Genomic DNA, 52,951 nt, shown 5'->3' on the forward strand with positions numbered 1-52,951 from the left:
AGGGCCTTCTGGCGGTTCCCTCACTGCAAGAGGCCAAGTTACAGGGAACCAGGCAGAGGGCCTTCTCGGTAGTGGCGCCTGCCCTGTGGAACGCCCTCCCATCAGATGTCAAAGCGATAAACAACTACCTGACATTCAGAAGACATCTGAAGGCAGCCCTGTTCAGGGAAGTTTTTAATATGTGACATTTTAGTGTATTTTTCATCTTTGTTGGAAACCGCCCAGAGTGGCTGGGGAAACCCAGCCAGATGGGCGGGGTACAAATAATAAATTATTATTATTATTATAGGTGGACCCTGTTTGGTCTAATCCAGCAGGCCCTTCTTATGTTCTTAAACGGGTGCCTCCAAATCATGCTGAGGCCGATTATTAAACTTCATTCCTTATTTGCATGAAAGTTCAAAACTTAAACAAAAAGTTCACAGTGGCTCTGCACCCAATGGGGACAGTGGGTATTTTTTCTTTCTTATTTGAATGAGAAACTGCCTGTTTTGCACTTCTCAAACCAATGTCATCAGAAACACTGCTATTGTTTGAAATTTGCACTTGCTCTGAAATTTGCTATGCAGTTCTTCAACCGAACAATTTTAGGGGAAAGTGTGCATTAAAATGCACATAGCATTACATAAAGCCAAATTGCTTTAGTCACAACTGCATACAAAAATATGTTTATGGGGATAATTTTACACTAAAATGAGGCATTTCCATCATGTTTTGGTTTCTTTTAAATTTTAAATAATTGCCAATTTCAGCAAAAATTTGGAGAATTGAAATGAAGAAAAAGGAGAAACTGAGAGCAACCCAAATGGAGAACTGTATCGCAATTCAGAGAAGTGGGAATGTCAAAGAATGGCTGCATTTCAGTCCAGGTATTTTGGAGAATGAGCTGAAGTTGCCTTTAAAGGTGAACTGGATCCATTTCTTCACACACCCTGAAATCTCTCAGGGAGGCCAAGATCCTGAAGCTTGGATGTGCCTCTCTGTGCGACAATTCCACTTAAATCCAGTAGCTCTCCTGCAAAGCGACCCCAAGTCCTGACAGTCTGCTAACTAGGCTGTTCTGCCGATGTGAGATTAAGCATGTGAAAGCCCGGCTGCCTTTGAAAGGAAGCTCTTTGGGGTGGGAGCAGGGTCACTGCTGCCATCTTTGCAGGCTCCAAGTGCATGAGCTTGACTGCCGCGCCAAGCCAGCCCCCCACTCCCCACGGCACTGCCCAGTCCACTTCATTCATCAAAGCTCCCCTGACAGCCGCTTCCTGTCCCAGTGGAAACAAGATCTCTGGTCACTGAGTTATGCGATCGCACAGCTGCTGCCTTTGAGCCGAGCCAGAAAAAGAAGGCAACGCCTGGACAACTGGGGAGTCAGGCTCTCCATCCCCTCCCCCATTAGGTCAGGAGTTTTGTTTCTCAACAGGCAACTTTCCAGGGGCTGCATGTTGTGGGAATGTTCAGGGATGCAGGAGAGAATATATTGTTTGATTACAGCCTTTCCAAATTGTTAACAAGTTCACAATTTAGCAGAGTAACATTCCCCTTTTTAAACTTACAGCGGATGTGTTTGCTCAGGTTCGCTAAAGCCTCTATAACAACTGTTCTGGTATTTTCCCCTTATTCCCTCATAAAAGATAAGACACGACACAGTCTTCTATAAAAGTATAAAGAGTTTACTCACTCACATTCTGCTCACAGATCCCAGAAGGCAGACTTAAGTTAGAAAACATACACCTGGAAACTATCTCATAAGGAGACAGTCCCTTTGTCCTCTCCTGGCTGGAGGCCAAGAGAGCATCTTTGGCTAAGCAGATGTTGCTTCTTCGACAAAAGTAGTCAGAGAGAGATAGCTGTCCTGCCCTATGCTTTTGTCGTTACCTGCACAGGTGAGGCCACACCCACCTCTAGTCACATGCAGAGGAGTCTGTCCCAGGCCAGAAGGAAACAGGAAGTTTACCTGCTGGCTGGACAACCATTACTCCCCATGTGTAACATGTTCACTCTAGGAATGTTGTACTTCACTGCTCTTGTGTTTCACATCCCACACGTGTTAGCAGAGGAAGGGGCCCAGGGCAGCAGAGGTCAGAGCTAAGGTGGCGACATTGTGTGGGAACGACCAGAGCTAGGGGGTGGCGTGTCGGCATTGCAAGCAGGTGGTCCCTGTTTCAATCCCCGACATCTCCAGGTAAGTCTTGGGTTGGGAGATATCCCTGCCTGACATCCTGGAGGGCTGCTGCCGGTCAGTGTAGACAGTACTGAGCTAGATGCACCAATGGTCTGAATCACTATAAGACAGGTTTCGATGTTCCTATGGCTGGAGTCATGAATGGTTGGACACAGATGAATGGTGGGAGGAACCAGCTGTGGAACCCCCAAGGGAAGATAGCTCAGATTCCGCCCAGGGAGTGGTGGTGGGACAATGAGTGGTCATAGGGAGAAGATGGGGAGAGGTTGTCGGAAGCTGAAGGGTAACAGGGCTTAGTGAGCTGGGAGAGTCTGTGGCAGAGAGAACCAGAATCAGAAGCAGGAGGCCAGGAAGCAGAGATGAATCTGACTGGTGAAGTGTCACGTGTGTCTCCCCCTCCTACTACAAGCTCCCCTGCCCACCCATCTCCCAGACCCAGACGAGGCATGAAAAGGGTGGTGGAGAGGTTGGCTGCACACGGGCAGTCTCAGATTGCTAGTAGAAAGCCCTGGAGAGGGGGAGACTTAGATGGCTGTGAGGAGGGACTTTCAATCTCTGCAACTGATTTTCATGGAGGAAATCCACTAGGAATGAGCTGCTGCATTCATTAGGTCTGACATCCAACGAAGACTGTGGATATTGTTTTTGCTAACGATGAGTTAACTCAATCTTAGAACTCTGTGATTAATGAAACTCCAGAGAGAGCTGCCGCCAGCCAGTGGAAACAGTACAGAGCTCGCTGGACCAGAAGTCTGATGGCTTCGCTGGCAGGGGCTGATACTCCCCTGCCAAAGTGTCTGGCCTTCACCAGGTTAGCAAGAATATGGATGCTTATCCTCCTCTTTTCTTTTAGGAGAGGGAGAAAGATTTCCAGTTGCCAAGCTTCGGTTACTTTGTAAGGTTAAAAACACACACACCACAAGATATACCACAAAATATAATTTTATTTCTTTACAAAAGCAAGTCTTTGTACAAATAAATATATTTCCCATAATGCAAGGCTTTTATTCGGCCACTCTCAGCCCCAGAGACACTTTCTTAGACAATGGGGGTCCCTCCACATTCTACTCCTGCCGCTTTTATTTGGAAGAGAAAGTCGCAATTAGATGACACTGCCCCCCCCCCCAATGAGGCTTGCCCCTCAACTGGTTTCAGGTCCTGAAAGTTGCCATCATCATCACCCAACTGATATTTTGTCTGCTCTGGATTTGTTTCCTGCAAGCAGCGCCTTGCGGGGTAAACAGAAGCCTGGAAGGGGGCAGATTTTTCAGCAGGGAATTGGGCGTGAGAGGCTGTGATCTGGGCCAGGAGCATGTTCTGTATTGGGGCCCCATGCCTGCTTTTTCTTCAGAATAGAAGTGCCCAGTTTAAGCAAATGGAAAAAGAAAATCAGAATGTGGTTTGGTGCGGAGAGAGACTAGCTTGTGCTCCGAGCTGCCCTTACACTAGTACAATGAAGAACCCAAGAGGCCTGGAGAGGCTGAATGCTGCCCCCCCCCGGCTCATCTCCCTTGCCTTCAGGCCTCCCCCTAAGCCATGTCTCCTCTCCATCCCAGCCCTCCCCAGCCCTGCCCCTCTTTGAATGTTTTGACCTGGCTGGGATGTGTCTTTTATCACTGACAATGGTTCTTGTTTGCCTGGAGGATGGAGTGTGTGTGTGTGTGTGTGTGTAAACTTCTAGTTTTTGTCTGGCTGGAATGCAGCCAGATGCACAAAGGTAGAGAGTCTGTTGCTCTGCTCCCTTCTGCCCGTCCTTGCCTTCCGCTGGCATGTGGCTCCCAGAAGGTTCCCAACAAGGCAATGCGGCCCTTGGATTAGGAAAGGCCCCTCATCCCTGCACGGGCAGATCAGCAGACCTGCGCCACACTTCCTTACTCCCAGGCCATGGTACCCGGAGGACAGGGGCCTCACTGAGGGGTGTGCGGCATCTCTGTGCCTTCGTACTCTGGTTTCGCAGGGCGTCCTGTTAGTCCAGCCCCTGCCAGGAGCAGCCAGGTTAGGTCTTCAGGCTCTCCAGGGCGAGGGCAATGAGGCCAGGCATGCTGCGGTACAGAGAGTCGCTGGCTAGGCCAACAAGACCGGTGAAGGAGGTGGATCTGTGTCCAACGGTGGCTTGGACGCGTGCCCTGTATAGGCCCTTGGAGTTCTTGGAGCCCAGATCCACGAGGATCTGATTGGAGAAAAGGACAAAGAGGCGTAAAGTGAGAAAACAACGGCGGCAGCAGCATAAAAGAAGCGAGTGGGGGGGGGCAAAGACAATGAAGGCCGCAGTGGAGGGCTATCAATGGCTACTGGCCCTGGTGGCTATGCTGGGCCTCCATAGTAGGATGGAGCAATGCATCAAATGCAGCTGATGGTATTCTACAGAAGTCTAGTGTCCAGATTGAGGGAAACAATAGTACTGCTCTATTCTGCCTTGGTCAGACCATACCTGGAGTCCTGTGTCTAATTCCGGGTGCCACAATTTAAGAAGGATGTTGACAAGCTGGAACGTGTGCAGAGGAAGGCAACCGTTGTATTATGAGCATTATATTAGGGAAAACTGTCTTGCAAAAATGTGTACATATTAGGCAGAATTTGCACTAAAAAGCCTAGTGAATTTTCACGTGTACTGTGGCGGTATGGGGGATCAGCAAACTGATGCGGGAATGTGGAGATCTCAATTTAAGATGAGCACAAATGAGAATGGAAAGAAACCACAATTGACAGATCCTCTCATTCCTCACCTCCTGGAAGGTCATGGCGAGGTCCCTCTCAGGCACTTGAAGGATCCAGCGGTGCATCTCACGCACGGAACGGACCTGCTGGGCAGATTCATTGATGCCCCGGCAGCTGGAGCCTGCAGCAGGAACTGAAGGGGAGAGGGATGGGAGGCAGGTGGATAGCAGATTTGGGAGAGAACAGGCAAAGTATTTCAGAGCAGAAGGGAAGATTCTTGTTGGAGAGAAGGCTGCTGGGCTCTGGAGATGCACCTTTCCTCCCAAGGCAAATGGCAGCTTCAGGTGGGGACGATTTTTGTCGGGAATTGGGGGGGGGGGGAATCCTTCCTCTGCCCCAAGGTCACCCTGCCCATAGCTCCGTGCAGCTTATGAAATACTTGTCCATGCTGATTTATGTTTACACATGCACATTTGGAAATAATTGCTCTAACTTAAAAATAAATACAGGCAGCAACCGCTTTAGGCACGTCTGATATGTGTGAGACCGTGCATGCATGCATCACACCGAACCTGAAAGGGACCAAAAAATGTCACCAAAAGGGGCGGAATGGGGTGTTTGTAGGCTTTTTCAATGGGTGTTGCGATTATATGAAATTTCACGTGAGCGTCCGGTGCCTCAGAATGTAAGCCGTGCACAAACTGGTCGCTGCCTGTGGAATATATCTCACTGTAGCGAAGACTATGATCAGGTGAGCTGTGCGGCTGATCCGTCTGCTAACCAGCTGTTACCTGCTGATGGGCAACTTCAAGGCCCGTATTGCTCACCTTCTTAAACTGGACTTAGACTGGACAGCCCTTCAAACAGAGGACTGGCTTCCCGACAGCCCATCAAATAGAGGACTTTCCTCTGCAAAGGAGGACATGTGGCCTCTTTGCTCCATACTAAGCTGCCAGGCTTTGCCCTTAGATACACCAGGTGATGTTCCCTCCCATACACTGTTAGGCTCCGCCCCTTTACCCAAGGCCCCTCCCCTCCTGCTTTGAGGAAGCTTGGGACAAACCTACCTTGGGGGAAGGTGGGGCCCACGTTCCCAAGGCTGCGCTTTTCCCGCTGGGGGTGGGCCTCGCTGGCCAGGGAGTCTGCCACAGAGCAAGATGGGAAAGTGAAGGTTTAAGAGTTGGGGAGAAGCTACGGGGAAAGTCACAGAACAAAGCTAGCTTGTCTTGCTTTGATTATAACCTGTCTCTCTTCTTCCCCATCAGCCAGCAGTTGGAGGGCACCAGGTTGGTGAAGGTTGGACAAGGGGATCTTTTTTCCTTAATCCTAATTACCACAGGGGAAGAGGGGGGAAGGGAGAGGAGGGGGACAGCTGGGAAGGGGAAACAAGGGAAAGAGGGCGGATAGGGAGAAGTGGAGAAATTCTGCCAATGGCGGTTCCCCTGTTTCCTCGGGGTAGAATTCTGAATAGCTATCACCATTGCTATTCTTTTATTTGTTAGATGCCAACTATGAAAGTCTCCAGTTATTATGTGAACTGATTAAGAAACAACAACCAAGCACCAAAAACCATCACAGAGCAATTTACGGAATGGCCACAGCTTAGTGTCAGAGCATATGCCTTGCATGCAGAAGGCGCAGGCAGGCTCACGAGGCTTTAATTGAATCATAGAATTGGAAGGGACCATGAGGGTCACCCAGTCCAAAACCCTGCAATGCAGGGATCTTTCGCCCAATGTGGGGCTCGAACCCACAACCCTGAGATTACGAGTCTCCTGCTCTGACGGAGCCATCCAAGGCGCTCTGTAAAACACTGGGTTCTCCAGTTGTGAAAGAGATTGTGGGTTAAAACCAGCATTTGAAATTGGGCTTGCAAAGTTGTATACAGCCCTGACCATGGGATAGTGCAAAGCAGGGCCGTTCCAGGCCAAACGGTGCCCATGTGCTGGTGAGCGGAGAGTTCCATCCTGCTGGGCGGCGCTGCAGGAATGCGCTAGTGGTGCAGACCCCTCCCCACCACAGGCCATCATAACACCAGAAGATTGATCGACTGGTGGTGCTGCCCACCTGCCAACGTTGGCCTGCAGGGAAGTAAAGATCTGGCCTCCTTCCACCCCTGCAATGTAAGCTTCTTGATTCATTCTAGGGATTGACTGCTCTGGTACACCTTCCCATTTCTGGTCCTGCCCCATGGCCCATTCCATACCATTCAAGGCAAGACCTTGGGGAGTGGTGGTGGCTGCAATGGTGTCTTCCTCCTCTGTCCCAGCTTCGGGGGAAGCATCCTGAAGACCCAGTTCTCTTCGCAGCTGCTGAAGGAAGATCCACCCTTCTTCCTGCAGCTCCTTCACCTCCCCATCTGCCTGCTGTGTTTGGAAAGAAGGCAGAGGTATAGCTCAGAGTGAGCCGATAGGTAGGTCTGTTTGGGGCTGGCAAGTGGCCTGGCAAGTCAAATGGCTGACCGGTTCCAAACCAGAAGAACTGCCAAGGAATGACTGGAAAGAGCATAATGGGAGGACCTCGAGAACAAAGAGACTGGGTTTCCTCCGTATGTTTTGAACTCCCAGCAGCCCTAGCCAGATTTTTAACTCCCCTGCTTTGCTGAATATCCATCCTGATGAAGAGTTCTACTGGGCTCCAAAGCTTGCATGTTTTTCGTTGGGAAGGGATTGGGGGGTTTATTTCCTCCCAAAATAAAAGGGTCAGTTTAGCCAAGGGGCAGGTAAACTAAGGCCGTGGGCTGGATGCAGCCCAATCACCTTCTAAATCCAGCCTGCAGACGGTCTGGGAATCAGTGTGTTTTTACATGAGTAGAATGTGTCCTTTTATTTAAAATGCATCTCTGGGTTATTTGCGGGGCATAGGAATTTGTTCTTTTTTTTCTTTCAAAATATAGTCCGGCACACCACATGGTCTGAGAGACGGTGGACAGGCCCACGGCTGAAAAAGGTTGCTGACCTCTGGTTTAACCTTTAGCCATGCTTGCTAATGTGATGTAATCTGCCTGTTCCTCGGCTTAGCTGTGAAACAAGGGGGTGCTTCACTGCACCACTGATCGATATTCTGTGCCTTTCAGCAACATGTAAAACGCTGCACAAAAACCATCTGGATGCCATCACAGGGGCGATTTGTGTCAGTGCCCTAAATGCAGCTTCCCCCAGTGCTTTATTGTTGTTGGCATCTGTCTGTCACGGGGGACAATGGAGTATGCCTCTGGGGTGAAGTCAAACCGCTGCATTAATGGCACCAAAGTGCTTCTCCCTTATATTAGGGGAGGAGCAGAAAGCTGCAAATGAACCGTGGGTCCCCTGGGAGAAAAGCCAAGATACTTTGCTGCTCAGGGAAAAGGACGAGGAGGCTTCCTCCCGCTCCTGTTGCACGAACAGAAAGTGACTGTTCACTGGCTGGCTGGCAGTCGGCTCTTACTTCAAGCCCTGGCAGTTAGCTTAGGGCAGTGGTTCCCAATCTTTCATAAACTCATCTCAAGTGCCTCCTATCCTATAAAATGCATTATATAGTGGTACCTCGGGTTAAGAACTTAATTCGTTCTGGAGGTCCGTTCTTAACCTGAAACTGTTCTTAACCTGAGCTACCACTTTAGCTAATGGGGCCTCCCACTGCCGCCGGAGCACAATTTCTGTTCACATCCTGAAGCAAAGTTATTAACCTGAGGTACTATTTCTGGGTTAGCGGACTCTGTAACCTGAAGCGTCTGTAACCTGAAGTGTCTGTAACCCAAGGTACTACTGTACAGAGTAGAAGTTTGCAGGACCCACTAAGGAAGATAACAATACAATAAAATTCAAAACAGTAACAATTAATTGCACATTCAATCAAACCCCAGTTAAAACTATTTGGTTTGATTAATTCAACAGAATGGATGACCTGATCGAGTGATACTAGCTTTTCAAACTCTGATAGTCATTTACACCTCCAGTGCCCCCATCCCCCTTGCCTCTTCGCACCCCCCCCCCCCAGGCAATCCCATCACCCTGCAGGGAGCTGTACCCCCACTCTGGGAACCACTGATTTAAGGGGTGGGTGACCTCAGGAGGAATAGTGGTGGGATGTTGTTGCTGACACCCAGCAGCTCCCGCCTGAAGCAACTGCTTGTCTTTGCAATTGGTAGGCCTGGGCCTGCTGCCTAATGAGAGTAACGCCACGAAGCTGACTGAAACTGTGATCCATATCTCTCTCCTCTTTCTATGACTTCCTGTCTGCCTTTGCAGCCAGAGTGTCGCTCCAATCTTGTCTCTCTCTTCCCCTCCCCATTCACATACCTGCAGGAACAGCTGCTCCTCCCCGCCGGCTGTGGTTCTCGAACCCTCGGCCAGGGCATTCAGCTCCTGCACCCAGTCGCCCAAACTGGGCCCCGTGCCCTGGAACAACGAGGCAAAGGAGGGGAGGGTGGACCGAGGAGGCCTGCAAAGAGAGACTGAGTAAGGAAAAGGGTCTCAGCCCATCTCTATCCCAGCACCTCTGCTCCTGAGTCGGCCACCCACAAGCCTGCCATGCAGCTTGTACGTCCTCTCCCAGGTGTGTCTCTGAGTGTTAGGTTCTAAACACATCAAATTGTGTGCAAACAAACCAATGAATTCTCAATAAACAGCTTGCCTGGAGGGGTCCCTAGTATGAGCATTCGGAACAGCCCTTGCCTACAGAAACCTACTTCTTTGCCTCTCTCTGTAGCTAATTGTGTGTTTCCGTGAACCGTCACTGAGTAAAAATGAAGGAGGCTGCACATTTCGGAAGTCTGGCCAGGTTCACCTCCTGGCTTTGAAGATCTCTTCCCTGACCCCTCTCCTATGCCTATCAATGCAACCTCTCTTTGAAATGAAAGGTTTTTTAACATCAAAGGAACAGTATGGTAAGAATCTAAAGGAACAGCAGCTTAACAACTTTATTGGGGCCAAAAAGAAGAAGAAGTTGCAAGTAAGCTTCTGGGTTAATCCAAACCCTTTGTCAGTCCGGATATTATCTAGGGAGCAAATCACACATGGACTTAGTCTATGCACAGTGTGCACATGTATAGTAGGCTCTGCATGTGAGTTTGCATAAACACGTGGAATTAGAGGTGGGCCGGTGGGCACGATCCACCTGAGTTTCTGCTTCCATTCACTGCCCTTTGCCAATACGAAAGTACAATTGCTATGCTTGTTTACTGCAATTAACTCTAGAACCCCAACACGTTGAGATCTTGAACAATTTCTTTTACAGGACTGTGAAGTAAATAACTATCAACAAATCTGATTTTCTCCCGCCTCTCTCTTTCTCTGTGGTTATAGTAAGGTAAATGAGGGAGCGGGTGGCACTGTGGTCTAAACCACTGAACCTCTTGGGCTTGCTGGTCGGAAGGTCAGCAGTTATAGTATTGTTCCCCGATTAATAGTGGTGAGTTTTGTATTTCCCTACTCCTCAGTGAGCATCATGGTCCCCAAAAATTAAAACCCAAGCCAGAGAAGAACTCAGTAGCTCCCCTGAATCCTCTTCCTGTATGCTTCCCTTCTTGGCTGCTCTAATGGGAGAGTGCTCTCTCTCTCTCTCTCTCTCTCTCTCTCTCTCTCTCTCACACACACACACACACACACACACACTTCCCACCCAGCACCATGCCACTATGACTACAAGCAAGGCACCAGGAGAACAGAAACACAGAGGTGTCGCCTTACCTCCTGGGCGAAGTCTGGGTTTCTCGTTTTTGCATTTTCCTGGCATCCGGCTGCAGGCTCTCTCGCCCACCTCCTGTCGCAATGACCGCCTCTGGCTCTGCAACCTGCTCTTGGGGGTAATGCGGGTGTCAGTCTGGGGTAGGGGAGAAGTGCCCCTTCCCCACCTATGGTGGCTGCAGCACGGCTAGGGACTTTAGCCATAAGTCAGTCATAATGTGTTCTGATGGTACTCTCTGTCCCTGGGTAGAAATAGGGCCAGGAACTGTGTCCCTGTAGTTTTCAGCTGCAGGTAGAGATAGCTCTGGGCTCTCACAAGCCATTAGGACCAAGGTGAGTATGAGGATGAAACTCCGTTGATGAACAGCAGCGGAAATGGGGCAACAGGCATTCCTCAAGTCTAGGACCATTGCTGCAGAGGATGCATTGCAAATTTTCTCCTGACAAAGTCAGTCTATATGCTTTGAACAGAGATATAAAGGCAGATATTCAGCAGGGGCTGCATTTCCTGGAATAGAGAGACGATGGGGTGAAACTATAAATTTATTTGGCCGTGCAAAAATGCATGCTGTTAAAGACCTAGAAATTCAATGGACATTGCAGCTTGGTTTCTGCAATGTAGCAAAACATCTTTGTCTGGGATTTTGTATAACCCGGAAGTTGGCAAGCAGATGAAATGGGAGAAACTGTGTGCCAGAACCCCAATATTTCCTCAACAGTAGGAACACGGGTAGCACTGTGGTCTAAACCACTGTGACTCTTGGGCTTGCTGATCATAATTGCTGATCATAAGGTCAGTAGTTTGAATCCCTGCAATGGAGTGAGCTCCTGTTGCTCAGTCCCAGCTCCTGCCAACCTAACTGTTCGAAAGCACACCAGTGCAAGTAGATAAAATAGATACTGTTGTGGCGGGAAGGTAAACAGTGTTTCCGTGCGCTCTGGTTTCCATTATGGTGCCAGAAGCGATTTAGTCACGCTGGCCACATGACCTGCAAAGCTGTCTGTGGATGAACACCAGCTCCCTTGGCCTGAAAGTGAGATGAGCGCCGCAACCCCATAGTCAACTTTGACTGGACTTAACTGTACAGGGGTCCTTTACCTTTTTAAAAAAAGGTAAAGGTAAAAGTAAAGTTACCTTTTTTAAAAAAAGGTAAAGGTAAAAGTAAAGGTAAAGGGAGCCCTGACCATTAGGTCCAGTCGCGGACGACACAGAAACGCGTTTACCTTCCCACCGGAGCAGTACCTATTTATCTACTTGCACTTTGACGTGCTTTCGAACTACTAGGTTGGCAGGAGCTGGGACCAAACAATGGCAGCTCACCCCATTGCGAGGATTCGAACCGCCAACCTTCTGATCGGCAAGCCCTAGGTTCTGTAGTTTAACCCATAGTGCTACCCACATCCCTACCTTTTTCTTTTACCTTTACATTATTTCCTCAACACTAGCCTTCCAGAGTTCCCATCAGCTCCAGCCAGCGCTGATAGTTTGTGTAGTCCAACAGACCAGTGAAACCCGAGCTACAAGATCCCTTATATAAATTCTGTCTTGATCCCAATACATGGGCCAAGGAGTACCTCTGGAATCCTGGCGTGCTCGAGGAGGGAAGAGGTGGTGGTAAACTTGCTCCATGAATTGGGGGAGGGAGTGTGTGAAGAACGAGAAGTCAATCTGAGTGCGGAAAAACTCCTCCGCCCGACGCAGGAACTCCAACAAGGTCTGAGCATATGAGCGCAGCTCTGGGGAAAACAAGTTAAGAGTGCTATAAGAGCAACACAAGAAGGAGAGTCCTGCAGCTGGGTCAGGTGAAAAGTTCATCTGGTCCCATATTCTATTCTCAAAAGCCCCAAAGCAAGACCTGAGTCCCACAACAACTCTCCCCAATTCTGATTCTCAGCAACTGGTATTCAAGAGGTATACTGTCTCCAACAGTGGAGGGAGAAATGTTTGTCATGGCTAGTTGCCATTGGCAGCCTTATCTTCAATTAATTTGCCTGTAAGACACTAAGAGCAAGACTCCAATGAAAGCCTCCCATGCTGCCATCATGGGTCCCAATCGGTTCATTGGAGATGTCATGTACACAGAAAGGAAGATGGAAGGATACCCAAGGAGGTGCTCTATGAGGAGCTGGGTTCGGGTCCCAGGCTAGTTGGCAGACCAACTCTGCGTTACAAAGATGTCTGCAAACAGGACACAAAGGCTGGCAACTTCAACCCCGCCATATGGGAATCCCTTGCAGACAACCACAGTGCCTGGAGATAGTCAGTCAGGGCGTGCATCCACAGCAGTGACCAAAGGAGGAATGACTGCGGGGAAGAACGCATGGTGCACCAGCATCAGCACAACCAGACACCTTCATCTGCTCCAGCTGCAAGAAAACTTGTCTCTCCCGTATCGTTCTCTACAGCAGGCGCTGTAACTCTCCAACGGTTTGACCCACAAAGCAGCACTCCTGAGGCAGGTGGATGCCAACAACCAACAACACAGAGGTTGAATAGCCATCTGTTAGGAATTCTTTAGCTGTGACTCCCACATTGCAGGGGGTTGGACTAGATGACCCTGGGGGTCCCTTCCATCTCTGCAATTCTATGATCTGATGCTTCCCTCTCAAAGCTACTAGCTGCTTGACAGGCATGTGATTTTCACTGAGACCACAACCAAGGTGGGGATTAAAAGCTCCTTCCAACGTGCTTCACTCAGGAAACTGGCCACTCCCTGCTGTACCTATGTCTTTTTTAAAAAGCCATAAAATGTGATCATCCATTTTTCATATCATCTATCATTTGCCCCACCTGCCTCGAAGATGGGCTCGAGTTTTTCCATTACGCCCCTTTGGGGTATTCACTTTCGTTTCTAAGAGACACTGAACAGATCAAGCTTAATTCCTTACAGTCCAAAAAACTGTTATTTTACAAGATTGAAAAGCTATTACTTTAAAAGAATCCGGTATGGAACTATTTTATTATCAGCTGCAAAATTTTAAAAAATAACCTGCAATTGGAAAAACTAATAACCTGTCCCTTATGTTTCTAAATGGGGGGGGGGGGGGGAGAAGCAGAATGGAATGTGGCATTCATGGTAAAATTAACATTATATAAAATCACAAGCAGGAAATCAAATAACTAATGAATTTCATACAGAATTGGTCAATTTTCATAATGTGCCTGCATGATATAATGTTGTATGTGCTGTGCTCATTATTTCTTCATTTATAGTATACATGATTGGATATTACTGTGCTGAATTTGAGAGAGAGGGAGAATGGGAAGGACAAGGGCTCTGATGCTAGGAAGAATGTAAGGAGAGCACTGCTGGATCCGGCCAAAGGCCCATCTTATCTAGCATCCTGGTCTCACAGTGGCCAACCATAGAATCATAGAACTGTAGAGTTGGAAGGGACCATGAGGGTCATCTAGTCCAACCCCCTCCAATGCAAGAATCTTTTGTCCAATGTGGGGCTTGAACCCATGACCCTGAGATTAAGAGTCTCATTCCCTACCAGCTGAGCTATCATGGGGCAGATGCTATCATTGCTACTAGTCACCAACAACCTAATCTCTCATGAATTTATCCAATCCTCTTTTAAAGCCGTCCAGGTTGTCTTACGACCAATCTTTGCAACACATTCAAGAAGAAAGAAGAAGAGTTTGGATTTGATATTCTGCTTTTCACTACTTTTAAGGAGTCTCAAAGCGGCTAACATTCTCCTTTCCCTTCCTCCCCCACAACAAACACTCTGTGAGGTGAGTGGGGCTGAGAGACTTCAGAGAAGTGTGACTAGCCCAAGGTCACCCAGCAGCTGCATGTGGAGGAGCGGAGATGCGAACCCGGTTCACCAGATTACAAGACTACCGCTCCTAACCACTACACCACACTGGCCTTTTCTGTGTCTGAAGAACAGGGTAAAAGTGCTTTATACAAAATAAATAATTGCACATCAGCAGGAACTTCATAATGGACCTTTCAATCTCTCACTCAGTACGTCCCCGAGCTGAGAACCGGCTTTGACACCAGGGCCCTGGGCTCCGTAAAAGACACTGGCAGTGCTGCTCTGATCAGATCTAAGCCTCTCCTCAAAACCAACAATGCTTTGGAGAAAAACAAGTGTTTACGTAGACCTGATTAAGCCAGGAATGCCACACAGAACAATCAGCCTCCTGCGCCCAGCCTGGGAAGGACAATGGCGCTGCAGAGATCCCTCAGCAAGACACCAAGAATCCAGTCTGGCTCACTTTGGGGGTGCTTTAAGCCTCAGCAAAACAAGGCATCGAACGGAGCGCCAGAGTACATGGGAAAGAAACAGAGCTTCTCAGGGACACCCTTTTAGGCAAAGGAAGCATGATGTGTCGATCTCTCACGAGTGCTGCCTTGGGGGATAGAACGCTCAAAACCAACCGCATGAAATTCTCAAAGCATGAGGTGAAGTTCAGCTCACAGATATGACCTCGTTAAGAATATGCAAGTCATGTGTTAGGTCACAATTATAGAGGGAAGGAGTGGGATCCTCTGAACTCCCCAAAGGCTTGATGCCTGCCTTCCTCCATGGATGCTGCGTGGGAGAAGGTGACCATCAAAACTCTGGGAAGTTTAGAGGCTTCCAGCCTTTTCCATCATAATCACAAGTTTGTTTCTGAGCTCAGTTTAAAGTGCTGGCTCTGGCTTTTAAAAGCCCTGAACAGTCTGGAAAAAGATTATCTTAAGAACTGCCTCCATCCATGTGAAACTGACTGACCTTTAAGATCATCTGCTAAGGACAATGCCTGCTTCCTTCCAGATCAGAAGAACAAGCTGGGGATGGATGGACAGAGCCTTTTCCGTAGTGGCACCTGGGCCATGAAATCCCCTATTCAGAGGAGGCTCACTTCTCCCCATCACAGCTCATCAGGCAGCTGAGACCTTCCACCTACAAACACTCGTTTATAGTTGCTTCCATTGAAAACAAGTTTCCAACAGCTGCTGTTTTTATATTGATTGTGTTCCTACTGATAGCCATTTTTATTGTGTCATTTTAGCTTTCTTTTAATCCATTTATAATTTTGGATTTGTTGTCTATGCTTCTCATTGGATTTGTCACCTTGAGAATAACTTCACAGGAAGGTGAGACAGAAATGTTGAAGATAACTTTCCCTGCTGTGGAGATTGGCTATCTCTGTGTTCATGTGAGCAGACACCAACCATATACTGATTTGTACAGTAACAGCGAGCCTTCTCCCCAAAACCCAATTATCCCCACCTTGAAGAAAAGCCCACCCAAGTGGACTTAATTTGCCCACATAAATGTTTATTAGACTCCCCAGGCACACCTGTATGGACCATTTGTCTCATTTCAGCAGGGTTCAGCAGAGAACTGTGGTGGTGTTTTTTTTTAATGTCCCTGCCTGATCCCCTAGAGAGAATTGTGATCGCCGCAGGCGACAAGGCAAATGATTCTTTACAAGCTGTAATACCCTGGGTTCTCATGCTAAGCCTGCTCCCAGCCAGCCCTTGCCATGCCACTCACCGCATTGCTGCCTCTTGGCCTTGCACTTCTCATCTGCAGCATGGGCACAAGCCGCTGGACTAGCAGAGGGGGAGCAGGGCTGGGTGTAGAAGGCACACAGGTGTGAGCGCTCCACTCGCTGCCTATCGGGTGGCATCTGAGCCAATGCCAGCAGCTCGAAGCAGGTGGGCTCCCGGCTGGAGGGCGACTCTGTGCAGAGGATTAGCAAAGGGGAATTGTTGTCAGCACTGCCCATGTGCTCCGGCAGGGAGAGAGGGAGGGGCCTGGCCAAGGGTCGGAAGGAACATGGATTTCCCAGCAGGGCTGACCCGATAGGCATCAAGCAGGGGTAGGCAGCGCAGCTCACTCCAGGTGTCGCCGAACTCCAACTCCCACCAGCTCCAGCCAGTGTGGCCAAAGGTCAGGGGATGATGGAAGTTGCAGTCCAACAACATATGGAGAGCAACACATTGGATTTGTGAAGCACAAAGAGGTGCCAGAGCAAACCCTGCACCCACCCTCAGTTTTGGATTTATTCATTTGCTTGTTTCATTTAGAGCACATGTGCTCCACTCCTCAGCCAAAAAGGCTCCCAGAGCAGCTTAAATACCATCAAAACAAGATAGTCCCTATCTGCAGGCTTACAATTTAAGGAAACACAACACACAAGGGGAAATGTACAGGGAGGGAAGAGGAAAAATCAAAACCCAGACAACAATTTCTAAATAGTCGTTCCTATATTGGCAGGCTGGCACAGTTCAGGGTCAGAAGGTGCCTGAAGTGAAATTCACCAACGCCAGACCAATCATGAGGCCCACTGAGTGCCTTGCTTCTTGCAACTGTATTTTGGAGGTACGGTTCAGAGATGTGGCTAATTCGGGCTACAGCAACTCTTCCCCATCTGGGTACATCCTCCATCATGTCCCCTGAACCTCAAAGGTGTGACTGGCCCCAGTCAACCTCCCATTTGTTCTGCCCCCCGTTGGAGGAGTTGGGAGCAACAACGCCAACATTGACACTCACTCTCCATCTGCTGGTGCACCCAGTCTGTGAAGGCGGCGACTCGGGTGTACACCCCAGGCTTCCCACGCTCACCGCAGCCGTCGCCCCAGGAGGTGATCCCGTATAGCACATACCGCTCTGACAAAGGGTCCCAGCAAGTAAGTGGTCCCCCAGAGTCACCCTGGAAGGAGAAACAGCTATGGGTCTAAAACAGGGAAATGTGCAAGTCAAGGAATCCTGCCCCCCTGCCCCTGCTGGAAAAGGCCAAAGGGCCATTCAGCGCAGAACTCTGTAGCCTACAGTGGCCAGCTGGACTGGCAGGTCTGGTGCCATGACGACCACACACCTCAGCGGCATCCTGTTCTCACAGTGGCCAACCAGATGCCTGTGGAGAAACACACAAGCAGGATTCGAGCAGAAGAGCAACTCTCCCCTTCCCGTGGTTTGGGAGGCAGGGATGCTTCTCAATTCCAGCTGCTGGAGACTGAGGAGATTTCACCCCTCCCATATCCAAGAATCTCCTGACAAGTCTGCTGATTCTTCAGAGAGGAGGAGCAATGTTTTGCTTTCTACTTATACAGCTCCAGCACCAAGTCAGTCAGTCAGTCAGTGTGTCGGAGAGAGAGAGAGAGACTGAGTGTTAGGGATCGTGTGTAGAGATAAGGTTGCTGCTAAGAGCAGCTGCAGACACTCAATGCAGCATTCATTTATGCTTAGACCTATTTAAGGGACGCAGGTGGCGCTGTGGGTTAAAGCCTCAGCGCCTAGGACTTGCCGATCGAAAGGTCGGCGGTTCGAATCCCTGCGGCGGGGTGCCCTCCCGCTGCTCGGTCCCAGCGCCTGCCAACCTAGCAGTTCGAAAGCACCTCCGGGTGCAAGTAGATAAATAGGGACCGCTTACCAGCGGGAAGGTAAACGGCGTTTCCGTGTGCTGCTCTGGCTCTGGCTCTGGCCAGAGCAGCGATGTCACGCTGGCCACGTGACCCGGAAGTGTCTCCGGACAGCGCTGGCCCCTGGCCTCTTAAGTGAGATGGGCGCACAACCCCAGAGTCTGTCAAGACTGGCCCGTACGGGCAGGGGTACCTTTACCTTTACCTTTAGACCTATTTAGCTCTGTATATAGTTTTGTATTATAGCTGTAGTTATAGAATAAAAGGAGATATTCTACAGAGCTGCTCTCCGAGTTGTTTATACACTGCCAGACTCTGCTATACTCTGCTGTGCGACGACGGTATTGTGGAAGTGAATCCGGTGCTCACAACTCTAAGCTGTGAGTCCACAGCACTTTGACCTGGCGGTCTCTGGAAGTGCTACCCAGCTCGCCTAGCCCAGTCGGGGTTGAAGTGCATGAGTCCAGTTGGTGACACTGGCTCAAGGGCGATGCTGACAGAGACTGCAGGAGGGGAGATCGTTTTTGTGCCTGAATCCTGCTTGCGGGCCTCCCACAGGCACCTGGTTGGCCACTCTGAGAACAAGATCTTGGACTAAATGCAACAGGAAGGCTCTTCGGGTGTTCTTATGGGAAACAGGGAGGGAGGGCTCTTGCCTGTGGGCTTCCTGGAGAAATCTGATTGGCCACTGTGAGAACAGGAGGCAGGACTACATGACCCAGCGGAGTCTTCTTATAGTAGTTATGTGGGCATCATGGCACACCTGCCAGTCCAGCTGGCCGCTGTAGGATATGGCGTTTTCTCTCCCCTCCATGACTCTGACCGCTTCCTGCCACTATTGCCAGCTGCTGCTCCTCTGCCTCAGCACTGCTGCCGGACAGAGCCTGTCAGCTGAGCATGGAGTCAGTGGCAGCTTCTCCCCATCGCTCTCTCCTCACCACTGCTGTTATTTCCTTGCTTTCCCGCTCTGGGGCTGAGTGAGAGGCAGGTGAACAAGCAGGATGCAACTGTGAAGAGAAGCAGGACTATGGAGGTCCTTGTCACTTGACCACTGGTGGAATCGTGGGCTCTCAGCAGATGCCCATCCCTGCCAAGCCCTGATGCCAAATTCTGTGCCAGCAGTGTGCTGGAAATGCCAGAAGGCTACCCCCCTGGCACTGCTCCACTGTCCCTCACCACCCCCTTACCTGGCAGGAGTCAACACCCCCGGAGAGGAACCCAGCGCAGAACATGGCGCTGGTGAAGAGCTGGCGCCCCAGCGCACCACGGCAGATGTCTTGAGCTAGGATGGGAACCTGGGCTTCCATGACTACATCAGCTCCTGGACCATCTATGGGGCAAGCATATGACATTATGGAGGGGTCCCAATTCCCACCACCACCTCCCCACAAAATTGCCCACCTTGGCATGGCGATGGAAGCCCTTCCCATGTGGCAGCTGGATGAAGCCACAAGGGAGAGGCCAAACCTGCCAGTAGCTCCAGGCATTCCATTTTTTCTAGGGCCCAGCTCCAGATTTGGTGGAGTTCTCATGAAAATTCCTTAGCATTTTAGTTCTAATTGATAGAATTGTAGAGCTGGTAGGAACCAAGAGGGTCATCAACACAGTAATCTTTTGCCCAATGTGGGGCTTGAAGCCATGACCTTGAGATTAAGAGTCTCCTGCTCTAACCAACTGAGATATCCCAAATACATATTTTTGTGCGCAAATTTTTGCAACACAAGTTTCTCAACTATTAGCACATTTCTGCAATGTGTTTTCACCAATATATGCGTTCACAGGCACACTTTAGCCTAGTAAAGTGCATTTTTGTATGTGGCTGGAAAATGGCATCGCAAAATTCAGAGAAATGCAAATTTCAAAGAGTGGCTGTGTTTCGGTTGGCGTACTGCTTTGGAAAGGGCAAATTCAGTCAGTTTGTTCTGTCAGCTATATGGGAGCTGGGACCATATAATACCAGTCCTAAAGGATCTTCATTGGCTCCCAGTGTGTTTCTGAGCACAATTCAAAGTGTTGGTGCTGACCTTTAAAGCCCTAAATGGCCTCGGCCCAGTATACCTGAAGGAGTATCTCCACCCCCATCATTCAGCCCGGACATTGAGGTCCAGCTCTGAGGGTCTTCTGCTGGTTCCCTCACTGCGAGAAGTGGAGTTACAGGGAACCAGGCAGAAGGCCTTCTCAATAGTGGCAACTTCCCTGTGGAACGCCCTCCCTTCAGATGTCAAGGAGATAAAGAACTACATAACTTTTAGAAGACATATGAAGGCAGCCCTGTATCAGGAAGTTTTTAATGTTTGATGTTTTATTATGTTTTGATATATGCTGTACGCGGCCAAGAGTGGCTGGGGAAACCCAGCCAGATGGGTGGGGTATGAATAATGAAATAATAATAATAATTATTATTAGATGTAAACTAAACCAAATTTCTCCCTCAACCCTAGCCCCCACTCCCCACAAGCTCCTGGGCTGCCCTTCCTCACACTACCTTCATAGAGTGATCCCCAGCCAATGATATAGCAGGGCATCCCTGTGCCCAGTTCCATGGGTCGCTCAGGAAGACACACTGGAGTCACCCAGGCCGACGGAGTCACGGGGCTGCTCAGTTCCAACAGAGCCACATCGTTGTGGAAGGTCTTGGGGTTGAACTGCGGGCAGAGAAAAGAGAAGTTGAGCGTGGAGGAACGGAGAAAGGCCCTAAGAATAGGATCATTGTGGGTGGGTGGGTGGGTGGGTTCCCTAAGGAGTCTCAAAGCGGCTAACATTCTCCTTTCCCTTCCTCCCCCACAACAAACACTCTGTGAGGTGAGTGGGGCTGAGAAACTTCAGCCCAAGGTCACCCAGCAGCTGCACGTGGAGGAGCGGGGAAGCGAACCCGGTTCACCAGATTACAAGTCTACCGCTCTTAACCACTACACCACACTGGCGACCCCAGCTCACCTTGGGATGGGAAAGGATGCGACTGACCGGAACAACCCGCTCCCCTTCATCCAGCTTTGTCAGGTCGTAATCGCCCAGGACCACTGACCAGGCCAGTTCGTTTCTGCTTCTGCAGGTAGAAAGACAGGAGGGTACGTAAGAACAGTAGCCTACTCAGTCCAGCATCCTGTTCTCACAGCGGTCAAACAGATGCCTATGTGAAGCCCACAAGCAGGATTCAAGCGCGTGAGCCCTCTCCCCACCTGCACCAGAAACTCGCGTTCAGAACCATTACTGTCTCCGACTATGGAGGGAGAACGTAGCCATCAGGTTTGGAAGTCACTGACAGCCTTATCCTCCATGAATTTGTCCGATTCTCTTTTAAAGCCACCCAAGCCATGCGATTTACTCAAGTGCTCATAGGAAGAAAACAAAGCGTCGCATCTACAATTATTTGTACCGGCTAACAGATGCCAACCAGCTGTTGGATTTGGCGGCTGGCTTGAACAGTTTGGGTAGGGTTATATCTGATCAAGGAATTATGGAGCTGGGAGGGACTTTGGACCACATTCTCCTATTCAAATTTCCTTGTGTGATCTGGTCCTTGGAGGAGGGTCTTCCCCAAGTCTCCCCACCTTCTGGTTGGCAGGTTGCCAGGAGTAGCAGAGCCTTTTTGGTCACAGCACCAAGATAAGCCACCTTGACCTGTTAGCTCGCTTATTCTTTGGCTTCTACAGAGCAGTCAAGGCTCTTGTAGTTTCAAATTATTATCATAAGGGGAAACAGTATAACAGCAACAACACAGTGTAGAGTGCTTCTGTTCAGGGTGCCAGCTATGCCCCCCCTTCTCCCCTGGTTTTTGGTTGCTGCCCCACCACACAAAAGCAAACAGCGAGCCTTCCATGCCCACTCAAGTGTGCTCAATGGATGTCGGCCAGACCCAATTTTCACTTTAACTGGAGCCAACTGGTTTTCCCGATGCCAGGGGGCAGCAAAGACTGGGGGAAGCTGGACTTTGCTCAATAAGAACATTAAAAGAACCCCGCCGGATGAGGTCAATGTCCTGTCTAGCCCAGCATCCTGTTCTCATGGCGGCCAACCAGATGACTACTGGAGGCTTGCAAACAGGTTCTCATTAGGACAGCCCTCTGCTCTCATGTGATACATAGCAACTGCTATTCAGAGGTCAGACAATGCTGGACTACAGCTACCAGTGGAACGATTGGCAAGGAATGATTGGAATCCAACAGCATCTGAAGGGCCACAGGCTCACCATCCTTGGTTTAAGTCAGGGGTGGGTAACCCTTTCCGGACAGAGGGCCACATTCCCTTCTGGACAACCTTACAGGGGCCACGGTGGGCGGGGACAGAGACAAATGTGGGTGGAGCAATTCATGCAAATTTTCCCTTTTGATCCTAAACCTCCACTGCCATGTGGGATATCTTTGGGAGAAGAAAAGGCTGAGGAGTAAGCCCTACACAAATCCGGAGTAGAGACCCTAAGACAGTTGGGTGGGCGCCTTGTATGCTTCCTTCCAGCAACTCCTGCAGCAAAACTGGTGCCAAAGGTATCGCTCTGCTTTCCTTTGGATCTTATCAGCAAGGCTGGGAGGGGGGTCTTGTCGTCTGGGCAGCCCAAGACCTTCCTACACACTGCCCAGGCTTGCACACACTTTGGTGCTGCTAATGCAGCAGTTTTAACTCCACCCCTGGAGGCACACGCCATTGTTTCTTGAGATAGGCTAGTTTCAACACATGCTCACACACTCCTTTCTAATCTCCATTCAAGCAATCAAGAGGCATTACCTGCCAGGCCAATGCACTCAATGATAGCATGAAGTCTAGCTGGTGAGGATGTGACCCTGGGAGAGCCCTGAGGGTCAGAAGTAGAGGCCTGGTGGGGCACATTCGGCACCAGGACCTGAGATTCCTCACACTGGTTCCAGTGCCAGAGCAGTCTTTTTAAAAAAACTGCACACTGTTTCATGAATTTCACTGAGTAGCAGTACATTTTTGAAATGAAGACATGCATGTGTGAATGCAAGACATGGAGACTTTTCCCAGAGCGCAGCCTTACCCTGTGAAGCAGTGGGCTGCCGTGAGAACCCAAGCATCCCCCACTAGCACCCCACCGCACATCAGCTCCCCGTTGAGCCGAACAGACACCAGCCAAGGCCACGCGCCAGGCCAGGCTTTGCTGCCTCCCACGATCTTTGCCTTTGCCATCGTTGCGTTGGGAGGTGGCACCCCGCGGTGCCCACAGAGCCCTGGCAATTGAAACAAAAAGGAGAAATTAGGGGACATTGTGGGGCGGCTGTCAGGACTCATGATCACAGTCCAATAGCTGGACCTGGAAGATTCACAACCAAGTCTCAGTTCTGCCATGATGACCTCATTTGGGGGCAAACTGCCGTCTCTCCACAGCCCCAACTCTGAAATGGGAAAAGGAAGCCAGGTTCTAAGATTTCACAGAAGCACTGAAAAAGTACAGAATGGGTAGCTGGGCACCAATTCCGGCTACAGTGGTACCTTGGGTTAAGAACTTAATTCGTTCTGGAGGTCTGTTCTTAACCTGAAGCACCACTTTAGCTAATGGGGCCTCCTGCTGCCGCTGCGCCACCGCTGCACGATTTCTGTTCTCATGCTGAAGCAAAGTTCTTAACCCGAGGTAATATTTCTGAGTTAGCGGCGTCTGTAACCTGAAGCGTCTGTAACCTGAAGCGTATGTAACCCGAGGTACCACTGTACCTGGTAATCTCTACGTTCAAATTATTATTATTATTATTTAAAAAAGAAGGCTAATATGGGACCTGGAACTGTGCATCTGATAAAAATCTCAGAAGCCATTGCACTGCAGATAAGATTTTCTGCATACTGCCCTACACGGCTCTCCCTGCATACTCACGATCTAGAAAATGCTGAATAAACTGGGGAACACAGCATCAGTTGCATGCTACAAAATTGTGCAACTCCATTCGCATTGTGCAATGCATACCAATTGCAGTTTTCTGCTTTGCTTTCCCCTAGCATAATGTATTTCTGTATGCTACATACAGAAACATGTGCCTTTTTATGCACACTTTACCCTGGCATGTGCATTTCTGGACACATTGCCTGCCTGTAGATATCGGACTGCCAAATCTGAAGAAGGGTGAATTTTGAAGGACTGCGTATCAGTTCATGTACTGTTTAGGAAAGTGTGGATTTGGCACGTTCACCTTTGAATGCGAAGTGGATGAAATCCCCTTGCCAAATCAACAACCCTAAAAGTATGACTTGGTTGGATCCCACCCCTGACTGCCAGGATCCAGACAGTGGAAACCTCTCCTTTCCCCCAAAACCTATGGGCAGCAATCGCACAGAGCACAGCAGTGGCTGCTTTGGGAGGGAGAAGCAGTGGTCTGTGTGCTCATGTAGCTGTCAAGCTTCATCCCAATTAACAAGGTGAGTGTTTTGTCCCCAGAGAGCAGTGCTCGGCCCAGTGGCCCTGTCAGCGCCCAACGCTGACCTTTCCCCTTGCAGGAAGCATTGGAAAACAGATGCTGGTGCATGGGGCCCCCGGAGCCCTGTGGCGCTGAGGCTGTCAAAGGGAATTGAGAAACAGCGATGCACGTGAAGGAGCATCCGCCTGGGAGAGGATTAGCTGGGCCAGAGCCTCCAGGGATGACTTTCGAGCCCTGCTCCATCCCACTTTCTGTGACTGCGCCAGTGGTGGCAACCTCACCTGGATCGGACTGGTCTGCTACTGTGTTCAAATAGTCCATGTCGCTTTCCAGCCCTGCAAGGGGGGACGAGGGAGAGGGGATTAGATGGGCCATCATAACAATATACAGTGGTGCCTCGCAAGACGAAATTAATTCGGGGATTGCGGGGCAGGCAACGGGGAGAAGCAATCTTCTCCCCGCCGCCCCTTGCTTCAAAAGAGGTCCGGGGACAGCGGGGAAGACGCGCTGCGCTTCCCTGCTATCCCCGGAGCTTGCGGGGCAAGCTTCGTTTTGCGAAGCAAGCCCATAGGGAGATGCGTCTTGCGAAGCGGCTAAGAAAACGAAAAACTCCTTCGTCTAGCGAGTTTTTCGTCTTCCAAGGCGTTCGTCTTGCGGGGCACCACTGTAATATGTTGGGCAGCTTCCAACGTAATATAAAAATACAGCAAAACATCAGACATTAAAAACGTCCTGACACAGAGCTGCCTTCAGATGTCTATATAAGAACATAAGAAAAGGTTGCTGGAACAGGCCAATGGCCCATCAAAGTCCAGCATCTTGTTCTTGCAGTGGCCAACTGGATGCCCAGAAGCAGGATTCAGCATGAGAGCACCTTCCCCTCCTGTGGGTTCCATTGACTGGTGCTCAGAAGCATTGCTTCCTCTGACTGCAGAGGGAGAGCATAGTCATTATGGCAGTAGCCATCCATAACCCTCTCCTCCATGAATTGGCCTAATCCTCTTTTAATGTCCTCTGGTTTGGTGGCCATTGATCCATAGCAAGGATCTTGGCTCAGGGATGGCTGGGCAGGGAGGGGGCAAAGGACACATCACAGCAAAAGACGACACAGATTGGCATATGAATCACATATATGGAGAAACGTGACTCAAAGAAGTAGGAGGCCCAGGGTTCGCTCTGATTGTTTAGAAATACACAATCGCTTTGAGGTCCTCTCCCCTAGCATGGAAGACGAAGAGCAGACTCCATTTGAGGATCTCTCCCTCATTACAGTCGATCAGGTATATGAAGACGAGCAGCAAAGTCAGTCCTCAGGGAATGTGCAGGCGACCTTGGAATGGACAGCTCACGGAAGAACCCCGACCAGACCTAAGAGGAGGCGTGTAGTGGTGATAGGGGTTTCCCTACTGAGGGGAACAGAAGCAGTGATCTGTGGGCCTGACAATAATAATAATAATAATAATAATAATAATAATAATAATAATAATTTATTATTTATATCCCGCCCATCTGGCTGGGCCTTCCCAGCCACTCTGGGCGGCTTCCATAAAAACCAAAAATACAGTAAAATCACACGTTAAAAACTTCCCTGAACAGGGCTGTCTTAAGATGTCTTCTGAATGTCAGGTAGTTGTTTATCGCTTTGACATCTGCTGGAAGGGCGTTCCACAGGGTGGGCGCCACTACCGAGAAGGCCCTCTGCCTGGTTCCCTGTAGCTTTGCTTCTCGCAATGAGGGAACCGCCAGAAGGCCCTCAGCGCTGGACCTCAGCGTCCGGGCAGAATGATGGGGGTGGAGACGCTCCTTCAGGTATACTGGACTGAGGCCGTTTAGGGCTTTAAAGGTCAGCACCAACACTTTGAATTGTGCTCGGAAACATACTGGGAGCCAATGTAGGTCTTTCAAGACCGGTGTTATATGGTCTCGGCGGCCGCTCCCAGTCACCAGTCTAGCTGCCGCATTCTGGATTAGTTGTAGTTTCCGAATCACCTTCAAAGGTAGCCCCACGTAGAGTGCATTGCAGTAGTCCAAGCGGGAGATAACCAGAGCATGCACCACTCTGGGGAGACAGTCCGCAGGCAGATAGGGTCTCAGCCTACATACCAGATGGAGCTGGTAAACAGCTGCCCTGGACACAGATTTGACCTGTGCCTCCATGGACAGCTGTGAGTCCAAAATGACTCCCAGGCTGCGCACCTGGTCCTTCAGGGGCACAGTTACCCCATTCAGGACCAGGGAATCCTCCACACCTGCCCGCCTCCTGTCCCCCAGAAACAGTACTTCTGTCTTGTCAGGATTCAACCTCAATCCATTAGCCGCCATCCATCCTCCAACCGCCTCCAGACACTCACACAGGACCTTCACTGCCCTCACTGGTTCTGATTTAAAAGAGAGGTAGAGCTGGGTATCATCTGCATACTGATGAACACCCAGCCCAAACCTCCTGATGATCTCTCCCAGCGGCTGCATGTAGATGTTGAAAAGCATGGGGGAGAGGACAGAACCCTGAGGCACCCCACAAATGAGAGCCCAGGGGTCTGAACACTCATCCCCCACCACCACTTTCTGAACACGGCCCAGGAGGAAGGAGCGGAACCACTGTAGGACAGTGCCCCCAGCTCCCAGCCCCTCAAGACGGTCCAGAAGGATGTTATGGTCGATGGTATCAAACGCCGCTGAGAGATCCAGCAGAACTAGGAAACAGCTCTCACCTTTGTCCCTAGCCCGCCGGAGATCATCAACCAGTGCGACCAAGGCAGTTTCAGTCCCATGATGAGGCCTGATGTCTCGGGAAGTGTACTGTCTCCCCGGGGCTAAGATCCAAGATGTAACTGAACGACTGCAAGGAATCATCAAACCCACTGAAAAATACCCCTTCCTCTTGGTTCATGTGGGAACCAATGACACTGCAAGCAATAGCCTCCAGAAGATCAAAAGAGACTATGAGGCTCTGGGCAAGAAATTGAAGCAATTAAATGCACAAACTGTCATCTCATCTGTCCTCCCAGTTGAACGACGTGGCCCAGGGAGAGAGGGGAAAATAGTGGAAGTGAACAGCTGGCTTCGCAAATGGTGTAAACAGGAACGGTTTGGATTCTTAGATCACGGACTGCACTTTCTTGAAGATGAACTTCTGGCAAGCAATGGGCTGCACCTCACAACAGTTGGGAGGAATGTTTTTGCCAAAAATCTCAGAAACCTCATCAGGAGGGCTTTAAACTGACTAATGTGGGGGAGGGAGACAGTGCTCCTGAAGGTAGGAGTCTATCAATTGATGAAGATGATCATCCAAATGTCATAGACCAAATGGAGCAAACAGCACGCAGACCTAGTGGTGGGAGGAAAAAATCCTTAAATAAGAGACACGGGGGAATGATTAATGGACTTCAATGTCTGTACACTAATGCGCAAAGCATGGGAAATAAACAAGATGAGCTTGAGCTCTTGGTACAGCAAACTAAATATGACATAATAGGCATCACTGAAACCTGGTGGGATAAGTCCCATGATTGGAATGTAATAATGGAGGGATACAATCTATTTCAGAGAAACAGACCAGACAAGAAAGGAGGAGTGGCGGCGTTATATGTCAGGGATGTGTATACCTGTGAAGAGATCCAGGATTTAGAACCTCAAAGCCAAAGTGAGAGCATTTGGGTCAAAATTAAGGGAGAGAAGAATAACAGTGACCTCATTGTGGGAGTTTACTATAGATCCCCAAGCCAAACGGAGGACATAGATGATGCCTTCCTGGAACAGATGGCCAACCATGCAAAAGGAAGGGAGATAGTAGTAATGGGGGACTTCAATTACCCGGATATTTGTTGGATGTCAAACTCAGCCAAGAGCATAAGGTCAAACAGATTCCTCACTGGCCTTGCAGACAACTTCGTTGTCCAGAAAGTGGGAGAAGCAACAAGAGGAACAGCCATTTTAGATCTGGTCCTAACCAATGTTGATGACCTGGTTAGTGGGGTAGAAGTAGAAGGATCATTAGGCGCGAGTGATCATGCTCTTCTGAAGTTTACTATACAGCGGAAAGGAGCAGCCAAGCATACTAGGACTCAATTTCTTGACTTTAAGAAAGCCGACTTCATAAAACTTAGGGAAGTGCTGGGTGAGATCCCATGGACAGTAATACTAAAAGGAAAGGGAGTTCATGATGGCTGGGAGTTTGTTAAGAGGGAGATAGTAAAAGCACAACTTCAGGCAATACCAATGAGACGGAAACATGGAAGGTGCCTAAAGAAGCCAGGGTGGCTATCTAAAGAACTTTTAACTGAGTTAAGATTAAAAAAGGATGTATACACAAAATGGAAAAGGGGGGAAACCACCAAAGAGGAATTCAAACAAATAGCCAGCACGTGTAGACACAAGGTCAGAAAAGCTAAAGCACAGAATGAACTCAGGCTTGCTAGAGAGGTTAAAAGCAACAAAAAAGGCTTTTATGGGTATGTTCGTAGCAAAAGGAAGAACAAAGAAACCGTGGGGTCACTCAGAGGAGAAGATGGTGAAATGCAAACAGGGGACACAGAAAGGGCTGAACTCCTCAATGCCTTCTTTGCCTCAGTCTTCTCCGATAAAGAAAACAATGCCCGACCTGAAGAATTTGGAGCGAATGATTCAGCAGAGGAAACACAGCCCAGAATAACTAAGGAGATAGTACAAGAATACTTGGCTAGTTTAGATGTATTCAAGTCTCCAGGGCCAGATGAACTGCAGCCAAGAGTATTAAAAGAACTGGCAGATGTGATCTCAGAACCACTGGCAATCATCTTTGAGAATTCCTGGAGAACAGGCGAAGTCCCGGCAGACTGGAGGAGGGCAAATGTTGTCCCTATTTTCAAAAAGGGGGAAAGAGAGGACCCAAATAATTACCGCCCAGTCAGTCTGACATCAATACCAGGGAAGATTCTGGAGCAGATCATTAAGCAAACGATCTGTGAGCACCTAGAAAGGAATGCTGTGATCACCAATAGTCAGCATGGATTTCTGAAAAATAAGTCATGTCAGACTAACCTGATCTCGTTTTTTGACAGAATTACAAGCCTGGTAGATGAAGGGAACGCAGTGGATGTAGCCTACCTTGATTTCAGCAAGGCATTTGACAAGGTGCCCCATGATATTCTTGTAAAGAAGCTGGTAAAATGTGGTCTTGACTATGCTACCACTCAGTGGATTTGTAACTGGCTGACTGACCGAACCCAAAGTGTGCTCATCAATGGTTCCTCTTCATCCTGGAGAAGAGTGACTAGTGGGGTGCCACAGGGTTCTGTCTTGGGCCCGGTCTTATTCAACATCTTTATCAACGACTTGGATGATGGACTCAAGGGCATCCTGATCAAATTTGCAGATGCCACCAAACTGGGAGGGGTGGCTAACACCCCAGAGGACAGGATCACACTTCAAAACGACCTTGACAGATTAGAGAACTAGGCCAAAACAAACAAGATGAATTTTAACAGGGAGAAATGTAAAGTATTGCACTTGGGCAAAAAAAATGAGAGGCACAAATACAAGATGGGTGACACCTGGCTTGAGAGCAGTACATGTGAAAAGGATCTAGGAGTCTTGGTTGACCATAAACTTGACATGAGCCAACAGTGTGAGGCGGCAGCTAAAAAAGCCAATGCAATTCTGGGCTGCATCAATAGGAGTATAGCATCTAGATCAAGGGAAGTAATAGTGCCACTGTATTCTGCTCTGGTCAGACCTCACCTGGAGTACTGTGTCCAGTTCTGGGCACCACAGTTCAAGAAGGACACTGACAAACTGGAACGTGTCCAGAGGAGGGCAACCAAAATGGTCAAAGGCCTGGAAACGATGCCTTATGAGGAACGGCTAAGGGAGCTGGGCATGTTTAGCCTGGAGAAGAGGAGGTTAAGGGGTGATATGATAGCCATGTTCAAATATATAAAAGGATGTCACATAGAGGAGGGAGAAAGGTTGTTTTCTGCTGCTCCAGAGAAGCGGACACGGAGCAATGGATCCAAACTACAAGAAAGAAGATTCCACCTAAACATTAGGAAGAACTTCCTGACAGTAAGAGCTGTTCGACAGTGGAATTTGCCGCCAAGGAGTGTGGTGGAGTCTCCTTCTTTGGAGGTCTTTAAGCAGAGGCTTGACAACCATATGTCAGGAGTGCTCTAATGGTGTTTCCTGCTTGGCAGGGGGTTGGACTCGATGGCCCTTGTGGTCTCTTATGATTCTATGATTCTATGAATTACACGTACAGATGAAAGTTTCAAAACAATTCCTGCAACTTGCATAGAAATGCACCTGATCTTGTTGCACTGGGAGCAAGCGACCCACGTGTGGCTGCTTAGTCTGCTGCCGAGGTGCTCACTGTGGATGTCAAGGCCCCTATACTGTAGGTCTCCTTTAAACCAAATTCAGGCCTTCAAACAGAGACCTGTTCTCCAGCAGCCCTTCAGGTAGGGGGCTGGTTCTCTTGGAAGCCGGAGACTCAAATGACAATTAGGAAACCCGACTGGGAAACCAAGGGCTTCTCTTCCACCAGGGCTCTAAAGAGCGCAATAGGTTGTGCAGGGCACGCCAGACATCCCCCAACCTGGTGCCCCTAAATGCTTGGGACTACAATTCCCATCGGTCCCGGCCGGCACGGATGGGAGTTGTAGTCCAAAACCTCTGGAGGGCATCCATTGCTGGCTGGGGCTGGTTGGGGTTGTGGTCCAAAGCATTGGGAGGGCAGGAGAGTGGGGGAGGTTGCACTGGGTGGTGGTCCCTGATCCACCATCACCAGCCACAGTGAAGCCTCTATCACACAGCGCTAGGTGCAGAGCAAGGCCAGAGAAGCATAAGAAGCACCCCCCCCCCCGCTTTGGCCTCCCACTGGCATGTCACTCACGGCATTCCTGCAGGCGGAGCTGGCAATGGCTGACCATGAGGCGTATGCAGCTGTCGGGGGACATTTCCTGGCCTGAGCAGAGGCGTCGGTATGGAGCACACGCTTTGCTGAGGGCCCAGTTCTGGGCAGGCTGCTCTGGGATGGCCTGGGCTTGCAGGACGGCTTCACAGCTGGGCAGGGAGCCCAGGGGCAACTCCGAGGCTGCGGAGAGAGGAAGACCTAGAAGCCCACTCCCAGGTCACCCCAAGGTCCTTTGGATGCTCTGAGCGAACCAAAATCTCCTCTCCCACCCCACGCGTCTTATTGGATGTCGAACAGCACCAACGAATGATCAAAAGGTGGCTTGGGGGCTTGCTTTTTCATTTGAAATATCTGCCGCTTCTCTATTTGTTTGTTTGTTTGTTTGTTTGTTTGTTGCATTCATGCATTCACCTTATTCTTCCAAGGGTATCAAAGTGGCATGTAAATGGTCCTCCTCCTCCGCATTTCACCCTCACAATAACCCTGTGAGGTAGTTTAGGCTGGGAGATGGTGACTGACGGTGATCAGTGAGCTTCATGGCTGTGTGGGTTCCCTGCTCCTGAAAAGCAAGTGTGGGAATTTGAACCCGGGTCTCCCAGGTCATATTCCAATGCTTGCTTTTCAGGAGCAGGGAACCTTTTTCCACATGAGGGCCACATTCCCACTCTGGGCAGCCTAAGGAGAGGGCATGGCTTAGGGAGCATTCCAAGGGCCAGATACAGAGTCCTGGAGAGTCACATTGGCCCCCGAGGCCTGAGTTTCCCTATCCCTCCGTTGCTTCCTCCCCTTTCTGGTGCTCATGCCCCTGCACAGCTTTTGGAAACAACAAGGCTCTCTGGATGAAGGGTCAGGAGGCGCTGAGAGATCTCAGGCTGATTTTCAGTAGATGGGGCTAAGGCCTGCCTAGCCCAGCAGCCGAGTTAGGTGGCTGAAATTAAGGAAGCTGGCCAAGGCAGGCGCAGACTTTTGTGCAACAGGGCTGTGAGCTCAGTGCATGCTCAGAGGCACCCTGGTTTTCCTCCTGCTATTCTGCCTATAATTCTTTTGCACCTGGCTCTGTGGTTCATAGATGTTGGGGTTCTAGTAAAAGTCATGTGGGGACCCAGCAATGCCTCCCCCCCAAGAGGCTGGAACAGGGGAAACACTTACGGACACATTCCCTGGTCCGATTGCCACAGTTCCCAAAGAGGCAGAGCACGCACTCCTCACATTCCTGCAGGCGTCGCGCATGCTCCAACAGCGCCCCTTCCAGGGACAGCAGGGCACTCTTCATGGCAGCTTCCAGCACCAGCGTCCCACGGTTGGACAGAGCTGCAAAGACATAGAGAGGCTAATGTTAAGCAGGGGAAAGGGGGTGTTTTTTGGCGAGGGGGAGGGATCAGCAGTGGAAGCGGGTGCTTACTCCTTCCCCTGCCAGCCGCTTCTCCCCTGCAAATGTCCACCACAGCCATTTCAGAGACTGGGAGGCAGCCCGCTGCAAAGAAAAAACATCTTACGGGAGTGCATTTATAGAAGAGAAGGAGTAAGTGTGGGAAGGATGAAGCTCCACTACTCCAGCCTGCTCATCACCCACTGCAAATGGGTGCAAATGCACCCTCTCGCTCACAGGAACCGGCAGGCTCTTCTTTAGGGAACGCAACCTTTTTTGTGGCAAGGTTGCCAACTTCTCTGCCAGGGTTTGCAGCTGTGTCTTTACAAGCAGCTCGATGAGCAGGGATGAGTGACAGAGATGAGTAGGGGGCACTTGGCAGGGAGTGGAGGAGACCCACACTTTTACCACCTGCGAACATCAAGCTGCAGCTTAAAGGCACGGCCACAGAGTCGGTGGGGAAACTGGCAGCCCTACTTTGCGGAACTGGTAAGATTGGAATTCAAAAAAGTACTCAGAGTCTTTCCAGATCGTGGAGGGTCCAAACGGAAAAAAGAACGTGCAGGTGTTATGAACTGGCACAAGTAAAGAGAAACAGGTTGGGGCCTGCTGTCTCTGCCTCCACAACTTCTGAAAAAGCTGGTGTAAGTACAATAGTCCACAAAGTAGTCTCTATCTGTGCAATTGAGGTCTCTGTTTTACTAACCTGTGCACATGCAAGCTATTTCAGAAGCTGCAAAGCAGGGGAGCAAATCAGGCACAATCCCACTCTACACAGGCTCATGTGTGTAGTCCTTTTGTCACCATTAAAAACACTCTGGCTGTTATCATTGAGAACATAAGAAGAACCTTGCTGGGACAGGCCAATGGCCCACCTAGGCCAGCATCCTGTTCTCAAAGTGGCCAGCCAGATGCCTGTGGGAATCCCTCGAGCAGGATTAGAGCGCAAGAGCAACTGTCCCCTCCTGAGGTTTCCAGCAACTGGGATTCAGAAGCATTGCTGCCTCCGATTGTGGAGGCAGATCACAGCTCTATGAATTTGTCTAACCCTCTTCTGAAGCCATATATGTTGGTGGCCATCACTGCCTCTTGTGGGAGTGAGTTCCATAGTTTAACTATGTGCTAAACTGTAAATATTTTAATTATTTAATGGGATATATATACTGCTTAATCATCCCTAAGTGGTTTATATAAAATATCAAAAGTTTTGTTAAAAAAAATACTGGGTGTTCAAAATAAGTTATTTAGAATGTATCAAAACGTAAGCAAAATCAGCAGTTATTAGAAATATATGTATGCATAATCAAATGAAAATACGTGTCTGGGAAGGCTTCCCTAAACACTAAAAACACTACCATGAAGGTGCCTAATATCAATGGGCAGGGAGTTCCACTGTGAAGGACCGATTCCTTGCAAGTGCAAAACAAACATCGATGTGGCACTGGCAAAAGTATATATGGATGTTGCATAGGAGTAAGAATGGTCAACGGTTTAAAAAAACAGAGCAAACTGGCCCTGGCAATACCTTGGAGCGAAAACGACAGGCGTTGGGAAAGTGGCAGTTAGAGCAGTCAGTTGTTGGATGGGCATACCAATGGCTCCAGCCAACTTCCCCGTTGGCCTGGCTGAATTCAATTTTTCTTATTCCCCACCCCCACCCCCAAGTTGGCTTGATCTCTGTTACAAAGGCGAAGGATTTCCCAGAAGTGTTTGGCTGAGGGCATCTGGTATCAAATAATCCCAGCGCCCTCTGCCAAACTGTGTCTACATTCACTTTGCAGTGACGATCGCAGAACCGAGAGCGAGGTGCATGCCAGCATACATACATGGAACAGATGAAGATGGAGAAAGTCAAACTAGAACTAAAGGCACCAGGTGGCTGGGCCATAGTTCGGGGGGCGGGGGTGGATGAGCACCTATTCTCCATGCAGAAGGTCCTAGGTTCAATCCCTAGCAGCTGGGGGGGGGGAGTCTTGTATGAAACCAGGGAGAGCCGCTGCCAGTCAGTGCAAGAAATACTGAGCTAAATGGGTCATTGGTCTGACTCAGTAGAAGGCAGCTTCCCATGCTCTAGAAGTGTGTAGGCACATGGATCTACCATGCATAGAAGAGGACTGAAAACATGGAGAGAGAAAGACGGAGACATAGGAAGATGCCATATAAAGTCAGGACATTAGTCCAGCTCTGTACTGACTGGCAGCAGCTGTTCCGGGCAGACATCTCTCTCCCTGCCCAACTGGAGATGCCAGGGATTGAGCAATGCCCTGCTGCTGATCTTTCTCCAATGGGAGAGAGGCCATGAGTGCAGACAGGATAGGAGCACATGAAGCCGCCTCATTCGGAGTCAGACCAATGATTCATCTGGCACAACGCTGTCCCCACTGACTGTCTGCAACTCTCCAGGACTTTGGGCAAGGGCATTCCCCAGAATTGTACAGTTGGAAGGGACCCCGAGGGTCATCTAGTCCAACCCCCTGCAATGCAGAAATCTCAGCCAAAGCATTCCTGACAGTTGGCCATCCAACCTCTGCTTCAAAACACCCAAGAAAAGAGAATCCACCACTTTCCGAGAGAGTCTGTCCCAATGTAAACAGCTCTTACTGTCAGAAAGTCCCCCCCCCCCGATGTTTAGTCAGAATCTCCTTTCTTATAACTTGAAGCCATGGGTTCGAGTCCTACCTTGTGGAGCAGGAGAAAACAAGCTTGCTCCCTCCTCCATGTGAAACCCCTTAAGATATTTGAATATTGCTGTCATATCTCCTCTCAGTCTCCTCTTTCCCAGGTTACCTGACGATGCTGGGACTGAACCCGGGACCTTCTGCATGCAAACAAGGCTACAGTATGCCAGAAGTGTCCGTTCTCCTTTCGCTCCCTGCTTTTACTAGCCTGGTACAGTGGTGCCCCGCAAGACGAATGCCTCACAAGACAGAAAACTCACTAGACGAAAGAGTTTTCCGTTTTGGAGGTGCTTCGCAAAACGAATTTCCTATGGGCTTGCTTCGCAAGACGAAAATGTCTTGCGAGTTCCTGCGGGTTTTTTTCCTTTCCCCCCCTTTTTCTAAGCCGCTAAGCCTCTTATCTGCTTATCCGATAAGCCGATAAGCCGCTAAAAGCCGCTAATAGCGCTAATCCGCTAAGCCGTCAATGGGCTTGCTTTGCAAGACGAAAAAACCGCTAGACGAAGAGACTCACGGAACGGATTCTTTTCGTCTTGCGAGGCACCACTGTATCAAGCCAGAGAGCTAGTGGCTTAAAGACCCAGTGTTGGGGCAGGGAGTCCCAGGTTCAAATCCCCCCTCGGTCTGCTAGGGACTCCCTAAGGCAGCCTTGGGCAAGCCATTATGCATTCAAGCCCAGCCTTCCTCTCCCCATTTGCGAACATGGGGTGGGTGGGAGAGTCTGCTTTACAAGTCTGTCATCCAGATTATGGAAACAGCCAACGTGAAGCACTCTATAGCAGTCTATGAAATACGGCCACAGCTCAGTGGTAGATCCACCTGTTTGGCATGCAGAAGGTCCCGGGTTAAAAGAACCCGGAAGAAGAAGTTACCGGCCTTATTGCATCTCTGTATCGAGAATGAACAGCACCTGTTGATTTTTTACCTGCAGTAAAAGGTAAAGGTAAAGGGACCCCTGACTGTTAGGTCCAGTCGTGACTGACTCTGGGGTTGCGGCACTCATCTTGCTTTATTGGCCGAGGGAGCCGGTGTACAGCTTCCGGGTCATGTGGCTGGCATGACTAAGAACCAGAGCAGCGCAAGGAAACACCGTTTACCTTCCCCCCGGAGCGGTACCTATTTATCTACTTGCACTTTGATGTGCTTTCGAACTGCTAGGTGGGCAGGAGCAGGGACCGAACAACGGGAGCTCACCCTGTCGCAGGGATTCGAACCGCCAACCTTCTGATCGGCAAGTCCTAGGCTCTGTGGTTTAACCCACAGTGCCACCTGCATCCCTTTCACCTGCAGTACCTCTATTAACCCCCCCCCCCCGAGAAGTCATAGGGGATGTGGGGTAGCAACAGTGTCCAGTTCAACAGCGAAGCAGCTGCTCTGCATGCAGAAGGCTCCAGGTTCAAATCTCTGAAACAACCAGTTAAAAGAGCCTGGAGTTGGAAAACAGGCTGTGGCTGAGCCCTATGGTGTCTACAGGAACAAGGGAAGCTACCTGCCCTGCACTGAATCACATCACTGGCCCACCTGGCTCTGTGTTGCTTCCACTGACCGGCAACAGCTCTCCAGGGTTTTTAGATGGGGGCGAGGACACCCCAAAACCTATTTGGGGACTACAGCAGCCAAAGCTGCTACCCTGAAACCTCTGCTCCTGAAACCTCTGGCACGCTAACCACTGCGCGACACTGCCTGCCCAAGCAGGGCGTGTCATAAAAAGCAGGTGCTGACTGAGCCATTAAAATAAAGCTACATACAGTATTGACATGGCTATATCGATATTTAGAAATAAAAAATGAGATGACTAAATCCAGGTCGTCCCTCTCCCAGGCGGACGCTGCTCTTACCTCGCAAGGCGCCGGGGGGCATCGGGCAGAGCTCCTTGCCCAGGGGGGCGGCCAGGGCCCGATCCACCACCACCAGCAGCAGCAGCACCAGGGGACCCATCGCCTCCGGGGCGGCGTGGGGTGCGAAGGAGGGAAGAGAAGAAGGAGAGGGAGAAGGAGCCTCCCTTTCCCCTCGGGGCGAGCGGAGCGGCTGCCGCCGAGGCCGCCCTTGCGCGCCTATATGCGGTGCCCTCGGGGGTGGGGGGACCCGCACAGACGACGCTCATGGTTTTTTTTTGGGGGGGGGGAGCACACCGAAAGAATAAATGATAATAAATAAATAAACGCGAGAGAATTCATTCATTAGGGCCGGCAGCGGTGCCAGGCGAGGGTCCTGCCATTGGGGCGGGGAGAAGGGGAGGCGCAGGAGGGCCAGCGCGGCGGCTTCATTAGGGGAGCCCGGCCGGGCCCTGGTTCAGCCCCGCTGCGCGCCGCCGAGGAGGAGGAGGAGGAGGCGGAGGCCGCGCTGAATAGGCCCTTTGTGAGCCCGGGCGGGGGCCGGCGGCCATCAAAAGGCTCCCCGCTTAATGATCAGAGGCGGCCCGCCTCGCTTGATCATGCTCGCGCTTTTGTCCTCGGCCGACGAGCGCCGTGGCCTCGGCTGAGGGGAGAGGAGAGGCCGGGCCTCCCCTCGCTCGCTCCCCTCGGCAAAGGCCAGGCCTGGGAGGGGGGGGGGAGATAAACGAAGCAAGGCCTCGTTCCCTCACACGAACACACACACGTGTCAAGTGCCTAGCGTGAACCTGCACACAGGATACACGCGCAGGCCTTCCTTAGTAGGGCCGTGGCGCTTTGGCCGCCGCCGTTACGCGACGACGGGCGGCCGCCTCAAAGGCAAGGCCCGGGGCTGAGGCGCCAAGGCCGCTTGTGTGGTTCTGTGTTAGGGCACGTGCCTCTATTTATTTATTTATTTATTGCGCCTATATGCCGCCTTTAGCTAAAAAAGGAGCTCCAGGAGAGTCTTTTCACCCGTTTCTCCCTCCTCACACGACAACCCTGTGAGGTGGGTTCGACAAAGAGGCGTGACTGGGCCAATGGCAGTACTGTAGTGTATACACAAAGCATCAAATGTGGTGACAGTAATAATAATGCAACAAAACAACACCACCATAAAGTGGCTTATAAGTATAAAACCAAATTTACTAGAATAATAGCTAGAATAGAGATAACAGAGGGGTGGCTAACACCCCAGAGGACAGGATCACACTTCAAAACGATCCTTGACAGATTTGAGAACTGGGCCCAAACAAACAAGATGAATTTTAACAGGGAGAAATGTAAAGTATTGCACTTGGGCAAAAAAAATGAGAGGCACAAATACAAGATGGGTGACACCTGGCTTGAGAGCAGTACATGTGAAAAGGATCTAGGAGTCTTGGTTGACCACAAACTGGACATGAGCCAACAGTGTGACGCGGCAGCTAAAAAAGCCAATGCAATTCTGGGCTGCATCAATAGGAGTATAGCATCTAGATCAAGGGAAGTAATAGTGCCACTGTATTCTGCTCTGGTCAGACCTCACCTGGAGTACTGTGTCCAGTTCTGGGCACCACAGTTCAAGAAGGACACTGACAAACTGGAACGGGTCCAGAGGAGGGCAACCAAAATGGTCAAAGGCCTGGAAACGATGCCTTATGAGGAACGGCTAAGGGAGCTGGGCATGTTTAGCCTGGAGAAGAGGAGGTTAAGGGGTGATATGATAGCCATGTTCAAATAGATAAAAGGATGTCACATAGAGGAGGGAGAAAGGTTGTTTTCTGCTGCTCCAGAGAAGCGGACACGGAGCAATGGTTCCAAACTACAAGAAAGAAGATTCCACCTAAACATTAGGAAGAACTTCCTGACAGTAAGAGCTGTTCGACAGTGGAATTTGCTGCCAAGGAGTGTGGTGGAGTCTCCTTCTTTGGAGGTCTTTAAGCAGAGGCTTGACAACCATATGTCAGGAGTGCTCTGATGGTGTTTCCTGCTTGGCAGGGGGTTGGACTCAATGGCCCTTGTGGTCTCTTCCAACTCTATGATTCTATGATTCTAAGACTTGTAACCATTCAAGCAACAAACATACTAAGGTGCCATGTGCAAAACAAAGCCTGGAGATACTGTAAACATGGAGTGGATAAATGTACAACTGTATCTTAACAAGTTATATGTGCAATCAACGTTATACAGACTGGATAAATGAACCGTTCAACAAGTAGTGTAAGTCCAATCATGGAACAGCAACCCCATGCCGCCACAATGGCAAGGGTAGCACACTGGAGAATATGAAAAAGTTTTTCAAAGCTGTTTTTCAAAGATTGAACTAGATGAGATGTTATTCAATGGGTCTTGAGTTGGAAACACAAAGCTGTATGCATGGACCGGTTCTCCAGATATATTACAGGTTTCGCTACACGCTTCATCAGTCCGAAAAGCCAGTCATACAAAACGGTTTGCTCAGGATAAAGAAAGTATGCACAGGCACAGCCAAAGGCAGGACTTGGGTCCTCTTGCTCGACATGGCGCCCTGAGAGAGAGAGAGAGAGAGAGAGAGAGAGAGAGAGACGACCTTGGGTGATCCTGAATGGATATCCTCACTTACGGATCTTCTCCAAAAAAGAAGAATTCGGGAACTGTAATTTCCCCCTCTCAGGGTTATCGTTTGTAGAACCCTCAACAAACAATGGTTCCTGGGATGCTTCTGGAGAAGCCATGCGCTTCAAATGTGCATTGGGTATTCTCTAAGTTTGTAGTGTGGATCTGCTCTCGGAATAAAGCAACATGGCTTGATCTGGAGGGCCGTTTCAAAGATTTTGGTACGCGCACTCAGAGCTCAAAATGAGGCAATGAGTCCCACTTTTCACGGGATTGCTGCCACCATTACGTGTTAGGGCGGCGAGCTCAGTCAGGCCCAAGTTGAGGAGAGAGGGAGTGTGAACGGTGCTTGGGCCAAACTCGTTTGCGGCTTTGTATCTTGGTGTATTGTTCATACTATACATTCAAAGCATATGTAATGCACACTTGCACAGATTTCACCCCCCCCCCCAAAAAAAAGAATCCTGGGAATTGTAGTTTTCCCCTCACAGGAGGTACCATTTCTAGAGCCCTTAACATCAACTACAGTTCGCCAGGGTCTCTGGGAGAAGTTACACGCTTTGAATGCACATTGAATATACTTTTAAGTGTACAGTGTGAACCTGCCCTTAGAATAAAGCCACGTGGCGTGTTGTTTCTTATATTTCATATATTTTTATACATGCACATGGTGCTCAGAATGAAGCATTATGCTCCCCATTCCCATTTCTTTTCAGGATCTAAATCAACCTGCTTGCCCTCCAGGTGTTTCGGACTACAACTCCCATCAGTTCCGTCTGGTGCAGATGGGAACTGCAGTCAAAAACATCTGGAGTGTACCAGGTTGGCAAAGGCTGAGCTAAAGCAAGCACTTCTTTTGGTTTGAGGATCCTGGTCTAATTTGAAGTGAAATCACCCTGCTTTCGAATCCTCCTCATAAACATCTCTGAGCATCTTTCAGGGATTTTTGTTGCTTTGAAGCGTGCAGTTGGACACAAAATGTGCATTGGAAAACAATTTTGTTCAGTTGGAAAGATGATAATGCACAGTTGGAAGAATGGGAGGCAGGGAAAAACTAGACATGTTAGGCTTTTGTGTTTATTAAGCACTTAAATCTCAGGCAGCGTCAGGGACAGTATACATGTAAATGTTATTAGGATAGAATGTGCTCCGTTTCCATATGTAAACTGCCAAAACCTTTTTTAAGCACCTTCTTTTGGGTCAGAACCTCCTCTACTTCCCCTTCCCCTTTGGGCAGGTAACGTGCATCCTTGGTCCAGGTTCGATCTCCAGTGGCAACTCCAGGTCAGGTTGAGAGAGATCCTAGCCTGAAATCCTGGAGAACCTCTGCCAGTCCGTGTAGACAGTCCTGAGCTAGGTGGACCAAAGATCTGCCTCTGTATTCTATATTCTGTAATAGATAAGAGCTGCTCACTTGAAACCACCGCTGATACAGGGTGTGAACAAAGAGCAAAGCACACCTTGTGTCCCTTTGACCTTTTTTAGAGTGGGGTGTCCAATACGAAATTTGTGCAGCTGAAAGGCTAAGTGAACATTTGGACATGTATGTGCATTGCACAGCTGTTGCTAACAATCTGCATCTTCCCCACGTTTCTCTTGCAGCATCTAGTAAAAGAAACGAGCATAGGGATGCCATAGGCTTCAGCATTTCCTTATCCTTCCTCTGTTGTATTGACCAGTGTATGCAGGACAAGGGGAAATACCAGTTGTGGTGAGGTCACAAGATTGCTCATTTCTTTTATTAGGCATTAGCAAGATGACACATGAGGTTAAGACGTCAAAAAGCAATGGTCGCGAGTACCAGGTAAGTCACCTTTGTATCTCCACTGAACTCAGTGAGATTAATAGGTTGGTTCTAAGTGATGCCATCATCTCCAGTAATTCCAGCTAAGGTTCCAGCACAAAGCAAAGTAGCTGCTGTGTTGTAGGATATCTTCAGGAGAAGAAAAGGCTGAGGAGTAAGCCCTATACAAATCCGGAGTAGAGTCCCTAAGACAGTGAAATGGCGCCTTGTACACCTCCTTCTGGCAACTCCTGCAGCCGAGCTAGTGCCAAATGCCTTGCTCTGCATTCCTTTGGACCACATCAGCGAAGCCGAGAGGGTTTTTTTGTTATCTGGGCAGCCCAGGACATTCATACACACTGCCCAGGGTTGTGCCCGGAGAGGCCACCTTTGCACTGCTAACACAACAAAAACAACATGGGGAGGCAGCAGTTATGAGTTACTGGTCACTGCAGCCACAGCAGGCGCTGTGATTCCCCAGAGGTTTGGTTTTACCCCCGGAGGCATACTCCATTGTCTCTCGAGACAGACGGATGCTAACAAGATATCAGAAAAAAATAACACATTAGCTCAGTGGTAGGGCATCCCACATAAACTCTTCAGCATCCCTGAGTAGAACTATGAGTGACTCCCTGCCTGAAACCCTGGAGAGCTGCTGCCAGCCATTGTAGGCAATACATTTGCAGCCCAAACATTGATGAACAGCAAAATCTTAATAATCCATCAAATGCCTGGGAAAGAGGTGGTTTTTTACACGGTGCCAAAAACAGTGTTAATGATAGAGCTAGACAGGCCTCACTGTGGACAGCTTTTCACAGATACAGAGCCACAGCTGAAAAGGCAACCTCCTCAAAGCTCTTGCTTCGATAGTTCTCCACTGCAAGTTGTTGTTGTTTTATTAAATTTATATACTGCCCTTCATCTGAAGATCACAGGGCTGATCACAACACAAAAGTGAAAACACAAAATACAGAACAAAAGTTCTGAAGTGCTAACATCTACTTTACACCAATACACCCACCCAAGAAAAATAACAGGATCTGGATTTGTTTTCCTTTTCATATCGTTTAGTTACATAAAGCTGTAAGGAATGCTGAGGGGGGAAATATTAACATCAACATGTCTGCAGTCAGAAAACCCTTGCAGCAAAAGGTTGCTTCCTGAAACAAACAACTGAGGGTCTCATGGTAGCATCTTAAAGGCGAACAGATTTATTGTGATATAAACATATGCATCTGACAACGTGGACTTGAGTCCATGCAAGTTTATGTCATTTAATAAATTCCTTAGTCTTTAAGGTACCACCAGAAGACTCCTGGTTATTTTTGCTGCAAGAAAAATAATGTGGACCGAGGTGGTCTTTCCCAAAAGCTCCTGTGCCAGTGGGGAGGGACTTTAGGTCTGGAGACTGAATGCAGCCCTCTGAGCCGCTCCACCTGGCCCTTGGACCTCTCCCCAGGCCACACCCTTTCACCAAGCCATGCCTCTCATTGGCCCTGCTCAACGAGTAATTGAACCTGGATAATACCTGGGGACGCAGGTGGCGATGTGGGTTAAAGCCTCAACGCCTAGGGCTTGCCGATCGAAAGGTCGGCGGTTCGAATCCCTGCGGCGGGGTGCGCTCCCGCTGCTCAGTCCCAGCGCCTGCCAACCTAGCAGTTTGAAAGCACCTCCGGGTGCAAGTAGATAAATAGGGACCGCTTACCAGCGGGAAGGTAAACGGCGTTTCCGTGTGCGGCTCTGGCTCTGGCTCTGGCTCTGGCCAGAGCAGCGATGTCACGCTGGCCACGTGACCCGGAAGTGTCTCCGGACAGCGCTGGCCCCTGGCCTCTTAAGTGAGATGGGCGCACAACCCCAGAGTCTGTCAAGACTGGCCCGTACGGGCAGGGGTACCTTTACCTTTACCTAATATCTGGGTGATGTAGATGTCTATACAGTGGTACCTCAGGTTAAGAACTTAATTCATTCTGGTCCGTTCTTAACCTGAAACTGTTCTTAACCTGAGGTACCACTTTAGCTAATGGGGCCTTCTGCTGCTGCTGCGCCATCATCGTGTGATATCTGTTCTTATCCTGAAGCAAAGTTCTCAACCCAAGGTACTATTTCTGAAGCGTCTGTAACCTGTGGTACCACTGTAGAAGGGTGGGGAACCTCAGGCCCAGGGCCCTAATCTGGCCTATCAGACATCCTCATTTAGTCCACCAGGCTGTTTCAGGCAAGACACACCCACCTCCTGACATCATATACTATGTCAGGTGCTAGGCAAATAAAGGCAGTGGTGCCTGGAAATTCCCATTCCCACATTGTTCCACTAGTGCCTGACGAACAGCTAGCTGCCGGGCACTTGGGAACCGCTGCACAAACCGCCTTGCAAGCCCTGTGCACAGGACTGCGAAAGTTCCTTGCCCTGCATTTGCCAAGCACCCGGCAGCCGGCTCTTTAGGAAGAGCAGTTCAAAGGACTTTGACAGGTGGCTGTCAAGCTTGGCCCAATCGAGAAGGGACAGATAAGGAGCTGGCTTGCTAGACAAAAAGGGTTCTCTGCCCCTCCTGGAATGCAGCTTACTGTACAAACAGTGCTCCACCCATTTTTGGTGCTACACACCCACCCCCCACCCCCGAAAATTGCTTGTGAAAGAATGCTGCCCTTGAAATGCCAAGGGAAGTGGTGGACCTACATTTTGTTGGCCCTGAAGCTTTAGCTGTTATGGGTTGCTCCTTTGCAACCAGCAATGAGTTCCGGCTAACCACTGTTATCTTCTTCAATGGGGTTATTCCATGACAGGTCACATTTAATAATAACAACTATTACTACTACTACTACTACTTTGCAGGCTTGATTAAAATTGCTGTACTGGATTATCTCACGTGTCAAAGTCACTTGTGTGAATAAAAATTTCCTGTGTTTTATAGTTTTTGAGTTATGCTGGGGGGGGGAATGAAAATTAGGGAAATATTATATGCATTCATGATGCATCGTAGAATGCTAGACGCGGAATGATGAAATTGGGTCTGCTGGGACGCGGGTGGCGCTGTGGGTAAAACCTTTACGCCTAAGGCTTGCCGATCGTATGGTCGGTGGTTCGAATCCCCACAGCGGGGTGAGCTCCCGTCTTTCGGTCCCAGCTCCTGCCCACCTAGCAGTTTGAAAGCACCCCTAAGTGCAAGTAGATAAATAGGGACCGCTTACCAGCGGGAAGGTAAACGGCGTTTCCGTGTGCGGCTCTGGCTCTGGCTCTGGCTCTGGCCAGAGCAGCTTTGTCACGCTGGCCACGTGACCCGGAAGTGTCTCCGGACAGCGCTGGCCCCCGGCCTCTTAAGTGAGATGGGCGCACAACCCTAGAGTCGGACACGACTGGCCCGTACGGGCAGGGGTACCTTTACCTAGACCCACAATTGTTAAGCAGTGTGGACTAAAATTGCTTCTGGAGCCCCTCTGGAATTATGGACCCTGTTTCCTAGTAGATCCTCCCCTGGCCAAGGGGGACCACTCCCCAGTTGTTGCCCAGAGGCAGGAGGAAGAGTGTGTGCGTGAAGGGCCAGCTCCAGAGAATGGCAAGGTTGGCTGTTTCCCAGGGTCTGCCACCCAAACGGTGCTACCATCTCCACTTGGCACAGAGTACTGAGGATCAGATGAAACCAAGGAGAATTCTCCGCTTGCATATCCTGCCTCTGTCAGGTTGGGTGGGTGGGGGAGAGAAGTACTGAGGCCCTGGAGGGAGGCCCCGAATCCAACAGCCAGCCCTGTGTGTATGTGATTTGGGGGACACACAATGGCCAAGCGGCCTCAGCCTGCCGGCCCTTTCATCTTCCCCTTTGCCCCCACGCTAGTGCCAGCCATTTTGGCCCCCTTGCCCACTGCAATTACGTTCCTTTGATCTGCCAGAGAAGTGGCTATTGTCAAGAACACTCCGTGCGACAATTAAGGACTCTGCGATACAATGGCATTGTCTGCAGCGGGTGGAGAGTGCGTGCGGAAAAGGGACCGCGGTCCACAGCAACACCCCCTTTCCTGCTCCCCCCCGCCACATCCCTCCCCACTTCATAAAAGGAGGAGCAAGGCAAGCCATTTTTATTTTTAAAGTACACAGAGTGGTCTTTGATGAGTGCGCTGTATTAATGCCCCAAATTTTGAAGGAAACTAAATATGTATATATTTATATGTGATATACTGTATTTAACGGTAGTGTGTGATAATGCGGATATTGTGTTAAGCTCTGATTGCAGGGTTCATTTTATTCTTGGAAGCTGCCTCTCTCCTCCCTAAGGAAGGATAAATTACAAGGGTAAATTGAACCAGCTCATGCAATACACATGTTTGAGGTGGCTCTTAGATAAGCAATGTTACTCCACTGTGGGGATCTTTCACTGCTTATTTTTTATGAACAGAATTTGTTATTTGCATGGCTCTTTGGGGAGGGGGCTATTTTATTCTGTCAACAATTGGTATGTTCTTATTATAATCCTAAGCTGCCTTGGAGGATTTTTGATTCAGAAAGGCGCCGTGGTTTTCAACACGTTTAATGATCATGTCAAGGCTTCCAACAATAAATTGTGGGTTGGGGTGCCAACTTGAATAAAATATTGGGGGGGGGCAGGTAAGTCCTGCCCTGCATAATCAATCACGACGCAGTGCACACACGCCATCCGAATGGCAATGCCCATCGACTGGGGGGGCAGCCCCCTCAAATATTTTATTGGGGAAGGCTGAAGCCCCCTTGGCCCCTAGGAGTTGGCTCCTATGATTGTTGGAACTGCAGTTTGGCCAAATATACAGAGTACTACTTGAGATCACCAGTCCTCCCCTGCCCCATCTACAATATTCAGTATTCCCTGAGAAGGAATGGTTGTTAAATCTTTGTAAATTCATAATAGGGATGGAGAACCCGATGCTGTTGGACTCCAGCTCACATTAGCCCCAGGGACAATGGTCAAGGATGATGGGAGATGTAGTGCAACAACCTTTGGAGAGCCATAGATCCCCCAACCCTGGTCTACAATGTCACTATGTCTACTTGCCAATGTAGTGCCCTCCAGACATTTTGGATTACAATTCCCACCAGTCCTTGAAGGCTGATGGAAAATGTAGTCCAAAACAGCTGGAGGGCACCAGGCTGGCAAAGTTTGGTCTCCTGTCCAGGTTATCCATATCTCTATCTAAAGCAGGAGGAGAAATGTATATGGCCAGCACTGTGTCACAAGGCATAGTCAGTCCAATGAGGCCTATACTCTGCTGCTGCTTTTGGTTGTTGGCATCTTCTGTCTCGAGAGACAATGGAGTACGCCTCCGGGGGTAAAATCAAACTGGTGGGGAATCACAGCGCCTGATCATTTATGTAGGGTTGCTATGCTTTAAAAAACATGCAAGCTGCTTAGAGACTCTTTATATAGGAAGTGGCTAAATAATAATAATGCACCTTTGGTCCTCTCAACACACTTGGCTTCGAAAGGTGGGCAAAGTTGTTAGTTGGCTCTCCAAAAACAAGCAACAGGAAAGGTGTGAGAAATAGTTCTCCCTGTCCACAGCAGTTGCCCCAAGCCTTGTTCGCTTGCCCAGTAGTGATAGTTCTCCCCATATGCTCACACTAAGCATCCTTAAAACACAACAACAACTCGGGCCTTATCCCCCTTGTCGACATGCCCGCCCCAGGCATCCTGATGCTCCTGTTTGTTTCCTTAATTGGCAAGTTTCTCAGCAGTGTTGCCCTTCCTCATGTGGATGAGATCATTCTACCAGCGCAGATCCCATCCTTCTTCTGTTGCACCGGCCGCCCCACTCCCCTCCCCTCGGGGCCCTGGCGGGGCTCCTGCCCCTAGTTCAAGGGGGAAGGTGGGCACTCTGCGGCCCCAGCTGCATGCTGCGCAGCCGGGTCTGAGTCATCGCTCTTTGTCTGGTAATTGGTGTGAGCAGCAGAGCCTGGCAATTGGAGGCCGGCCCTGGGAACAGCAGCCCGGAGATGGACAATAGCGAGGGAGACAATGGCGGCAAGTTCTGAGAAACAGCAGCCCCACAGACAATAGGCCCTGGGAGGCAGCCAAAGTCTCTTGGGCTTCAAAGCAGAGAAGGAGGTGGGGGCAGGCAGCAACTGAGGCACAAGTGGCTGAACATCTATCTAATCTGCCAGGGACCACAGACCCCAAAAGGCCACGCCACCCAAGGCCACTTTGGGGAGAAGAAGGGTCTGCTGCCACCTGTAGGCCACCTTGGAAGCCTTCCTCTCTTGCCATTAATGCCACACCACGGCACAGATTTCACTGTGGCTGGTTCGTAAGGGTGTATGTGATGTTAGGGGAGGGCTAGTGCCTCTGGTGGGGGACACATTGTGCTCCTTCTGGGGGAGTTTTTCCACCTTTGGTCCCCACAACGGCCACATCCCAGGAACGGCTTTGTCTGGCTAAACCAGGTGAGGGTGGCTGATGGATCTCAAACCCTTGGTGAGTCAAGAATGTCTCCTGCATGCAAAGACAGGCTGTGGAGGATTGAGTGGATGAGACCAAGATGTTGGTTTCTGCTCTCTTCACTGTGCAGCGAAATGCTTGTCACAAGACAATGTTTACATTCCACACTCAGAGTTGCTGTTGGAGTTTCTCACGGGAAAGGAGACTGGATGTGACGTACACTGGTTTCCTGTTTTTCTGTGTTCTCTCCGTGCTTTAGAGGAGAGAGGATGCTTTCTCTGCTCCGGCAGAGGCAAGATGTTTTTCTGTAATCTACCAGCTTTGAAGTGTAAATAAAGTAATATAGAGTATGTGGCACGTACTCCTCATCATTCCGCTGTGCTTGGGGCACTGCAAATTTAACATTTTTGGTTATCGGGCCCAGAAAGACGCAGTCATCTGAATGCCGGCAAAAGGATCAGAATGCAGAGGGACGGATCGGACGGTATCTGCTCTGCACGTCAAGATGATTGATGAGGTATGTGCTCATGCTCCGGGCAGCCTGCCAGCTTCTAATTAATGGCTTTATGGCTGGACTCTGAACTTTTATGGCCATTTTGCCGGGCACAGGCAAAGGCTCAAAAGAACAAGCTCCTATGCTGGGGGAAACCGAAAGTACCTTTTAAAAGTGCTTTTGGAATAAAGCAGCTGCAGCAGTGACGCAGCATGATTTAAAGAAGCAGAGATGACGCAGAAGGCTAATGCCAGAGTCATGATGGCCCTTCAGGATGTTTGTGGGATTCCTAAGCTCAATAAGAAAAACTATGCGGACTGGGTTCTCTATGCAGAGGCTATTCTGCGGAAAGAGGGTCTGTTTGAAGTTATTACAGACACCCCCCCCAGCTCCAGTTACAGATGCATGGGAAGCTAAAGATTCCAAAGCAAGGGGAACTCTTACATTGATAGTATCCCCAGAAGAGCTCTGTCTATTGCGTGATAAGACCTCAGCCAGAGAAATTTGGGACGCTTTGAGGGAGGCTCACTTGAGGACAGAAGCTGGATCCACTATGTTTTACTTTACCAAGCTGCATAATATGGCTCTTGCTGAAGGTGGAGATGTGCGTACACATCTGATGGAGATGCAGAATCTGAGACATGAGCTGCAACAGAGAGGACTCAACTTTCCAGAGGCTGTGTATTCCTTCATGATACTACAATCTTTGGGTTCAGGTTGGGAGTCTGTTGCCACTCAGATTGCTGTACAGCCAACTGCTCAGCTGACAGTGGACTATGTTACTGCCATGATTCTGAATGAAGCAGACCGCCGGGGTGCTAGCTGCATGGGTAAGGGGGAGTCTTCACAGACGTCATCCCAGAGTGCAGTGGAACCACCAGATGGCGCCAAAGCTTTGAAGGCAGTGAAATGCTACTCGTGTGGACGTCTAGGCCATATGAAGAGGGAATGCAGATATCCCAGGGCCAAGACAGAGCAGCGCAGCGGAAGCTCATCGCGTGGAAAAGGCCAGAGCAAAGGCAGAGGTCCGGTGTCCAGGACAACGCAGCACAAGGCAATGGTCTCACGCTTCACTCCAGAGGTTGCAAAGGTCCAGAAGACATCTAGATCTTTCTTCGTTGTTGATTCGGCTGCAACGCACCACATGTGCAACGATAAGTGACTGTTCGTGTCTTTTACACCGCAGGAAGGTGCAATTCACCAGGCGGATGACCACACAATCCCCAGTAAAGGCTACGGAACTGTTGTTCTTCACAGTTTGGACTTATCGATAAAAGATGTGCTTTACGTACCAGATGCCAAACATAATCTGCTCAGCGTTGGACAGCTGAATGAGCGGAAAATTGACGTTTCCTTTAAGAACAAAAGGTGCATCATCACAAAGAAAAATGATTATGTATTGCATGCTGAATATGTTGATCGTTTGTATGTTTTGTATTTTGATGATGATGTGCAGGATGAAACTTGTTGCATTGCAGGTTCTAACAAAAGTTTGCATGCAGAATGTATTCATGATTTTCATCGAAAATTTGGTCATTTGCATTTTGAGGCAGTATCTAAAATGCCTGCCTTGGTTGAAGGTATGACTATTAAACCCTGCAGGTACCACATGAAGTGCAAGGCATGCACAGCAAACAAGGTGAAAATGGCTGCGAAAGGTAAGGTGTCTAGTAGGCAAGCTACAGAACCATACCAAATTGTTCATGCTGATTTGGTTGGACCACTAGCGCCCTCTTTGGGTGGAAATAGGTACTTCATGGTTCTCATTGATGCATTTTCCAGGTATATTTATGTGTACAATCTCAAGCAGAAATCAGAGGCTTTTCCTAGGTTCAAGGAATTCTGTGCTTGGTTGGAAAATGTGCATGGTAAGAAGATAAAAACTCTTTTCACTGATCGCGGGGGGGAATTCACTTCTCAGCAGTTTGAAGCTTTTCTGTCTGAGAAAGGAATTCAACACGATTTGTCTAGTCCTCGCTCGCCATGGCAGAATGGACTGTGCGAGAGGGCAAATCAAACATTGCTTCAAGGGTTAAAAACCTTGCTGCATGATGCAAATCTTCCAGAGAGTTATTGGGCCGAAGCTCTCTCGTGTTTTACTTACAGTTATAATCGCAGGTTATCTTCAGCCACAGCAACCCACACCCACTGATGAAGGTTCTGATTCTGAGTCTGAAACTGAATCGGGTGATTCAGAGGATTTCAAGAGTGCGAAAGCCTCTATGCAACCCTCTGAAAGCTCTGATCAAGAATTGGAGGAACCATTGTTCACAATAGGTCACTTTTCTCCTAAGAAGGAAGAGGAGAGTGTTGAAGACCTAAGGCTAATTCGCAGGTCACAAAGAGCCACAAAAGGCAAACCTCCAAAGAGATTTGCTGATGAGTTTGCTAAGATAGCAGTAACAGCTGTTAAAAGCTCCAAAAAGGTATTTGAACCTTCAAGTTTCCAAGAAATCCAGGATTTGGATTCAAAGGATGTTGAGCCATGGTTAACTGCCATGAAGGCTGAGCTTGATTCCTTGGAAAGGAACAAAACATGGGAACTTGTTCCAGTAGTTCCAGGAATGAAACTGCTTGGAAGCAAATGGGTCTTCAAAGCGAAGACTGATCAAAATGGCAAGATAGTCAGACACAAAGCCAGATTAGTAGCCAGAGGTTTTGCACAGGTACCAGGTGAAGACTATCACGAGACCTACTCACCCACAGTGACGTATGAGAGCATTAGGCTTATGCTCAAGCTAGCTGCAGAGGAGAATCTACACATTAGTCACCATGATGTGAATACAGCTTTTCTGTACGGATCTCTAGATGAATCACTTTATATGCTTCCACCTGATGGCGTACAGGTAAAACAGGGATTTGTTTGTGCTCTGAAGAAGTCCCTTTATGGTCTCAAACAAAGTGCACGGTGTTGGCACACAAAACTCACTGAAGTATTGTTTTCTCTAGGTTTTCAGCAAGGGAAAGCTGATCCATGTGTATTTGTCAAAGAGGAGGGGCAAAAGAAACTGTATTGCTTGTTTTATGTTGATGATATTTTGTTCTTTTGGAAAGATATCACGATGTACAATGACGCCCTAGCTCAACTGAAAGAACACTTTGACATGAAAGATCTTGGTGAGGTAAACAACTACCTATCTCTGGAGATAGAGAGAGATCAAGATGGTAACATTCTAGTACACCAGTCACAGAAAATTGCTGATGTGTTAAGCAGACTAAACCTTGATGGATGCTAACCCTGTAGACACACCGATGATAACAGGTTATCAGGTAGATGACACTGAAGAAGCATTTTCTGACACTACACTGTACAGAAGTGTGCTAGGCAAGCTAAACTTCATTGCCAGATGTTCAAGACCAGACATTGCTGTTAGCTGTAATTTGCTAAGCAGACAAGTCAACAATCCTAGTGTTAAGGATTGGAAAGCTCTGAAACGCATAGCGCGGTATTTGAAAGGCACTATGCATTACAGACTGAGATTTAACAATCAGAAGTCTGGTGGTCTTGAGATATTTGCAGATGCAAGTTTTGGAAGTGACACTACAGACAGGAAAAGCACGTCTGGAGTTTGCTACATGTACAATCAGGGTCTATTTGATTGGTCATGCAAGAAGCAAACAACAGTTAGCTTAAGTACTTGTGAAGCTGAACTGAATGCACTGTCTTATTCACTCAAAGATTGTGAATGGTTGTTACAATTGTGCAAAGATGTGAAAATTCCTGTCAAATGTCCAATCCAGGTTTACCAGGACAACAAAGCATGTTTGGCTTTGCTGAATTCTGAAGGTTGTAAGCAAAGCACGAAGCACTTGCAATTGAAGTTGCAACATGCTAGGGAACGTATTCAGAAGGGACTCGTAACGGTGTCCTATATGCCAGGTAATGAAATTCCTGCTGATGTATTGTCCAAGATTGTATCAAGGGATCAACACTGTACCTATGTGCAGAAGTTGGGTTTGTACTGATATTGTACGAACACGCTGCCCAGTGATGTTCACAGAAAGGGGGAGGATGTTGGTTTCTGCTCTCTTCACTGTGCAGCGAAAGGCTTGTCACAAGACAATGTTTACATTCCACACTCAGAGTTGCTGTTGGAGTTTCTCACGGGAAAGGAGACTGGATGTGACGTACACTGGTTTCCTGTTTTTCTGTGTTCTCTCCGTGCTTTAGAGGAGAGAGGATGCTTTCTCTGCTCCGGCAGAGGCAAGATGTTTTTCTGTAATCTACCAGCTTTGAAGTGTAAATAAAGTAATATAGAGTATGTGGCACGTACTCCTCATCATTCCGCTGTGCACGGGACACTGCAAATTCAACACAAGAGAGGGTCCAATAGTCAATAAGGCGATTTCTGCATGTGCTGTAAAGAGAAATGAGTGTCATGTGTGTGTGCAGGAGCCAGGCCCTGTGACCAACAGGACTCTGCAAGACTGGGGCCTTCCTAAGTTTGTTCTGAAGAGGCAAGGCGTGGCTGCACAGGTGAGGCCGATTGGTAACTCACAGCACCTGGGGGCAAGAGCCGGGAAGGGATATAAGGTCAGCATTTTCCCTTCAGCTCTTCGCCACAGCAGCACGTTTCCTGCCTTGCTGCGTTTGACTTCGTGATCCTCGGACCCCTGACTTCATGACTCCTTGCTTCTTGATCCTCGGACCCCTGACTTTGTGA

The 52,951-nt window shown here is 49.3% G+C and overlaps 1 protein-coding gene across 5 annotated transcripts; it reads right to left on the reverse strand.

Moving 5' to 3' along the window:
- Positions 1-3,102: 3,102 nt before the first annotated feature.
- PRSS56 (serine protease 56) lies at positions 3,103-38,094 on the reverse strand. Of its 5 annotated transcripts, XM_079977812.1 has the most exons (17): positions 37,004-38,086; positions 32,268-32,429; positions 31,098-31,298; positions 24,511-24,564; positions 22,864-23,053; positions 20,808-20,916; positions 20,356-20,515; positions 19,058-19,200; positions 17,002-17,161; positions 16,000-16,188; positions 12,076-12,237; positions 10,504-10,612; positions 9,115-9,256; positions 7,041-7,200; positions 5,902-5,976; positions 4,903-5,027; positions 3,103-4,346 (listed from the first exon to the last, which is right to left on the reverse strand). In XM_079977812.1, the coding sequence occupies exons 1-17, from the start codon at positions 37,101-37,103 to the stop codon at positions 4,173-4,175; spliced, it is 2,415 nt and encodes an 804-aa protein (XP_079833938.1). In that variant the 5' UTR covers positions 37,104-38,086; the 3' UTR covers positions 3,103-4,172. The 5 variants fall into 5 exon arrangements, 4 of the variants coding, with proteins under 4 accessions (XP_079833938.1, XP_079833940.1, XP_079833939.1 ...); XM_079977814.1 differs by lacking the exon at positions 5,902-5,976 and having other exon boundaries at positions 9,115-9,213; positions 10,504-10,607; positions 37,004-38,094; XM_079977813.1 differs by lacking the exon at positions 5,902-5,976 and having other exon boundaries at positions 37,004-38,091.
- Between the last annotated feature and the right edge of the window lie 14,857 nt (positions 38,095-52,951).

This window comes from Podarcis cretensis (genome assembly GCF_951804945.1).
Source record: "Podarcis cretensis genome assembly, chromosome: 5".
NCBI lineage: Eukaryota > Metazoa > Chordata > Lepidosauria > Squamata > Lacertidae > Podarcis > Podarcis cretensis.

Bases quoted from the DNA above. Each gene is read 5' to 3' on its own strand.
- PRSS56 (XM_079977812.1), bottom strand. From the start codon at position 37,103: ATGGGTCCCCTGGTGCTGCTGCTGCTGGTGGTGGTGGATCGGGCCCTG. The intron at 7,201-9,114 runs GTATGTGAATGG...TTCCAAACACAG, and splicing joins AGGAGCAGCTGTTCCTGCAG to CAGGCAGATGGGGAGGTGAA. The intron at 5,028-5,901 runs GTAGGTTTGTCC...TCTCCCCTTCAG, and splicing joins GGGCCCCACCTTCCCCCAAG to TTCCTGCTGCAGGCTCCAGC.